This window comes from Saccoglossus kowalevskii, chromosome 11 (genome assembly GCF_978046115.1).
Source record: "Saccoglossus kowalevskii chromosome 11, keSacKowa6.1, whole genome shotgun sequence".
NCBI lineage: Eukaryota > Metazoa > Hemichordata > Enteropneusta > Harrimaniidae > Saccoglossus > Saccoglossus kowalevskii.
The window spans coordinates 12377005-12449093 of NC_140651.1; the positions used below are offsets into that span (position 1 = coordinate 12377005).

Consider the following 72089-nt stretch of genomic DNA (forward strand, 5'->3'; position numbering starts at 1 on the left):
GGCAGAATGAAATCCCGTATCTACTGCTCAGTGATTTACCGGAGGAGTATCTGTTAAATGAAGTCAATATGGCTTACGGCGATATGATAAGGATGATACAAGCCATCGACATGGCCAATGCCTGGAAGGAATTGTTCATTCAGATCGGAATTTCTGAATTTCAGTCGACGCTGTATGGGCTGAAATTTTCATCAGAACAAATCACGCGGAGTGTGTTGCACAATATGAAAGAAAAGCACCTAACGCATTTGGGTGTGAATAGTGTTGGTGATAAGCAGAAAATGCTGAAAGCGGCTAAGGTCAGTTTCACCATGCCAACAAGTTATTGCTTTTGAAATAAGAGAAAAACTGTAAAAAATGATAATAGTTTAGTCCATAGGTAGTTGATACTGCTAGTAACTCAGAGCAGACTTAACATAATATAATTAAATGTTTATGTTTTGAAGTTTTAATGGCAATTCAGTTGATATGACCTAATTAAGCCAGGTTCTTCTTTTCTAGTATTTAACGACGAATTGATATTCAAAATTCTAATACGAGAAATCTTAATAGAGTTTACAAAACTATAACCATGATAAATGATTATAACTCGCATTGGTGTTATGAGAATAGAGTTAAATGTTGACACTAATCTTCGTTGTCATGGTAACTCCTACTTTGCCTTGTATTCCACAGTCAGTTTAGTGGAACCGATCGTTATTTATTACTTATTTATTACTCCCGCTCTGTATACTTCAGCAGATCCCATACATCATTTAACTGAAAAACCACAACTAATTTTCAGATTTAAGGCTAATACTAATAAGTAAAGTCTGAATCACCAATTAAATTCACATTGTTACTGCGTTTTCGCTATACTACAGGGTAATCAAGAAAGGAATGCTATAGTTGGGAGCCACTGGTTGAGGGTCACTGCTGTCAATATTTAAAGTCGTTTACACGTCATTGTGTTTGATATGCTGGAACACACAAGTACTTTGATCAACGTTTGGAGGCGGGTTAGAAAAACCACTAGACATTGTGAATGCAATTCAAACATGTTATTTTGTCACATAGCACACAATTTTTCTTCTGAATAACGTCTGAACCAAATTTATGAAACATCAACACTTTTCTTTACTCGCATTACTCAAATATTCATAGCTTGACAAATGTACTGACTCTAAAGTCAATAGATTTTAGAACCTAAAAGCAAAATAAATCGGTTTTCGACTAAAAACCCCCAATCTCTTTCAAGTGACTAACCTTTTTTTCATGAAGCAACAATCGCTTCTGGGCGCAGGATCATTGGTAGTTGGATTTGACCCCTAAACTGCAATTATAACAAGAAAAAAGAAAAAGAAAAACTTATAGTTGTCACTATTGACACAAACTCGTCCAATGCTATAAATAAGAGTTCAATAATGTAAAAACGTTCAGAATGCCTCGACATGCATTTAGTCTATGCAAGTAAGTTCAGCATTAAATCGCAATTATTTCCAATGAACATTTGAATCACTGCAATTCGTTCTGCTGCAGTCTTCTCTAGTAGTCACAATTCGCATAGCTCAAAGTCAGAGACAACTCTTGGTGCAAGACTCACTTTGTGTTTAGACCAGCCTATAGGAGAACAGTTCTGTCACCTTGGTCCATTCCATACTTCTACGTCACTTGGTGAACCTCGTCGCTTTACTATTGTCCCGGGTCTTGTTAACTGTAAAATATATAACTTTCACTGGTTTTGTTGTGTTGGGTCAAGCCCTCAACATATGTTAGACTTGGCAGGATGGCTTGCAAATTTGCGAAAAACTTGGTCTACATGACGATTTGCTAATCTGGTGTGTACATCCTTCATTTCTCGAGTATTTATATGATATCATTTTAAAAATCTAGTCTAGTATGATAATGGAATCGTGATCAAAATTGAATAGAAATGCGCTGTCATGTCTAAATTGGACGAAAACCAACCAAAGTTTTTTTTCCAAAATTTGCAAGTCATCTTACTATACGAGTAATTAGCAGAACCGCTGTGACCCGATAATGCCAACAATTCAACAATTTGTTATCGTTTTTACATGGTTATGCTATTTACTATATTTTGTTATTTGATTAATGGGAGAGAAGTTTTTCGGTGATGACGATAATCTTCAAGGTAATGGAAACCCATTGCGCTGTAGCTTTCTTTTGGTCTTCTACAGTTGGGGTCGACAGAAAACCGTCAAAACGTATACTACTGTTTTACGGCCAACCCCACTACTTAGCTAAACCAGCCACAAGTGTAATCAAGTAGTCTGTTCACATCTGTGTCTTAGTTGACGTGCATCGAACTTTCTAGATTCCCCAATCGAGAATTCATTACATCATTTCTGAATGTAAGTTCGGGATTTCTGATGCCTCTATGCATAACATCTTTTTCTGAATATAAACTCAGTAGTTTTACTACCACTCTGAATAGTCTCGTAATTGACAACGGTTCGTGCATCTAATAGCCTAATTAACCTTTAACGTGACACGTGAAGAATCCGGTATCCCAACATCTAGATTAGTCACTAATTTACAATTTACTAGCTTAGCAATAATTTCTGATGACAAAATTTGCACAAAGGATACTGATGTATCAACTTATAGGTTTACTTTAGACACTTGTGGCCTATGAATTGAATGCATGATACACGAATCGCATAGTAATCAAAATCAGCCTTTTTTTGTTTGCGCCTGTTGCCCTAGACCGTAAATACCGGCCAATCTGCCTAGCAGTCTGAAACCTCGCTACATCGCAACACTGCGCCAATCTCTGCATTCCTAGATGATGTGTCCACCACAATATATTTTCAGTATCATTGATTGATTATGAATCTCTAGGAAACACAAACACAAACACAACACAAACTAATTTGTCCAATTCTTGATCATTACGTGTAGATGTATCTGCTCATGGTGCCCTGTGAATGTGGCATCAAAGTCAGCGATAATCAACGAGTACTTCGCGAGTACCAAGACATGCTGGATGACAACGACCGCAGACTATTGCAGTATGTTAGTACTACAATAGTTGAGGAAGGAATTACGGTAATTGATTTCATTTGCTCCATCGATTACACTTTATAATGGTGAGTCTTGAACTTTGACTTTTATTCTCGAGTCAAAATATATAATTATAGAATGGCGGACGTCGCGCGATAGGGTTCCATAATAACAAAGATGGCAACATTATGTCCAAAATAGAGGCACTGCTATGATTAATCGATATTCTTTCTGGGGGAGAATTCTAAAGGGTAAAAGTCTAGATTTCGTGCACATGTGGTCAGATCAAAACTCGCATTTGGAAGAGCGCATTGTATTGTGAGAACATCAATGTTCATGAAGCCAGAATCTCGCACATGCGTAGCGCACATCCGTCGACCTTTATGCCCCTGCACTCTCGTTAAACAAATAATTACATTACACAGCCTGCCCAATCTTCGTGAATGGCATTACGTATACTTAAAGAACACCAATCCGAAATATACTCGTAAACTGCTAATTCAGAATGTTTTACGTAACGGGGTACATTGCAAAATAGCAAAAATGTTTTTGCATTATATATTTTAACTAATGTGTTTCCTTGTATACAGACAATCTTATTCAATACAAAATTATAACTTTACATTCTGTTATTAGTATACAAATAATAATAATAATCTAATACAACACGCTTAGTAAGAATGGCATTACTATACGATTGGCTAATGTAACAAATTAAAGAGTGTAGCCAATTTTGTGTTTCGCCTTTTCCCGTACTGCCTGCTGAAGTACTTCGCATTGACAGAATCATAACATTTGAGATGGGAATCATCGGAATTAGAGAAATATTGTTATTTTTATCTGGCTTTTATTTTTGCTGACATGAGGAAAAGCCAGCCTTTATGAGAATTGTATGACTTTGCATGATTCTTAAAACACTTTTATTTCTTAATTTGTTTACAACAGCAACAATAGTAGACTAACAAATGAGCAATGTTTTAACCACTAGCTATGAAAAAATAGCTCAAATATTCTTCCATATGAGCAGCAACTAAGCATGAGACATGCGCATGCGCATTACGAGTTTGTACAAAAATTATTGGGTGGGCAATTAAACAAACGATATTATTTTGAATTTCATTTATTTATTTATTTATTTATTTAAAAAAAATAAAGTACATGTAAAATCTAACATTTTTAAAATGGCCATGCTTGATTCTAGTAAAAAATTTCAAAAGAATGCTAAGAGCGCCATTCCTTTTGAGGGCACCCAGTTCTGAATTCTGTACCAAGCCTCAAAAACAATAGTCACATGCATGATATTGTTCAGAGCCATGTAAGTTTGAATATTATCTTCCTCAGGTGATGTCAAATGCCGAGATACACGTGTATGGTGGCGCTATGCACGTTATATATGTGGCAGGAAATGGTGGGAATCTGTTTGAAGTGCAATTGTACGACGGTGTTCCGAATCATTCGTGTACAAGAAGATACGAAGATACAACGCGTTTCGCTTCATCTGGTATTGGTTGTTGTGTCGGTGCCGCTTGTGGCTTGGTAGCTGGCGCTGTCCTCGGCTTCATAACGTTAGGCCCTGCTGGAGCCATTGCCGGAGCAGGTATTGGGAGTGCAGGCGGAGCATTCGTTGTTCGCACTATTGTCGCTGGCGTTGGTCGTCGTGTCACGCAGGCGATTACAGAGTCGCCATCAGCAAAAATTTCTGGCTTCCTCACGTAAAATGTCAGGGAGACATGATCTGACTGCTTAATACAATCTGTTAGAAAAAAAAAATTACAGTCCAAACTTAAAGCTTGTTTTAATCGGATTGAACAATATAGAGTATATTGTTTGCTTAAAGCGGGGAGTCGTCACCTGCGCATGCGTCAGATGGCCATAGGTATCATTGTTTACAAACAAGCGTCTATCCATGAGCCTTTGAGTTTTTAGCGTGTTTTGTTATCGTCGCTTGAGACTCAATTCCCGCGCGTGCGCAGGTGACGATCCTCCCGCTTTAAATTGAAGAATGAGTGGTAACACTCTTTGTAGATAGAAAGATAACAGGAATCGCATTTGTATTCTCGATTTCCGTGGAAGAGCACAATAGAGTCCGACCAAGGACTGGGAATATTTTTATGGATTTGATTTGAAAAAAAAACACTGCCATACGTTCGTGGCTATGACGGCCACGTGAATTTCTGATATTTTCTGGAATATAACATTTTGGTGTAATTTTAATTGATGAATTGACGGTAAGTAATGGACATCCTATTTTCATCTTGTGACGTCTCATTTTATTGTATAGGGAGCCTTATCGGTCTTTCATATGATAACAGATCAAAGATATACGCAAGCTACGATGTTATTAGTCAGTTCTGTTCTCATGCCCCTGTGAGAAATCTGACATCTACTTCATTACTATTGCCGGGCTCGTGGCGACCGACTCGATATGCAAATGACTAATAATAACCCCTTAGCGCTTCAATAATATGAAAGGTCTTAAATTGAAAATAGAGTGGGTCGGCAAGGGGTAAGCTGTAATCAATTGTTTTGATTTTCGCAATAATGTTATTTAAATAAATAAATGTAAATTCATAGATATGGGCAAGGTTTAAAATGTAATCAGCTATTTTATTCAGCCGTAATTTGTACAAAGATATTTTTTGTAAGCGTATAGACATTTCCCAAAATAAATGTCGTAATTCGTATGCAATTTCCAATTTTCGATTCTTAAACACAAATTATCGAATATATTATAAAAATGTAATTTGGAATTTATTTTATCTGTAAAGTGTAAAAACCTATTTTTTTTAAACTGTGAATGGAACTTTCATTTTATCTCCTGTAAAAAACATAAAAATGCCTTTTTTATTTCCTGTAACCTGCACCAGCTAAAGTAGGATTTTGATTTTCGTCGTTCATTTCGAAATCCTATTTTTGAAAACTAAATGTCGCCACCACAGACATAACTTCGGGAATCAAAGCCACACTTAGGGCGGCAGTCGTCGTGCCGCGTCCTGTTCGATATGGGACTCATAGCGACGTATACAACGCGTGTAAAATACATTGTTTATTTACATGAAATTCGAACACGCGCTGCGCGACGACCACCGTGCTTTAAAGTGTGATTGCTTACCGTCAATTCATCAATTGTAATTACACCAAACACCATAAGACTACAATCCAGAAAATTACCTGGCCGTTATTAGCCACGTACCTAAATTACTTGCAGAGAATCGTCAAATTCTCGTTTATTTCATAGCCCCAGTCAGCAATATATAAATTTACTGTGTCAGAATATTCGTGGTTTGTGACTAACATTCTAACACTGGGCACGGTAACTTAACGCCCCCATGCGGCCTTGAACTGTCTTTCATAAAATGTCATATCCCTCATGTGGCAAAAAATAAACTTCTTTTGTGTTTTTTTCAATAAAATTCAACAGAAGCACGAATGAAAGTGTTATCATTATACGTTATCATGCATAATACTGACGTATGAGTGGAATAATGAAATTGGTAAATTCTCTTTAGTGAACTATCATTCATTGGAGGTGTGATGTTCGTGAACTGAATAAAGGTCACACATAGCACTGGACGACGTGACGTTTTGTTCTTGTATCTAGTATCACGACATATTATCATACCCATACTTTGTCATCACTCGGTACTCCAAAATATTAAGTATTAGGCACTTTTTAAAATAAATGTATTCACTTATCATTGATTAAATTGTTTGAAACGTGTTTTAATACGGTGATAAACAAAAGGAATAAATAAAATTTCATCGTTAGACGGTGCTTGTGGTAAAAGTTTAAATCACGCCCTCTAGTGACAAAGCGATTCCGTGACGTCAAAATGACGTATAGATGAAGGCACACATCGTTCACATCGACAGTTGTATTTGGTTTGTGTGGTCGTTCATCATCCAGAATATATTAAAATCATTCAAACATATTTTTTATTGATGATGACTACAGATCAAAACGAGTTCGACGCCTCGAGTGGCTTTTGTGTCTACCATTTACGTCACAAAAGAACGCTTCGTCACTAGAGGGCGTAATTTATACAAAAGGTATATTGCGCGTTGTAATAATAATATTGTTACTTATAAGGATAATCGCTTGAGCGACGTTGTCTGATAACGTAACGTCGGCATATATTCTTGGGGCGGACATCCGGGCATTTTCACCGCTGGCAACCATTACGGTGAAAACAAAGGCCGAAAACTCTCAGAAAACAGTACTTTGGAATGGTTGTTGAGACTCCCCTGAGCAATGTAACAAGATTACCCCTGCGTGTGTGTAACGCATATAAATTTGATTGTTCAGAATTACTTCAAAGTTGAGTTCCTGTTGTTTTCTCGAATATTCGAAAACCATTTCTTTCGCGGTCACGCTAGTTTTCGCGATCACGCTAAAAAGGCCAAATAGACAATTAATTATATTTATTTTGTAAAACAAAAAAAAAAGTCCCGACTTTGCCAGTCTATTGTCGCCCGAGTGGTCTTGACTATCAAGGCCTATCAGAGCACATGCCGCTCAAGTACTACCCTCATATCTCGCTCAGTTTAGGTCGTGATGATACCGTCATTGAAGGTAATGAGAATATAATTGGATAATTATAGTGCCTGGTATCTTTGACCTTGAAATAGTATGTTTGTTTGTTTGTAGTGATAACGTGAGTGTGGTTTTGTAACATTCGTGTTGAAGTTTGTTTGTATCAATCTATACATTTAGACAATCTTTGTGGTTTTCGAACCCGGGAGGGGGTACTTGCAAAAAATATTGACAAGGGTGTGTAGCTGATTGTTTGAAACCCCATACCCCAGTATCAGACAGAAATAAACTCAAATTGCCTACCCCTTTTCAGACAAACTATGGATAATTGATACCTCTTTCCAGACGGTAAGCATAAATGGTACCATGGGAAAAGCAGGTGGACTTTACAGAAAGAAAAAAATCAGTTTTATTCTCCTGATTGTTGAATCACTCAAGCTCTAGAGACAGTCTTTGGAAAATATGGACCCCTTTTCAGGCAGAAATAATGAAAAAAGGATACCGCTTTTCAGGCAGACAGGGACTGGGTAAAATAACATACCCCTTTTTAGACAGAAGTGGTGAATTTGGGAATTTGGCGGCACACACTAGTATACATATAGCAATGTGAGTACCCCCGGGTTTGTGACCTTATTTTTTTGTCAAAATCAACCCTCGGAGTTTAAAATTCTGAACCCCCGACAGTTTCATCGAATTGCGCCGGTCTGTACAATCCGACAGGTCAGTCGAGGCAGCCACGTGTCCTTTAGATTCCTGAGTGAATCGCACGTTTCTTTATGTATTACTGTCAAGTGAGGTAAAAGACAGATTGAATTGCACCCGGTAATGCGCCCTACAGTTAAAGTTTCAAACTTGCACAATGAAGTGGGTCACGTTGCATTTCAGGGATTGCATCATCCCCTCTATTCTGCCCTAATCAGGTCGCAGCTCTGTCACGTGGTGCCAGAGGACCTCTAGATACAGCGTACTAGTATATTCAAACCTCAGACTAGTCTGAGTTCAAACTGAGCCCTCATCATGGAGCTGCTAATAATCTGTTCTTAGCTTCATGAAATATAAGTTGGAACTATTGTGGCATCGGCAATTGCCGCACCGTCGCCCCCCAATCAAGCTGGAACCCTTTGTGTCACACAATTGTCCCATGGTCTTGATTTCTCTGTGGGAGTATCCCTCGGACCCGCCTACTAAGGGATTGTGAGCAGATCTCGCCCGCCGTGCACAATTTCGTGCCGCCGCCAATGGTATGTATAATCGCGTAGCTGTCGACGTGTTTTGTGGGTCTACATGCTTACAACAAATTTAGTAACTCTAATTTACGTTATCAGTTAACCGAACTTCGAATAACGGGAAATATAAAACGTTAAACGAAACACAAATGATATGTTGCCCGTAACTCGAAGTTCGGTCAACTGGTAATTGGACATTGAGTTACAATTTGAACGTGGTTTCGCAAAAAGTAAACATGGTTTCTGAAATATGAGCGTTGTCATTTTTGTAACTCGATGTTTTCGTAACTCGGTATCCATAACTCCGTTTCACTTTACCACGGGCAATAATAATGCTCTGTATGTCTACGACAATGCTTTGCGCGTCTACGTCATACGCATTGTGGACACGTTCTCTTTGTGGCAAATGAAAGACGCCCTAAGCTCGCTGTTAATTTCTTTAATCCTGGAGTCAACAACACTCATTGTTCTTTCATAATCGTACTGTTAATTTGTACAAATTACTGAGAACAAAAATCACAAAAAAAGATAGCAAATATTATGTTTGTCAACCGTGGGAAGCGAGTGTTATTATAACTAACCGGTCTCATAATAACCGATTGATGTACATATTCGAGAAGCCTAAGCCAGGACGAACACGACTTTGCTAAAACGTTATTTATTGCTGTTGGACATCGTTGATCCATCTTGTAAAATACAAGGCTAGACAATGAATCGAAGTGATCTATGCGAGTACTTTATTAACAGATAACACTGAAGAACACAACGCAAGGAATTGTGGTACAACTCATTAATTATACATGACATCATCTCCTCAGCCAATCAGAAATCACATCTAGTATTATATGACGTGTACAAAGTGAACAAATTAAGTTTATCCTAACACCCCCTCTTAAACTTAAATTGGCTCTAAGTTCAAAACATTCAACTTGGCCTTTGATACTGGTTTAGTAAATACATCAGCTATATTATTACTGGTTTTAACATAAATAAGTTCAACATTATCATTTTGAACTTCAGATCTCAAAAAATGATACTTTATGTCTATGTGCTTTGATCGTTTATGACACACTGGGTTTTTAGCTAAAGCAATGGCACTCTGGTTATCAACAAACAAAACCGGCCTTCCGACTGACTGTCCACCCATGTCAGAAAACAACTGTTTCAAGAACTTTATTTCTTGAACAGCACTGGCCAATGCAATATATTCTGCTTCACAGGTGGATAAGGCAACACACTGCTGTTTACAGCTTTTCCATGAAATGAGTGGCCCGCTTTCACTTAACAAAAACCCATAGCCAGAAATACTTTTTCTGTCATCAGAGCCTGCCCAGTCTGAGTCACAGTATCCAAATAAACTTGGCTCAGAGTCTAAACGACTGTACCTTAGCCCTAAATGCTGTGTTCCCTTTAAGTACCTTAATACATGTTTAGCCATACACAAGTGTTTCTGTAAAGGCTTAGACATAAACTGAGACAACTTGGTAACAATAAATGAAATATCTGGTCTAGTTGCAGTCATCAAATAAATTAAACTGCCAACTATCTCTCGGTAAATTTTATCATTTGATAGTGGAGATGACTGATCATTTATAGCTTTGCAAGCTCCCATATCACATGGAGTGGGTTTTGGCTTACAATCACTCATGTCAAATCTGTCTAGCATGTTTTCCACATATTTTGTTTGTTTCATTGTTATAGTGTCCTCACGGCAATCAAATTCAATACCCAGAAACCATGACAAAACACCTAAATCCTTCATTTTAAACTTATGACTGAGTGATTGTTTGATGTTCATTAAAACAGTCTCACTATTTGCTGCTATTATAATGTCATCAACCCAAACAATCATTACCACTTTACAATCACCAATACATTTTGTATACACACAATAATCGACTAAAGATTGCTCAAAATCCTCACTCATCAAAAATGTATGCAACATCTGATTCCACATTCTCCCGCTTTGTTTCAAGCCATAGATAGACTTGTTGAGCTTAAGCACCAAATTTTCATTATTTTCACCTGTTACAATAAAACCCTCTGGTTGTTGCATATAAATAACACAATCAAGCGGGGCATGTAAATATGCTGTTTTTACATCCATCTGATGTATAATAAAATTCTCATACAATGCTAACTGCATTAACATTCGCACTGACGTCATACGTGCTGTTGGGGCAAAAGTCTCATGGTAATCAATGTCCTGCCTTTGGGAAAAACCTCTAGCAACATATCTGGCTTTATGTTTCTCAACACCATCTGGGCTCACCTTCAAATTAAAAACCCATTTACCACCAACTACATTTTGGCCTTTAGGTAAGGTAACCAAATCAAATGTATCATTTTCCTCAAGAGCTGACATTTCCTCTTTCATAGCCTTTTGCCACTTGCATTTGTCAGGCGATTCAATAGCTTCCTGATAAGTGTTTGGTACATTACAGACTCTATAACAATAGTCAACACAATTATTTTCATTGTCATCAGTGACTGTGACATAGTCCTTAAGATACTCTGGCCTTCTATACAATCGTTTTGGTCTAACTCTCACTTCCCCTTCACTTTTCGTGGCATTTTGCTCACATTCAAGCTCACCAGCTTGAGGTTCATTTTTATCATTTATAATATCATTTTTTCTGAGGAGAAAATCGTTATCATGAAGTACATCACTAGTGTTTACATCATGTTCAAACTCGTTTACAAATTTTACACATCTGACCCTTCTAATCTTATTAATTTCCTTGAAATACACCAAATAGGCGGGACTTTCCTTGTCATACCCTACAAATATACCCCTGGTACACCGAGGGTCAAGCTTTGTCTTTACCTGAACATAGGCGTAACACACAGATCCAAACATATTCAAGTTACTCAAGTTGGGTCTTTTCCCTGTTAAACATTGAAATGGAGTCTGATTTGTCCGTGGATTATAACATCTATTACGTGTGTAAGCCGAAGCCATAACTGCATAAGTCCAAAACTGTTTAGGTAGTTTGGACTCAAATAAAATACACCTGCCCATTTCAAACAATGTTCGCCAACTGCGCTCAACAGTGCCATTTTGATGGGGTGAGTATGGAGCTGAAAACTCTTGACTAATTTTATTTTTGATCATTAAGGACCTAAATTTCTCTGAGGTAAATTCAGTACCATTATCACATCTTAACCTCTTAATTACACCATAGGGTGCACTATCAGCCAAAAACCTTTCTGTTGCTGCAACAGTATCGCTCTTACTAACAAGAAAATATACAAAAACAGCACCTGAATAATCATCAGTAAAACAAATAGCATATTTAAAACAATCTCTAGCAATAGGCTCAATTGGCCCCGCTAGGTCACAGTGGACAAACTCCATTGGCTTTGTAGCCCGTTTATCAGCTTCTCTATTGAAGGTTTGAACCATTTTCCCCAAAATACAGGTGTCACAGTTGAAATCTTGTTTATCAGTTATTTTTAACCCATCAACTACACTCTCTAATTTAATAATATCTTTGACATTACAGTGTCCCAAAATTTTGTGCCACTCTTCTAATGTTTTGGAAACAGATGTACAGGAAACTTTGTTTAAAAAATATAATCTACCATCCTTTTCTACATCAAAAATTGTACCATCTCTGGCTTTCATATTGGCACCATTTGGATAAAAATTTACTGATACTCCTTTACTTGTAGCAGCCTGAACAGAAAAAATATCCTGCTTGTAAGATGGTACATATAGAGTATTTTCTAAAATAACATCATGAGCATGACCATTTACATCATATAATACAACACAGGCATTGCCCCTGCCATAAACTACATTATTTGTACGGCTGCCATCAGCCAGCTCTATCACATGGCTTTTCGTGTCAAAATCTCTATCAAAACTCACAAATTTTGCTTTATCATTTACAATGTGTGTAGTTGCCCCACAATCAACCAACAAGCTGTGCTGTTTAGTTACAGAGTTACAAAAATTATCATGACTGAGCGCAAAACAAAATGAGTGTTCATTTTCGTCATTACTGCTTTTGACCACATCTTTTCGTCTGCACTCTTTTGTCACGTGAGTCGTGGATTTGCAGACGTCGCACCACTTCTTAGGCTTTGCCCAGCAATCTGCTATTTTATGCCCCATCTTGCCACATCGGTAACATTTTGTTCCCGTCTGTGAAGGAAACTGGCGTGCCCGCTCTCTGTTTGAAAAATTTTGGCTTTGCGTGACCTTCATCACACCATCTTGCACGGGTACGTTTTCCCGCTGCTGGCCGCATTTATCGGTCTCCTCGTAGCTCTTTAACGCTACTTTAAAATTTGAAAATGTTTGCTGCTTCTCCCTCTGAGTTATGACGGCAACAAATGTTCTGAATTGCGGGGGGAGTCCCTTCAACATCATGGCGATTAAAAGACTGTCACTGATCACCTCACCTGCAGCCTTGAGTGACGTAGCGGCACTTTCGGCTCTGATTATATAGTCGGTCACATCCTCGCTGTCTTTCATCAACAGTGTCGTCAGCTCATTGTATAAAGCGATAACTCGAGGTTTGCTTTGCCCAACGTAATGTTCGCGTAAAACTTTGAGAGCCTTTCGTCCGTCGTTGTGTGCTTCCCTTATAACTAACGATAAACTCTTATCATCGAGGCACTGCACAAGCTCGGCATACGCATCCTTATTTTTACCCGCTTCTGGTTCTTCGGCGCCATCTTGGGCTGGTGCAATCACTTCATCCAATTTTTGTAGGCGCATATGCCCGAGGAATTTCACCTCCCAAAGTTCATACTTCGATTCATCACCGTCAAACAGCAACCGCGTCCTGGGCCCATAACCTGTTGGACATCGTTGATCCATCTTGTAAAATACAAGGCTAGACAATGAATCGAAGTGATCTATGCGAGTACTTTATTAACAGATAACACTGAAGAACACAACGCAAGGAATTGTGGTACAACTCATTAATTATACATGACATCATCTCCTCAGCCAATCAGAAATCACATCTAGTATTATATGACGTGTACAAAGTGAACAAATTAAGTTTATCCTAACAATTGCGTTTGCGATTCTGTCGGTTTTCGTGTAGCAAATTCGCTTTTATAAATTTGTAGATTTTCCGCAATTTGGATTTGGCGCCAACAGTGACGTGATTGCATCAGCAGTGGGTCTCCCTCGCACAGCTGCGCCGCCGTTGTTATGTTAATGAAGGGTTTGCCTTTTGTCTGACATCACTGACGGCACAGTCCCGCTGTCAGAGCACTGGCGAAATAATACTCTCGATCAGAGGTGCTGGTCACGGATTTCTTGACATGAGTAGAGAGAACTTGTTCATCTGTCGCGTCTGTAAATAGTGACGGTCAGAAAATGGAGAAACTCAAAGGCGATGAAGAGAAAAAGCCGGCCGGTCTCCGACCGTCGTTCGAGCCGCCCGAAGGCGGATGGGGATGGGTAGTATGCGTTGCTTCTTTCTGGACTAATGGTACCCTGTTTGGAATAATGAATTCGTTTGGTGTGTTACTCGTGGAAATGTTACAAGATCCCGATTTGAAGAAGTATGGTGCTGACGCATTTACAGTCTGTAAGTAATAATCGTCAAGCAGACGATCGCATTTAATTCTGTGTATTTTATTTTATTTATAGCGGCATCATGGAAACGCCGGTCGATCAGCTGGGCGCCATCTTCTAGATTTCGCAATATAGTATCATCACATGAACTCCCACTCACATTTGAGTTTCTGGCGTGACTCGTGGTGTGAATAAAATATGACGTTATAAAAATTGATTAACACAGCGGGCCTCCACGTTCAGGATGTGTTAAATTTCCACACACGTTTTTCCCTGAGCTGTCAAAACCGGTCACAGCTGATCGGCAGCCGATCGGCGCTTTTTTCATTACGCCGAACAAAGCACTGCAGTTTTCTTTTGTTCTGTACTAATGAACAAGATTTGTTTCTAGTTGAACACTTTGTATTTTAATTCGTCAAAGCTTGATCAGTTTAATTACTACGGTAAATGCCGGGTACAGTCCATAAACTTTGCTTCCGACAATCAAGACTAGACACGGCATGATCTGTGGTCTATCTATGATCCCCGTTTTTTGTTTCCACTCAAAAACTAAATTACCCGACGTCAAAAATAATTTGTTTTCGTTTCAACCACGGAGCTAAAAAAAGATTTTAGCTCCATGTTTCAACCATCGCGTGAACTGAATGCAAGGATGTAAACAAGTTGTTTTCACACACCCGAACACATTCGTACTGTAATAATTGTAGCTGCGGTTTCGTAGCCTTCTATTGCGTCTGTCAACCGACTGATTTCTGCCTTTTAAATTTCATTTGGACGTCTTTTCTGTTTGTTTTGTGTTGACAGTCGAATATCGGGCCAGCCAGATACCGACGACCAAAAACGGCCCTGGAGGGGGCTATGATTCCACAGCTAATATAACCGGCCGGCATACTGAGGTGGCCGGCACCAGGTGGTTGAAATTTAATACAATGATAACTGTTTATCGTCAGCTGAGCTGATTTCAACAAATTTACAAATATTTACAACATCTATTTTTCTTAGCGATATACATGTATTAAAAATGTTGAAACAAATAATTGTTGCTAAGTTTTTCTTCAAATAATTGAAAATAGCTCTTCAAAATAAAATTAAATATTCTCGTTCCAGAGCCAAACATATCTTTCGCTATTGATATCATAATAATATTACTGCCTACATTAATTTAATTGTAATTAACTGTCCAATAATAACTTCATTCATATGCATATGCATTTGAACAAATATACTGACTACATTAAAAATGATTGGAAAATAAAAAGACAAACTTCATAAGTAATACTGTTCAACACTTTAACAAGAACGCTTTTTCATAAACTTTGAAAGTTAGAAAAATCTGCGAAATATGAACATTTCTCACCCAGCTAAACAACAAAAGAATCAAAAATTTCAAAAGCTAAAATAGAAGTTCTTGATATTTCACTGAGTGATCATGAAAAGTAGCATGAAATAAATGCACCTGGACTTGTTACTATGGAAACAGTAATATTGCAATTCCTTGTATCATTTAAACTGAGGTTCGTAATTCAAAAGGTAAGCTTAATCGGAACTATGGTTACTTTCGTAAAAAAATTTGCCCTTCAATATTATGAAATTATGAACATTTCTAGCTGGGAAATGAAACAATTTTGATTCATACTCGTACATTGGATTTACACACTTTAAGTAAATGCATTGTTCTATTTGGCTGATACAGTCAAACCTCGATTATCCGAACACAGTGGGCAGTGACGTGTTTGTTCGGTTAATTGATCGTTTATCCGAACGTAAAATTAACATGAAATGAAGGACAATGGATGGTACGTTGATTTTATGTTTTATTGATACATGTACATTACATTTAATTAATAAACGTGTATTACAATTCTATATTGTAAATAGTAATAAAAAATCATTGTTAACGAACATTTTTGTTAATTATTACGTTAGTAAAATAAATAAATAAATAATACGTGTCCATGAAGAAAATGTGAGAGTCGGCTTTTGTCAAGATTGTTTCAGTTTCAGTCCGTGCAAAATGTTCGTAAATGTTACCCAAAGAAATGATCCAGGCGCTGTTGTTTCACTTTCTGATGTTTTTACTGAACTATTACAGTTACTGAGAAGAGGGTACGGTGCCTAATGCATTTCAAGTGATACGGTTATACATAAATCTCTACTTGAACAATCAGCATCATTTATCGCTATTATTGAACTTTGAACCAACAACGACTCATTGCTTATCTGAGCTATTCGTATCAGTAGACATCCATTAACGCAAGCGGAATCACAGATAATTTGTTTAGAATGTTTATTCACACAAAAACGTGTTCAAACTAACTTTTCTGGGGAAAGTATTTCTGTTTTATTGTGATGTTACGAGTTGGTGCTTGCTGTTGAGCGCAAATTTCTTGCAACTACAGATTCTGTAATGTGTGGCTCGTTGCATCGACGAAGTAGTCTTTGTACCGAACTTTAAATTTATCTTTATCTCCGCATTTAGAACAAACCCCATTAGCGAAATAAGGTAGCGTGTAATATGCACGTAGACAAAAAATGCGATACGTGCAAGTTTCATGTACACAATCTTGTCAGCTGTTGCAGTTGCCATGCCAACAAATCAGTGAAGTACAAACAAAACTGGGGAGGTGTGTAGATCTTACTCAAACCATGAAACTAAAAGAAGACCTTTTTTTACCTGCATGCTCAAAGTATTATTTTATTTGGGCTTGTTTTAACAATCACCTGTTGTGCAGCAGGGTTATGTAACAGTCTTTTATTGATACTATGCTATTTTGTGTTGTTGGCTGAATAGAAGTATACATGCGCACTGTTGTTATAATTGCCTTTGATTAGGGATCTCAAAAGAAATTGCAATCCAATGAACACAATGTAATTCTAAACACGTCACTGCAGAATAATTAATAGTGCTGATTCAGCAAAACTTGTTCGTTGAAACTTTTAAGTAATGTCGTGGTTCCATGTACGTGGGTCTGAGCTGCTCTCATTACTCAGTATTTAATTGTTTTATCTGCTGATTAAATGAACACAGGGTAATTTGCCGGGTCATGTGACTTATAATAAAGTAATTATTGTGAAAACTAGAAATTATTTTTCACCTGCCTAGGTACTGTTTGCAAGAGCCAACTAGCTGTCTAGGTGCGATTCACACAAGTAAAATGTAGCCTATGTACATTTAATACCAGTTTGGCTGAATATTACCTTAATTAAAAAAAAAAAAAAAATTTGGATAAAATCAACTTATTAAAAACAATTTTATAATTTATTCATATGAGTCACTATTGCTGTCCTCCTAAGGGTTCCAGTAAAAAGACCGCTGTAAAACTGAATTTTTGTAAAAAGTGATTTCACCCGAGGTTTACAGTAAATTGTGTCACATTTAGTCAAAGTGTTTTGATTATCTTAATAGTTCGCTTCAAATTGGTGTTTTTTTTTAATCTGTGATTATAATCACACCCCTTTATTCAAACAAACATCTCATATGGATAAGCATACATCTAATCTTAATCAGTTTAATTGTTATTTTTAGTCGCTAATGATATGACTGATATCTCGTAAAATGATTCCATCTATAAATACCAATGTCTGCTGCTTCTTAGATTGTCTGTCAAATACATTGTAAACAGTATCTATGTCGTTATGGATGTTTCTTTCCTCTGTGTTCGGTTTTTGTGTGGTTCTATGCACGTCACTGTGGTCATAAATGCCAAGTTGGCATTTTTTTATTTTATAATTCAATGTATCAGCTGCTATGACAATTGTAATCCGTGAATTCACACATATCCTCAGTTGTGTTACTATCAATTAATTTAAAAAGTGTCGCAGCTGCGATTTGTCACGGTTTCGTTGATTTTTTTTATTTCGTTAAAGGGTAAGTCACTGGAACAGTACTCGTGTGTATTTTATTACACTCATATGCAGTCTTTATTTGTACTATAAGGCAAGTGGTCCAAAATACATAAATAAATAAATACAAATCTAAAGTTGGTCAATTACTATTTTATTTACATCACATCTTAGTCTTAAAGAATGAAATAAAAAAGCTGACAATATTTTGAGTAGAGAGGCATTTACAGAGGTCAATAATGGGACAATAATGGAGGCAAAAAATAATAATGAGATAAATACTTAAATCTGAAGGTCTGAATAAAAGGGCAGACAAGAACAAAATCATACTCTTCTTCAATTTCCTTTGAAGCACACGAGATGCAAAGCTGTTCATGTCTTTCAGTAATATTTTTTCTGTCAGTTTCAATACGTATTAAATGGTGACAGGAACAGCGTAAACGTGACAACATTACTCTGTGGGAATGAATATTTACAAGTGACAGATATCTTTCGGGTTCTAGGCTTGTTTTGAAACTACGATAAGTAACCAATTTATCAAGTGATTCAGAAAACAATACTTCCTTAAAACGAGAAGTGAATAACTTAACAAAATCATCTTATGTTACAGACTTGTTGAGTTGGTTTTTATATACCTACATTGCATGGACTGTATGTAGCTCATTCAAATGCATTAAAGCAATATGTGCTACTATTAGTAATATCCTCACAGCAAATCATTCAATTATGATCAATCCTGAGTCTTTGTATTTCTTCAAGTTACATGAGTTGACATTTTGTAATTTCCTTTTGAATTCTAATACAAGTATTTTCACTGGATTTTATTTTGAGTGAAAATAAATTCTAAGTGAGTAATTGATGTGAAAGTTAAATTATATGTGTGAACTGAGTCACTGTTCAGTTCACATTTCAATTACACCTTCCTACTTCATCTAACAGTGTTTTTTTATAAAAAACGCAGGCTGGTTTGTGAGATAGGAAAAAATCATGATTAGGGTACCATATTTACTCTATTAGTAGTGCATCTGAAAATGATCATATTTTAAGAAATAATATTAATTTAATAAATGCGGACAATTATAGAATTTTCAGATTGAAATAAAACCCAGTTCTTTGTCAATTTCTATCATTTTTAAATTTCCCAAATTTTGTATCAAAATTGCAACCCATATGGGGTTTAGGTTTTTTTTCCTCATTAAAATCGATTTAGTTTTGCTGTATGGAATTCTTTGTTGTCATAGAAACCATATATCCATGTTTGGCACAACATGACAAAGCTAACAGTGTGTTCATCTTGATATCATTATGGCGTTATGGGTTTAATGAGATCAGCCCACAGTTGTATTTAGATGGGTTTTGTACAACAAATTCAATTTATTGAGTTTTTTGAATATATTTTTTTCAATGGCATGTATTTATGTTACAAAAGATCATCTTTACATGAAAATTCAGCGTCTTCAGTCTTAAATGCATGATTTGTTTTCATGGATTTCCTCAACTTGATTTAAAATTATGTTTGTGGATTTTCACTCCTAGGTTCAGTTCAGTTATTTATGTGTTTTTTTATAATTATTCCTAGTTTTGTTTGTTTGTTTTTTTAATTTTTTTTTTATTATTGCTGCTTTATATCTGGTTATTTTTACATATACAGTGTTCTCCACAATCCAAATTAGCTGGTGGGCGGCCTAATTAGCATGAATTTGCATATTAATTTGCATATCATTTACATACAGCATTCTCGCATTTATGACATGAACTGCAATACACACTAAGTTATTTACTATTCTCTTTTTAATTTAATTTAATTGGAACATGTTACAATTTTTTGAAATACAAACAGATTGGTCACTATCAATATTTACGAAATGCAAAAAGTTTGAAATCGGTGATTTTTGCGTTCGCAAATTATTCTGCGTTCATGAAATGCAATTCGAGTAACCAAGAGCAAGTACAAAACATAATTGAGTTATAATGTAGAAAATATACGAGATGATTTGCCCACGAAGCCAAAACAGACAATTTGTCAAAACAAAATCCATAACATTTTTAATTGTGGCATCAGTACTCACCCGTGCCGACGGACGGTAAGATGCATTTACGCATGTACGGCCACGATACGTTGCGTTTTTACACCTTGTTTTGGAATTCAAGAAAAAAATGCTAGCAATCGGCAAAATAAAAGAATCTGATATGTTCTCGAAAGATTAGACATAAAAAATAGATAAATTGAAAAAAGTACGTGGAAAAGATAACTAAAATATTATTCAATTACAAATACTCGCGGTAAACTAATCCAGCAGCCATGTTTAATGTTTATTACCGCTTTCCGAATTCAGTACACAAACACCCAGAATGCGCTGTTCCCCTATGCAACTTAGATACTAAATCGTTACAGCGCCAACAGCGGTGGGTAGCAGACGGTCGTTGAATGGGGTAGGTCAAAAGGTCATCAGTTTGCCTTCTCCATGCTGTTTTCACAATGAAAATCGAGCGAATGTTGTAAATACGGCTAGAATTTAAATTTTTGTTCGAGTTTACATGCAATCTGCTAATATATTTGTTTATTTTCTGTGCATATACATTTCGTTCGTATTTACTTCTTTCTTTCGTGATCGGAAGACGATTATTAAAAATACAGCTGTAAATTGAAACCACTGTAGTTGCGTATCGTGAGCAATAAGTCCCAACAATGTCGGGCGACAATGAATTCAAGCGATTGACACATTGCCATGAATACACTTGATAACTGCTTGCAGACTTCCAATGGACATTGTTTATGTTTGGACTGTTGAAACAATAGCAAAATAAAGGGTTGGGCAACTACTCTTTTGTTTAGGCTTGGGAAGAACAATGCAAGCTTTTTACAAATAATTTCAGCTGGAAGTACGTTGGTGGGCGGGTGTTGAGAGTTACTGGGCGGCCGTAAAACTTGATGGGCGGGCCGCCCGCCTAAAACCCCTTGTGGAGAACACTGATATATGCTAAGCATTAATTTCATGAAATTTATGTATTTCGAATACTGTATTTTTACCTTGCCCGTACCATCAAAGATGGAATGGAAAGGTATATTAAGGGAAAAATTTTGTCCGGCGTTGTCGTCGTCTTCGTCGTCGTCTTCGTCGTCGTCTTCGTCGTCGTTGTCGTCATCGTTAATAATTGTTATTGTGTGCATGATAACTTTACTAATTCTATTCCAAACTTCATCAAACTTGGTCACCTTGTTCATCAGTATAAAGTCTTCCCTGAGTTTGAACAACAGATGTCCTGTATGAAAATATCATGCAAAAATTGAGAAAATCTGATAAAATATTTTGACTGTTTCTACTTGACTGATCACTGGTGATACACATCAAAGGTCACTGATCTCAGTGGAAATATGCATTGTTGTATGTGTTCAATGAAGCAAATGATTTATCTTGTAATAATATCCTTGGTAATGTATCCCTTACTGGGTTTCAAAACCAACTCATGGAGAGATTGCACAGTCTGATACACATTTGCAAACCTACCAATAAATCTTTACAGAAAACAAGATGTCAGAAAATCAATATAAGCACTCTATGAACTGGGTGCCAAACTTTGATCAAGATCTGAAGCTAATAGAAAATCTGTTTAGTTCAAAGTTATTGAATTAAAAACAAAACATAAAAAATACATAAAAAGCAAAACGTTGCATCCACATTTTTAAAAAAAATTGTACTAAAATATATGTATTCTGTATTTGACAAACAGTTCAGTTGACAAATGAAAATTCACAGGAATTTGTTTCAGCTATTAGAATAGAATGATAGAGCTTTTATAATACTAGTTTAAAAACGCACTTCAAAGATTGCAGTGTTTGAAGATGTAGATTCTCAGGAGGCAACAGTACTGTTGACTTCTCCCTCCACTGGACACCAACTAACTATTTAAGTTGATTTGCATACAAAGCAGAGCTTGCAACATGATAGCTATTCATAAAGGGTGTTTTTTTTACTTTTCATATAATACAGTAGTCACACAATGAGGCAGTTGATATTTGTCTCAGTGAATCATTAATTTTTGACAGACACCTGTACAGAATACTTGGACTAAAGCCAGCTAAAATTTTCTGTTATCTTGCATGTTTTATGAATCTATTCACATCTAAATGTAGCACTTTTTTTTCAATGAGACATTTGTTTTTATACTAAAATATCTGAATTACTTTGAAGAAAGCTGGAAATTATGTCCCTTAAAATAATTAAACAAATAAGGCACCAATGTTTTTGTAAGATATTTACATCTTTTAAGGACATTCGGTAGACTGATTCCCCACTGTTGGTTCAACCCCAAAACTTGTTTGTATTCATAATTAATTATGACAATGCATATTTATATTGAAACAAACTATGATAAAGGGAATTATATTATATAACAAAGGGCAAGGTCACCAGAGTTTAACTATGTTTTCTTTCTATTAGTGGAGCATTTGCTTATATAAGTAACACTGGTACATATATCTAGCGTCATATTTTTTGATTCAGTTTACAGTTGAATGTATTTTTGGTTCATGTGCACTTCTACTGGTGATTTGCTTCTATCAGAGCATGTACCGCCGTACTCGTTTTCCAAACATCTTGCATGTCAATATGTTTGATTAGTACGTCGAAAGACGTTATCGTAAAATTAAAGTGGCTAACATGTGCATGGCAGTTTGAAAAAAAATAACTATCAGTATTTAAAATTTAATTTAAATTTATAATAATAAACTTATAATAATAATTATTGTGTATTTTAAAAGAAAGTTGGAAATCTCATCAACACCCCCCCCCCCCTGGAGCATTCAAAAATAGAGCGATTAGATTTGTTTTTCATCGAGATTGAACTCATCAACATGGTCACGCATTGTTATTGACCGAAAACATTATGTCAGTTATAGATAGATAGATGATTGTAAATAAATTGAATCATGTGTCGGAAGCGTGCAAATCCCATGATGCTCAGTTCTTGCATGATCTTGTAACATTCAAGAATAACAAGAACTAGCTATGGCTTAAAAACAAGGTCATCCAAACTATTAGTCTTACCTTTAATCATTTACAGAAGTAGCACAAGGTCGAGCATCATATAGATAATGTTTTGCAAAAATATTTACTTAACCACAAATTATTGTACAATTCTCTCCATATATTATATACGTGGTGAGTTGTATATTATCAAGTAGATTATACAGTAGATACATTGGCAGAGGTTATTACTATGAGAACTATCGGTGTATATTTATTGGCTTTGCCTGAGGCTGATATCAATAATTGATGTTCGCAAGTGGCTGTTATTGGCCGAAACTGCTGAGGTCACTACGCTACGCTACACATGCACAAGATGTGGGTTCCATGTAAACAAAGATTTGAGTGTTCTGCAGATCAAGGAGTATAGAAAAAAAACGTAACTAAGTTTTAAGCTGGCAATTTGAATGATTGACTTAATAATTCAAGCCGTCAAAGTCGGTATTTAGTGCTCATCACATCTAGATAAAATACGCCACTGGAATTTGAGGAAAATCAAATCTGAGACATATGTGGTGCAATCAACCAATGTTCTTTGAAATAAGACTTGTTATGACTTTTTGATTTCTTTTTTATGAAGATGCTTGTTTAACATTTATCCAATAATGCTTTCATATTCATTAATTAGAGGTTTATATGGTTGACATAGTGGAGCTATTCGAATGACTATTTGTCAGTCATCGTCCATCGGCATCAACTTTACATTTTTGACTTCTTCTTGAAGTCTGGTTGCTTTGATACTTGGTGTATATGTATCTTTGGTTGACCTTTATCAGATTTGTTCATTTCATGATGATACCTTGAAATGTCTAATTTTGATGAATATTTTTGTAATTTTTATTAAAACAAATGATATTTTGGACTTCTGTTTATTTAGTCACCTTGGGTGGACCTCTGACTGATTTGTTCATTTCCAGACGAGCAGTTTATTTACTAATTTGAGTGAATATTTTTCTTTTTTGGGGAAAAAATGATATTTTCAACTGTACAGTATTACTATATAAGACAACAGGCTGCTTGTTTTGTATTTATATTCTCTAATGGCAAGGCTTCAATTATTACACTATGTTTTTTTGGGGTGGGCAGCCTATGGTCTCTGGTGACTGAATCACAAAGGAAATCTTGTTTACTTTGCAATGATCTCATTGTGAGTTGGATTTCTACCACCATGCATTGACAAGTTTATTTCGGGCTTGACCTTTCAAAGTTATTTTATTAACATCTGATATTTTTTTTAGCGCAAACAAATTTGAAAGCAATTTTTTGTAAACATACAAGAGCTGCTCTAATTCCATTAGTTATATAAAATCATGTATAATTCAAACCATGTTTTTATTTTAATTTTATAATTTCTGAGAATATGTTTTTGGTATAAAATCGAGGTTTTAGAGTAAAACGAATCTGTGGCTATTTGAATCGCATATGTTTTTCTGCTGCTATGTGTTTAGACTTTTCAACACATTACTTGTTTAGGACAATGCACATTGCTGCACAATAAAAGACAATGAAAACAACAGCGCTTTATGAAAAGGAGTAGACTGATTTTCAGTATGCGTAACTGATCACGTATGTACAAGTCTGATCTCAGTCATGTGATTTGATAGCCGCTATCACTTACAATTCTTCAACACGTTTCCTGATGAAGGCCTCCATGAATAGCCAAAATGAATGGAAATAAACACCTGAATATTGGAAAGGCGATGTATAGTTTACTGGCAAAAATGTTTTTTTTTTTTTTGTTCATAAATCTTTAAATTAACAAAGTCTTGTATCACGTCCTGCCCAGTATGAGTCCCTTGCATCATACTCATATAAATTGATTACTGAAAATAGACTACGGAAATAACAATTTTTTTTCGAATTTTTTGTTTGAACTTCATTTCTGATTAAGTATTCATGAATTTTTTTAATTGAGGAAGACTAATTGATTTTTAAATGTCCTAGATGATATGAAATTAGAATGAGAAGAGATTGATTTATTCTTTTAAAATTTAAATTTTAAAATACTAAATTTGGAATTTTTCATTTGGCATTTTATTATAATAGTCAAGTTTATAATAATAATTTTCCATTTTGCTCCCAATAATAATTTAATAAATGTATTCTTCAAGATGTATTTAATTATTTATTTATTTATAAATAATTTATTTACGAAATCATTTAATAATAATTACACAGCAGACGTTGAAGTAAAAACAAATCATTTTTTTATGATAATGAACATAATTTAATTACAAATCATAGAAAAAATATATTTGTGTTTAGTTAAGAGACTGGGAGACACCCCTTCAAGGGTTAATTGGAAGGGACTATTGGGTGTGATGGTGGGGTCTGAGATCAGAACAAACAATTTCGTCTGCAGTTCAGCTGATAAAAATGCACTGGGCTTCGTAAACAACTTTCCCCTGACCTAGTTAAAAATCACCTGATTCGAAAATCAGCTGTTTATGATAAGGAGGCTGTATTAGCATTTAATGTATTGTATTCAAATTAGGTCCCATGAGGCATTGCAGGGCACACTTTCTTCTAAGCTTGCAATAAACACACCAACCTAAGGAGTCTTTTATGTGTGGATGTTCTTGAACTTGTACCAGATGACCTCCTTTCAAAAAAAAAAATAAGTTTTAAAAATTCAAAATTCCATTCGGGCGTAACAATTTTTTCCACAAATAATTACATGGCGATTCATATTTTTTTTTATAATTTAAAAGAAAAAAATATTAAGTTCAGATGTGAGCAGATATGCGCCAATAAACACTATTTGTTTCAGTAATTTAAAAAATCCATTAAATCAGAATATTTATTAGACGTACGGTAAATGTTTGGATTCATATTGATCTCCTTTTCATCTGACACTTTTCTTTCGTCTTCTCAACTTATTTGTTGCCACAGTACTTTGACCTAAATAGGTACTTTTAAGGGTTTCAAGGGTGGACACTATGTCTAAAATAATGGGAATAGATAACTGTATTGTTGCCATGCATTGGTAAGTGTGTCTTGTAATATGCTCTGATTTACAAGAAACTAATACTGCTGTGATCATAGATAAATAATTAAATTTAGTGCATCATAATTTGATAGATATTAACTTACTGTAGAATACTTTATTTTCGCTTGGAATTTATTTTCGCTATTTTCGCTGAAGGGATGATTCCGTGAAAATAAAATCCAGCGAATATATTTTTTTTCCTATATTTCACATTAAACTCATCAGAAATCAGTAAAAATAAATTCCATACAAAACGCCCAAAAAGCCTTTTCAGCGAAAATTAATTCCAGCGAAAATAAAGTATTCCACAGTAAATGATGCACTATTCTTGAACTTATTTTGACCCTCACCTCGTAGGAAGAGATGGTAGCTGTGCACGTTGAGTTGTACAAGGTGATAATTATTATCGAGTACATGAAGGATGCAATTTAACATTCACACAGTGGATTGAAAGTACATGACAAAAAACTGTAAAATTCTGCAATCATATTTTTTTCATTGCAGAATGCTTGTATGTTTAATTGCTCACATAATACTTGATTCTTACAATAATTACTAAAAACAAAATTACCGCACATTTTATTTCAAAAAAAGTATGAAGCCAAAATTTTATATGTAGTAGTGCAATTTATTCGTTTTTAGCAATCAGATGATTATGTTATCAGTCGGATTAAAATCTGATGAGAAATAAAATAAAACCTAAACTGGGATCATGTTTCATTCAATCAGATTGGTCATGTGATAAGCAAATCAGATTGGTCATGTGATACCACTTCTACAGATGGTAGGTACTTGTGGTGAATGTTCACTCACTGAATATTAAGACCTATGACTGCATTACTGTATCTACCAGCTCTACAAATAACTAATTAAGTGATATTGGATACAAAATCTTGTAATATTATACCCAGTTGCTCACACTCTGATGACGGTCTTACAGTTTTAACACTTCACATTGCAAATATACTAAGTATAGAGTAATTAATGTTCTATTAACTTTGATAAATGGCCAGTGTTGTTTTTCTAAGACATCAATGGGTCTTGTTTCTATATATCTTAGTTTTACAACAGTTTATTTATGACACCCTGCATCCCCTTTGCCCCCTCACCACGTCCCCTTTGCCCCCTCACCACGCCCCCTTTGCCCCCTCACCACGCCCCCTTTGCCCCCTCACCACGCCCCCTTTGCCCCCTCACCACGTCCCCTTTGCCCCCTCACCACGCCCCCTTTGCCCCCTCACCACGCCCCCTCTGTAAATCAACCTGCAACTGTGTAGCTATGTACATTTAATATATATTGGAAAGTGATAAAATCAGCCAGAAACCATGCAAGCTTGCTGCTAACTTTTTACAACATTAAGCGCGATATTGAATCACTATTTTAACTATTCAACAGACGGATTTTTGTCATAATTTCCAGAAGTTTTGAATACTATATTCAGCTTTTATATTTCATTTTCTTTTTTTCATCAAGTAAAATTTTGAAATTTAACAGTACAGAAATTAAACAGTTGAATCCTTTTATAGCATCCGTGTAGAAAGTGAATTATTCTGTGCAATAAAATAGTATATATTAAACTGGAATAGGAAGTAATTAAAATATAATTAACTCATTATATACTCTGGCTCATTAATTATTCATTTGTTTTTAATTTTGCTATTTTTGCCGATAAATGAAATGGGATAAATTAAATCAGAATACAACTTAATTGTTTCGCTTAGAAATCCATGAATTTTAAACTGGCGAGTATTCACAAAATATAATAATAGTGAAATTAAATCACAGATGAAAATTACTGCTTTCACAGTACTATTCGATGACTTAATTAATTTGATAGTCCAACTGTGACAATAACTCTCCAATATAGTTAACGATATTATCAGTAAGTCACCAGTTATAACCATGCTAATTAAATATAAAGTTCGTTTGAATCTAAAAATAAAAAAACAAATTCATTTTATCATATGAGTTTCAAATATAATTTTCATTCATTTCATAACTTATCCTGTGAAAGTATAAGAAATTTAATGCTTATACAATAAACAGTGAATTTTTAGCTCCGCTGTCGACTTTGTCGAGCGGAGCTTATCATATGAGTGATTGTCCGTCGTCGTCGTCGTCCGTGTCAATGTTTTACTTTTTCGACTTCTTCTTGAAAACTACAAGCCTGAATGCTTTGATACTTGGTGTATATGTACCTTGGGTAGACCTCTCTTAGGTTTGTTCATTTCATGTTGATATCTTCAATTCTCTAATTTTGGTGAATATTTTTGTAATTTTTGGTAAAAAGTGATATTTTCGACTTCTTGTTAAAATCCGCAAGTGCAATTGCTTTGATATTACATATATAGGTACTACATGTGGACCTCTCTCAGATTTGTTCATTTTGTAATGATATCTTTAATTCTCTAATTTTGGTGAATATTTTTGTCATTTTTGGTAAAAAGTGATATTTTCGACTTCTTGTTAAAAACCGCAAGTGCAATTGCTTTGATATTACATATATAGGTGCTACATGTGGACCTCTCTCAGATTTGTTCATTTTGTAATGATATCTTTAATTCTCTAATTTTGGTGAATATTTTTTGTCATTTTTGGTAAAAAGTGATATTTTTGACTTCTTGTTAAAAACCACAAGTGCAATTGCTTTGATATTACATATATAGGTACTACATGTGGACCTCTCTCAGAATTGTTCATTTTGTAATGATATCTTTAATTCTCTAATTTTGGTGAATATTTTTATCATTTTTGGTAAAAAGTGATATTTTCGACTTCTTGTTAAAAACCACAAGTCCGATTGCTTTGATATTACATATATATGTACTACATGTGGACCTCTCTCAGATTTGTTCATTTTGTGATGATGTTCTCAATTCTCTAATTTTCGTGAATATTTTTGTAATTTTTGGTAAAAAGTGATATTTTCGACTTCTTGTTAAAAACCAAAAGTTCAATTGCTTTGATATTACATATATAGATACTACATGTAGACCTTTCTCAGATTTGTTCATTTCGTGATGATATCTTCAATTCTCTAATTTTGGTGAATATTTTGGTCATTTTTGGTAGAAAGTGATATTTTCGACTTCTTGTTAAAAACTGTAAGTCCGATTGCTTTGATACTATACATATTGTTCATTTTCTGATGATGTCTTCAGTTCTTTAATTGAAATGTGCATTTCTAACAGCGGAGTTATCTCAGCCGATAGGCTGCTTGTTTACTTAGTAGTTAGGTACTTTGTGAATAGCGTCACAGAAATACAGACACAGTTTGATCTTCTAATAACGATAGATATGCAACCTGTATACTGTTTATTTCCATTAAATACAGCGGTAAGAAAGTGTTCGACTGCTACAGGAACAAATATAACAATAATAACTCAGAAATTATTATTAATATCCACGACATACTGTAAAACATGTCTTTTTCGCGAGCATGTCTTTTTAGCGAATTTAGCAAACTGATTCGCTAATTCAAGATAATGACTTTATTAAAAATTCAAAATGACCACCAAACACTGTCTTTTTTCTCCACGTACACCTTGTAAACAACACAAAGAACATACTGACATGATAGATACACTTTATTGAAAAGTAAATTAACACAAAAATATAAATGTATTCATTGTAGTTATTATTTCAATGAAAATGAATAAATAACATAAATGAAGTGATACTGATATATATATTGTTTTTCTTTGTTTTTATGAAGGTGATAATTGCGCATTTGTTTTGGCACTTGGTAGACAAGTATTGTGAAAATAGGAAATCAACAATGACGAGATATTCGCTAAATCAACATTTCGCTATTACGTCATTTTACCACAATTCGCTAAAATTGCATGTCGCTTTTTCAACATGTTTTACAGTAGTAGTTCTATTTTGAAGACTTACTGGTATTTCTTGAAGACCATTGAGAGATATCATATTCGCATTTCTGTTTATAATGATGTCATCTCACAGTTTGTTGCACTTAAGAAAATATGTATACAATGCATATACTAGTAGTGTAGTTTCTTTTCAGTTGTTGTTTGACCTTTAGTCAACCTTGTACATACATTTTGACCTATCGTCACTGTCCTTCATTTAACTTTTAATGTCAATTTCAAAGCAGACATTTGATGTTGCTCATTGGTCATGTTCAAAAATTTAAAAATAAAAAAAAATGGTTCAAAATTTAATTTCAATTGAGGCAATGCAAAAACAATATACTGTAAAAGGATTAATTATTCACTAAGTTTTAATTTTGCTTATTTCGCTGACTGGAAAATGCGCTAAATTAAAACCCAGTGAATATGTAAAATTTAGCATAGAACACATTATGTAAATGATAACACTGTGAATTTAAAAACCCACTGAATATGTTTGAAACGGTTAATCAGGGAAATTTAAACCCAGTGAAAATTAGTCATTTTACAGTATTGTGTTTTACATGTAGTGATGTACACACATATTTGCTCTATTAGAATCATATAGCCTAAAGATACATTTACTGTATCCTGTATCATTATGTGGCTGTGATTTTGCTTGGAGTATATACTATGAGTCAGAACAATTAACAAAGTCGGAAAGTTTCAGTACTTCAAACATCAGGATTGACATTTATTGAACTATAGAAACGGGAAACATCGATGTCAGCTTGAAAATACATGCATTGGGAAAACAAAAAAAAATAATAATAATGGCGGAACCACAAGGTTCTCAAGTATCACATGACCCGAAATTCAAGCTGTGATGGGTCAGTTCTAAACCAATCACTGATCATGATAATAACATCATAAATGTCAAATATAATATAATATGATAGAAATATGAATAATCTCAATTAAACATCAAAGCAATTGCTGCACAGAAATAATACAGCAAATGGAATAATAATTATAGAAAAAACATTTTGATGTCTAACTAGACAATTCAACTTAATTAACAAACACACCTATGATTTGTATCTCGTCCGACACATTAAAATATAACTTATTTTGACCATAGACATCACCACGTCATATAAAACACATGCGCTACCAAAAGAGCAGGTACTGTAGTCATAGTTTTTAGTACCCGCAGTCTGAAAAAGGCCCGGGGGACTTATGTTTTGCCCTCCGTGCGTCCAAATATGTATCTTTGAAATGCCTGGACCAATCACAATCAAACTTCACACATACATCATACATGATATTACATGCACATCAATTTATTTCACGATCTGATTCAAAATGGCTGACTGGCGACCATTTTGTTTTAATGAATGGGCTTCTAGACATGCTCTGACATGCTTTGACAGATTATGTTCAAATTTGACATATTCATTATATGTCATGTTATAAATATATGCATGTATTCAAAATAGCTGATTTTGTTTTAATTGTTGCTGTTCCAGAGCAATATCTCTCAATATGGACAAGTACTCGTTTGACGATCAGATACAAATGTCAATCATTTTAATGTTAAACAATCATCATAATCACATTCTTGACATGGTTAATTAGTATATTCCATGTATGTTATTCTATATGATTAAATTAGATAACTAAGGCCATCCTTTTATTATCCCTTGTTTCGCGAACCCGCCGAATGAACAGGAGCTGAAAATGAAATAAAAATATAATTTTATTTCAGCATAATTTCTCGTGCTCGCCAACTTGTAAGCGCAAAAAATGCTAAAAAAATATTAATTTTATCTTTATTTTTTTTACCGCCCGCCGCAAAACAAATCCAAGTTGCATTTTCATAGGAGTATCATGATCAAAGTACCAAAGTCTCGCGCAGATGAGAAACAAGGTTACACATGGAATAAAATTTTATCTCATTTCTTCTCTCCAATCAATGATCTCACTTACAATTCATAAAATGTTACAAAATTTGTTGATCAAACACAAGAAGCAATGTCACATTTTGTCTGTTTGAACCAAAATTAAGATTGAATTCACTGAAAATTACAGAAAATATGAACAATTTACCCCAAATTTAAGTGAAAAAGAAAAATGAAGGTAGTGGTTGCTTGTTTTTCAACCTACAGTTTGTACAGCAGAAATGTAATCAATAATAAACAATAATGTCAGTTATAAAGTAAAGCTCTCTATGAACAACTGGTACGTGGTGTCATATTTATGAAATATGAACGGAAGACTGAAGTGCCTGCTCTTAGTTCTCAAGAGCGAACACCTGTTAATCTTATTTGTCTTCCAATTCAATCGATAGCTATTATTTTCTTTGGCACAAGTTGGTAGAGAAGTGCTTCCTGTCTGTTGACTTGTTTTTGTGTAATCAGATCATATTGGGTATGGATATGTGAAACAGAACCTGAATCAAATAATCATGTGCAACATAAACAACATTTATGACACAACACTTGAAGTTGTACAGTAAAATAGTAACAAACTAAATTTGAGTCAATTTTCAGTTATTTTTGTCCCAAAGTTTTGAAGTAAAGTGCATTCACACGCTCGTTGAAAACAAATAATGGCATGGTGCAATAAGTATCAGGACACTACACAAAAAAATAAAAACAGAATCTGCCTTTCTAGAAATCGATCAATCTCTTAAAATGCATGAATACTATATATATATATATATATATATATATATATATATATATATATTCACCACCATAAATAACTGTCAATTTTAAGATCTAAGGGTAATCATGAAAACAGTGGCTGATCACTGTGACTCGCTGTCCTCAGCCAGCGAAGCATTTTCCTGACGAGTTGGAATTCGCGTAAATATTTCACTTGTGTAACTGTGATAAGAGATGTCTCTGTGATATAAAGCATTAAATCTTATCTACTATCAGAGTTGAAATAACAGTCCATAGTATCATCTTCAATTCAGTCTGACATTTCATTAACCTTTACACGATAGCTGCTTGTACTATAAGGTTCACTACGTTGAACTCCTAGGCAATGGGGGAAATAACCATACAACCAAATAATGTTACCAGTATACTGTAAAATACTTTATTTTCGCTTGGAATTAATTTTGCTATTTTCGCTGCAGGAATGATTCAGTGAAAATAAAATCCAGCGAATATACCTTGTTTTCTATATTTTACATTCAGCTCGTCAAAAACCAGTGAAAATAAATTCCATACAAAACACTCTAAACGGTTTTTCAGCGAAAATTAATTCCAGCTAAAATAAAGTATTTTACACTAATAAATCTGATTGATAAATACATTGCTGGCTGACATTGTTTTTTTTCAAATTCATTTTGGCCATGCATGGAAGCTCTCAACAGATGATATATTAATGGACAAATTTATAGAAAAATTACAGTTACTGTAAAAAAAAAATTTTTTATGTGTTGGAATTTATTTTTGCTGAAGGGATGATTCAGTGAAAATAAAATGAATGAATATTACTGTAAAAGGGTTAATTATTCAATGGGTTTTAATTTAGCTTATTTCGCTGACTGGAAAATGTGCTAAATTAAAACCCAGTGAATATGTAAAATTGATCATAGAACACATTATCTAAATGACGAAACTGTGAATTTAAAACCCACTGAATATGCCTGAAATGGTAAATCAGTGAAATTTAAACCCAGTGAAAATTAGTCATTTTACATTACTCTTTTATTTTCTTATACTTTACATTCAACTCGCCGTAAATCTGTGAAAAGCAATTCCATACAAAACACCCAAAGAGTCGTTTCAGCGATAATTAATTCAAGCTAATATAAAAAGTATTTTAGAGTAATACCATTGATTAATATAAGTGTTTTTTCACTCATATAACTCGTTGGCCATTTCTACTTCAAATTATTTGTTTTTAGTTTATTTTTCAGTCCTGTAATCCTGTATAAAATAGTCTCCAGTGATATTTTCAATTTTGTTAGAACATACCCTTGCCTTATAGTGATGGATGGCGTAACTTTTCAATCCATCTGTTATTAATAACAGCAGATCAAAACAACAGATTGTTTTCAATAAATCAATAGTTTCAAATTACTGGTGGTAGGAGTTGCATCATGCTCCTTTATCTAGATCAGCTGACTATTTTATCAGATTATTGTTAATCTCTATTTCTGTGTTTTTCTTCAAAATCCATTAATCATATTGACACATACTGACTATCTTAAGCTGTCCTATTGTAACTTTCGCTATTATGAAGCCTTTATTGGCCAAACATGAACAAATTTACCAGAATCACACAAAATATATCTAAGAACTATTAAACACTTTTTAATTTCGTGCAATTTTCTTATTGCCATGACAACATGGCTGAAGACAAAATTCCGGAACTCTTTAGTTTTATTCGTTTTGACCAATATTCAATACAAAAAGGTCACCATGTTCTTAAGGGATGAACAATAATAGGGGAAATCGAAAAGTCATTGTTTCTATGTAAAAAATTGTGAGTACCGGTATATATTTGCTTTTTGTCATTTCAACTTGACATGATTTTAACTCTGCAAAATACCAAGAATTTGTAGTGATTTTTTTGCATTTTTTCCTAGCTGGCATACCGTTTTAACCTTTTCAGTGCCAAATTTTCCTGCTCGAATTTGTAATTTTCTTCGAATTCAATCTAAACGGTGAACCAGACAAACAAAATGGACAGTACTTCTAACTTTTGAGCGAAAAATTTGAACATTTTATGTGGAAAGAAGCAGACTATAAATGGAACTTTGGTGACTATAAATGGTGACGGAAGTTGGCTTTAGTGCTCAAAGAGTGAATCTGTATCTTCATAAATTTGGTTCATTACAAAGCAAATTTGTCAGTAAAAATGTTGTCATTTAAAGTATGGTATTTGCTGTATTAGAAGCACATATAAACCCAAAATTACATTGGCTGTATACTGAATTATTAAAATATTACTTATTTTGACCATAGTAAAATTTCTATTTCCCATAAGTGCATGCACATCTAATAGAGCTAATACAGTACGTATAAATGCAAAGTTTTTAGATGTTATTTTTCTAATTTTCAAAATAATTAATGAATTATATTTTGTTTTCTTTAAGCGTGGATTGGTTCCTTATCGATAGGACTTACGTTTCTATTGTCTCCTGTTGCCAGTGTCTTGACGGACAAATTTGGATGCCGAAAAACTGCCATGGTTGGCGCTGTGATAGCCTTTATTGGGTGTATTTCAAGCTCTTTCGCTAAAAGACCTGAATATTTATTTATTACCTATGGGATTCTATTAGGTACCGGTGCTTCATTTGCATACACTCCTTCTTTGGTGATTCTTGGTCATTACTTCAAGAAACGTCTCGGCCTCGTTAATGGATTGGTCACCGCTGGCAGTGGTCTGTTCACGATCGTTTTGCCGATACTTATGGGCGTTTTGGTCGAGGAAATTGGATTGTGGAACACTCTCCGCTTCATAAGTGGAATTGTTTTCATGCTGATACCGGCCAGTGCAACATTTAGACCAATCTTGCCGCCAGGGTTACATCACGGTTCTGCAAGCGATGTTGAACCGTCTTCTAGATGTATGAGATGTCTTTCACGGTATATTAATGTACACATTTGGAGAAACAAGAATTACATTATATGGTGTACTGCTATTCCAATTGGATTGTTTGGATACTTCGTGCCTTTCGTGCATTTGGTGAGTCAAGTTTGCAGCCTCTAGTTTTATTACACTTATTCAGAGCTTGAAATTCCCAGAGGCCATGGAGGCAATTGAATTGATGCCTTACCTGGATACGTTGATGCCCTTCAGTACATTCTTGTTAATTCCAAACAATTGAAGGCATTTTTAGAAATTTTTGTCTGCAGACTAAGAAATTTAATTATGCTATGCTATTTACGTTAAATTGAGAGCAAAGTAGAAAATACAATTTGAAAGATGAAGGTAAGAGGCATAACCTGTGTTTTTTGTCAATTTTGTCATATTCTTCAATACTTTCCCAATACTGAGCCTACTAGTGTGTGGTACCAAATAAACACATATTACAGAACGTTTCCAAAGTATTGGGCAAACTTGCTCACTTATTTGCTGACAACTTTGGTTTTGAAAAAGCAGATTTGACTATTGTAAAGGGTCTTGCATACTTTGCAGTCCTGTGAAACCTCATAAACTGATTTAAAATACTATCAGATATTACTAGCATTTGATGGTGACAGAATAAAGGGTTATATTCAAATTGTGGGTTATCTGCTTTAGGCAAAAGCAAAGTAGTTGGTGAATTAGTGAGCAAGTTAGTTAACTTTCTGCCCCAATACTTCTGAGACTTGCCGCAAGATGTTCATGCTTCTGAATATGTAAGATGTTAAATAAAAAATGAATTTGTGGCCAACCAAAAAAAGTTTTCACAACAATTTTAAAATTTTAAGATTTAATTATGAAATTATATATTCTGCTAACAATTTAATATTTATTTTGTTTTTATTTTTCTGATACAGATCAATCATCTCGAAATGGTTCTACCAAACGCTAATGGTGCCGTGTTGATTGGCTGCTTGGGTGCTACCTCTCTGATTGGTCGCCTAATATTTGGCAAAGTTGCTGATATTCCAAACGTCAGTCGAATTGCTTTGCAACAAGTGTCCTTTCTAGTGATAGGAGTGATGTGTACATTGATACCGTTAGCTTCGTCTCATTACGCAGCGATCATTGTTGCAGTTTTAGTAATGGGAATTTTTGACGGTTGTTTTGTCAGTTTGATGGGTCCAATTGCGTTTGATATCGTTGGTGCTGAAAACGCCTCGCAAGCCATTGGATTTATACTCGGACTTATGTCAGTGCCGCTCACACTGGGACCTCCCATAGCTGGTAAGTGTGTAATCTTAAAGACATATCAGATGTATACCGGGGTACCTTACTTCGCTGCAGTACAGATGACGCTTGATTTATGCATTAACCATATTTGCTTCATTATAAGCGCATGTGTTTATGTAAAGTACAGAGGTGCTTTTGGTGATCAAAATAAGTAATATTTTAATGATTTAGTAAACAAAGACTTTTGGTTCACATGTGCTTCTATTCACGAAATCATAGAATGTAATTTAGAATGTGAAATTACGACAATTTCAACCCTAACTTCAGTGATTTTTAGTCTGCACAATGCCATTGCTAAATTATTTCAACACCACAGCAGTTATAAATACATCTGTTCCTATTCCAGTTTGCTTTTACCTGTTTGGTTGTCGGAATCCAACGTCTTGTTAAATTAAACACACGGCGTAACACTTAGTGATGTAATTTGAAATAATGACAATTATTCTTGTTGGTTGGAAAATTAGTGTTTGACACAATGACATTGAATTCATAATAAAAATTAGCGATGTAATTAAAGAACGATGAACAGTACGTCATACATTTAAAATGTTGATTTAAGGGTTATGTTTCAAAATTTCAATTGCATTAATATTGTTTATATTTCATGTAAACAATTTATTTTGTACATGCTGTTGGGATATTGAACACTATTGACAGCAATCACGTACTGATTCAGTTTTGTTTTCAGAAATGTTCAGAATTTAAGAAGAAAAAATTCTATTAAAAAAATTATGTGAAAGTCACTGATGGTCTGTGTTGTAAGGGAAATTTCCACTGCAATTTCTTGATTTTCAGATTTGCAAAATGCACAAACATTTAAAGTTATTTATAAGTTATGTTCCTCTGTTGACAACATTGTCTGATAACTTTGTTTTTTCTTTTCCTTAGGGTATATTTTTGAAAGCAGTGGGTCGTACAATATAGCGTTTATTGTTGCTGGTGCGCCCCCTATAATTGGTGCTTGTATATTGTTCTTGGTGAAACCCGCTTCGCACATCACCCATATGCCAACGTCAGAACCGCTGGAATATTTACAGTTCTCTCGAGAAGATCTATTGAACATTGACTATGAAACGACAAAACAATGGGAGCTTCGACATCATCTCAGTCCAAGTGAGAGCATGGATCAGCTACATCGTGATCAGCTACCAAATTACGTCAAAACACATTTGCATAACGATAACGAGTTCCGTAAAGACTTTGCGCAAAAGTTAATCGTCAAACTCAATGGCCATCTTCCGTCTGATTCTGATGTAGCAAACGATACCGATCGGCTATTGGTGTTCGATAGAGTCACAGTGGTGTGAGCGAACTTTTACTTTTACGTTAATTATGTATGCATTAATATATGGGTTACCATGGTAACCTATAGTGAAAATAAGCACCTTGGTGATATATACATGTATATAGTCAAGCATTTTTTTATCATCTGCAATTGTGGAATAATTCATCCGGGGGGGGGGGGGGGGTGCTTCTACTGCATGTGACAGCCATCAGTACTGTAACCTTATCAAGTTTTGGTTATGAAGTTTGTTGTAGTTCTCCAGTTGGTGAAATCTGTTGAATATGAATCTCATGTTTATTTGAAATTCACGAAATGCAAGTGAATACAGAAAACCCTTTTTAGTCCCCGTTCGGACGAAGTCCGAAAACAGGGACTTATAATTCGGTCTCCGTCCGTGCGTCCGTCCGGAGTCATATCTCAGAATCCCTTCGACCGATTCCTTTCATTCTTTGCATGTGCCTGTACTTTATCTGGGACATATGCACATGCAGTGGTTTAGCGATTCGATTGAAAATGGCCGACTGGCAGCCATCTTGTTTTTTGAAAATGTCGTATTTTGGACATGCTTTGTCAGTTTTCATTCAATTTTAGTACATCGATCATACACGTTAGGATACATGTCCCCGACCATCCGTGAGTTCCCGAGTCTGTCCGTTCGTCCGTCTGTTCGTGCGTCAGTCTGTCATTATACATGTTAGGTTACATGTCCATGACAATTTATTTCGCAATTGGATCAAAGATGGTCGACTGGCAGGCATCTTGTTGTTATTTTTTATGCAGTATCTTGGAAGTGCTCTGTCAGTTTTCATTCAAATTTGGCACATACATGTATTTTATACATGTTAGGATGCATGTCCATGACAATTTGTTTCAAAATCTGGTCAAGGATGGCCGATTGACTTTTTGGCCTTATTACTATATTTCCACAATTTATGTACCATTTTCATTCGTATTTGGCACATACATCATACATGGATCAAAGATGGCTAAATAACGGTTGTTTTTATTTTTGGCCATATTACTACTACACGGAACACATGTTTTGATGTAAATAAACAATCTGTTGTATACGCTACTTGGAACTCAAGTTTCAAGGACACGCTCGCGACAACCCCCTGCTTTAATATGACAAGCACAAAGAGAACTTTCAAAAATTTAACGGGGACTGTGTCATTTTCAATGACTTGTTTTTTGGTGCTTGCGATTGGGTAGAATTCATTTGGGCAAAATTTCACGAAAGTCATTGTGACTGCTGCAAAATTGTCATCAATTTTATTTGACAGAGTCACGAGACTTGTTTTTGTCTCTCACTATGTTCGTTGTCATTTACTTTACTATGCACCAATGTATAAGTGACCAGTTTGTTTAGTCGTGCAATGTCTTCTCTAGTAACATGCACATGAAATAACTTATACTATGCAAGTATACAACATATCTAATATTGAGTTACACTGTGATTCATTTGCAGTGTAGTTCAGTTTTTTTTAAAGGGACTGTCAAGAGGTTAAAACAGTGGGCATACTAGTGTAGAGTGCCACCTACAGACGTGAACCAAAAATCTTTTGTTTTTATACATGGTGCAACCATTCCAAACTCAGATAACTGAGTGTGTTTCTTAATCTTCTGGTGCTCTACTAGCAGTTGTTGAAATGTCAGCAATTACTTCATAAAAGTGTAGTTTTAGCTACTTTAAAAATTGGGGAAAATAACTGAAAAATAGTTATTTATAGTGAATTTGTGTTGGAAAGTACCAGGATGTGTGAACTTTAAAGGTCATACATAAGACAGGTTGTTAATTAATTAGATTTCTACATTACCAGCTGATGATACAGATACAATTACTGTGGAATACTTTATTTTCGCTGGAATTAATTTTCGCTGAAAGGCTTTTTGGAAGTTTTGTACGGAATTTATTTTCACTGATTTTTGATGAGTTTAATGTGAAATATAGGAAAAAAGGTATATTCGCTGGATTTTATTTTCACGGAATCATTCCTTCAGCGAAAATAGCGAAAATAAATTCCAAGCGAAAATAAAGTACTGTAGAATACTTTATTTTCGCTGGAATTAATTTTCACTGAAAAGGCTTTATGGGCGTTTTGCTTGGAATTTATTTTCACTGATTTTTCATGAGTTTAATGTGAAATATAGGAAAAAAAGTATATTCGCAGGATTTTATTTTCACGGAATCATCCCTTCAGCGAAAATAGCGAAAATAAATTCCAAGCGAAAATAAAGTATTCTACAGTATTCTACAGTAACTTTATTAAGGTTTCAAGTTTGACAGTATTCTTCTATATAAACTAGCTGTTTGATTAAGTACCCAATAAGCAATATTACAGACGTGTTCTATAGTTTTCTGATTCAATGCCAAGTAACCAACCATGAAAAAATACAAATATTCAACCCAGAGATTGTTTCCATGGTTTCAACATTTTCATGGTTTCAATCTCTCAGTATTACCGGTATATTAGCTTTACAACCATTTTGAATCATGAAATGGTACAAGATCTAAACTGATTGGTAGGTTTAGAATACCGAAATTCGTTTTCTTTTTTTTTTATAAAAAAGTTGTGGTAAATATTTAGCCTTGAAATATGGCCGCCTTGTTTCATGACCTTAGAGGTCACACATCCTGGTACTTTAGAAAGAAGTATCGTTGAATTTATATTTCAAAACAAGTAATCCTAAATTCAATTGAAATTATTGCTTCATTGCAACCAAATGACTGTACCTCCAGAAATACCAGGATGTGTGACCTTTGGACCTTTTATCCCAAACACAAAACTTTCATGGAGGTTCCAAGATGGCATACATAATCAGATGACAACTTGTACATTTCAACATCCTGCCACTTGTGGGCGCACTTCAATCTGTACAGGCCACTATACCTAATTTTTGTTAGCCCAGTTAGTCTATTGATATTTGATGCATTAAAGTATTGCAAGTCCTGTTTAATCCAAACATAGTTTACTTTTTGTAGGAATGAAAACAATTTCCTATCTATGCATTTTTGAAGCTCTCGCCTCAAACAACAGAAGTTAATAGGAATCTGGTGGGGATGGAACCGAATATATTTACTCTTTAACACTATCAAATGTCAGTACTATTTATTGCATAATATTACATACACAGGGGTTTTCTATATCATGTATTTTCTACATTGCATTACTAGTGAAGATATACCAGTAGTTTTATGTTGATATTCAACTGTAACAACAATTAGAATATTATTAATAACTTATGCATGTATGAATTGATGTAAATGCACATCTAGACTTATTAATAATGTATGTTAATTTAGTATATTTAGTCAAACGTTTTTTTGCTCTTTATTCTGCCATGGGTCTTGACAACAATTATTGTTTTAAGGTATGTGTACATGCTTTAACATTATCTGTGCATGCACTGGCAGATTGCTATGTCACGATACAAGTATTGTGAGTATTGCCAGAATTGTAGTTGTACAGTTAAGTTTTTATATTATTTACTGGGTTTGAAGAGCTGTTTTGGGGATTTTTTTTATCCAAAGATATGTAATTGTATTTTGGTGAATTAGTGTAGACTTTATTTTTCACCCCTATGTCACACATCAATGGATATCTGATTTTCTGGTGTCATGAATAGGTACCAGGATGTGTGACCTTTAGAGGTCGTGAATAGGTACCAGGATGTGTGACCTTTAGAGGTCATGAATAAGTACCAGGATGTGTGACCTTTATAGGAATAGGTCGAAGTATAACAAATGTGTTTTATGTTTGCATATGACATTTCAACAATGTTTTTTTTTAGTGTCTATTGTGCCGAGCAAGATTTAACCCAAAGATTTAAAAAAAAATATATTACACATTTTTTATTCTGGAATAGCTTCAACAATAACATCAACTGAATGTCATTTATACAAATGCTAGAAAAAGAAAGCTTTCATTGTGTTGGTTCATTTCATATTACAGAAATATATGGCTATTATTATTACTATTGATTTGAAACTTATAAGATGCCAGTTTGAAAATACTGAAATTTACATTTGAATTCTTACAGGTGGTAATTTGTGCTTGTCATTACACTGTGGTAGGTGTGCTGTGACATTTGTCATTATAATAATGATAATGATTATATGATTTTGCAGGGGTGAATAAAGCGTGTACTGCATTTGTTTTATTATTAGAAATTCTATCACTGACGTAGACAGTTTAATGTACTTAAAACCTCCCCAATATGCATACAGAGCACTGATTCTGTATTCAAAACTGATGGGTTTGGAGGCTGCTTTGAAAAAGTGGATAATACCAAAATAGTCGAGGTGAGAAATGGATCTAAGAAAGCAGGCTGTACCAAGGTGTTTGGTCTTATAGGGCAGATTTGGGTGCTGCTATGTTTGTAATGACACTGTGTGTCACATGAGGGCGATGTAAAAAGGAATGTTATGTTGCCGCCGAGGATTACATGGCTATGAAGTGGTGCTAAATACATGTACTGTAAAATACTTTATTTCAGCTGGAATTAATTTTTTGCTGAAAAGACTTTTTGTGTGTTTTGTATGGAATTTATTTTCACTGTTTTTTGGCAAGTTGAATGTAAAATATAAGAAAAAAATATATTCGCTGGATTTTATTTTCACTGAATCTTTCCAAATTAATTCCAAGCGAAATTAAAGTATTTTACAGTATTATACCACAGTTCCTCCACAATGTGTACTGTGATTACACCGACTGTTAAGTTGCTAAAGTTCAAGTTTGACATTAATTTGACTCCACGTTTGATATAGCCTAGAATCTATAGTGTTTCATTCTCTATTCTCCGCTCCACGGTTAGCTATCGTACTATCATCGCAATGTCTCATATTATGTCAGATTTGTGCACAAACACGATTGGATGAAATAAGCATATCAAAAATTGAAATACTCATCGAAAAGTTTATTAATGTTGTGTACGGGAATTTCTTCATAATTACGCGATCTCCAGTGCTTACTTTGATGTGAATTTCATTCGGTCAATCCAATCTACCTATACTCCGGTAATATAATATTACTCAGACTGTGCATGTGTGGAAGTAAAGTAAAGTAACGGAACACTGCAGAAATTCTTGGCTACATCTTGGAGCATACACTAACTTCTTTCCAGGGCTTTTAGTAAAAAATATATCATTAGATAAAACTATATTATATGTTTGCTTTTTTATTAATTTCAATGTGTAAAAATATATTGTAAAAGTTAATTTATAATAAAGATTTTATGTTTCAAAGATCTAGGTAATACGAGACTCTAGTAGATTTAGTCACTTTATTATATTTATTTTATTTAAAAGTTGTTTTCTCCATCTCATGTAAGTGCAATTCCCTGAATCCTGAAGTTATTAAAAATATATCAGTCTTTACAAAGACTAAATTTGCAAATGTCAGATGGGGGTTTGTGTGAATCAATGGAAGCTACAACTACATGTGTGAATCAAAAAGTAGGCCAGTAAACCACAATGTCTCACAGATGCTGTAAATATCACCAGCCACATCACACATGATCATAGGAAGAGGCAATAATATATTTTAAAATTGAATTATGTGGTCTCGAAGAATTAAATTATCACAGTAAATATACCAGTTGGTATACTGTAAGACATTTTATGCACCAAAATGAAATGTATAAGCCTTTTCAGTTTTGCAGGAGAAAAATCTTTGTTGACTGCTGAAAGTGAAAAAAAAAACGTTGAAAGGTCGACAGTTTAACTGGGCTTCTTGTGAAAAAAACGAGTTGATGATTTTCAAAAAAAAAAATTAATCAACATGAACGGTCAATAAATGACGAAAAAATCGATCAGTGAAAAGTCAGTGGTTTACGGTACACAAGTCAGTCAGTGGAATTATCTTGTCTTGGGAAGTGGCCCTTTCAAACACCCCAGGCTTTGTTTTAAACAAAAAACGAAGCCCGGGGTGTTTGAAATATCTTTTGAAGTTGTCGATTCCATGAACCTGTTAACACCGTTTGGAAATACAACCGCAATTAAAACTTTTGTGGTACAATATAACTTAATTTAAGTAAATTAATTGGAAGTACAATTACAACTTTTAGGAGCCTGATGACAATAAAGTCAACTGGAGTTATTGTGCCCTCACCGATGGACTTCAACGCTACGTTTTGTTAGAGTTCATCGCCGAGGGCGTAGTAACTCGCCGAAAACTCGAGCTGACAGTGTCGACTGCAAAACAAAAAAATGAAAAAAAAATGCATTCGCATTTGGGAGAAAGTCCTTTAGGAAGGGACGTACTGTTCCAATTATCAGGACAATATATTACGTAAAATACTTAGTTTTTATTATCGCAAAAAGTAACAGTTTCCGTGGGAACAACTGACGCATTCCTCCCAATGCAAGTGTATGTTGAGTTGCGAGTCTCAAAAATGGATCGGGCAAATAATAGTATGAGTGGTACATGTAAATGTAATATGCAATAATTAAATTAAATAAATTATTACGTCATGTAATGTGAGTGACATAATCAAGGCAAATATGTTCTGAATCTTACTGGGTTAAAAATGAAACGAAAAAAAAGTAGATTGATGGTGTGAAAAAGTGTGTCGGGAATCTCCGGGATTTGCAACTTTCTCTTCACATGTTCTTACCCACTACTGCTACAATAGTGATAACAAATTTCGTTTTAAATTGTGCGTTACTATGCAAGCACTGCTACTAGAAATAATATTAGTAATGGCCCAAGGTTCTCAGTTAACCGGAACATCAACCATATTCATAACTGTATAAACACAATAGCATGACAACGCCAATCAAAAGGCAAGTAAGCTATTGTTTGTTTTGCCCTTATAAGGATTGAGCGTACGGGCCCGATCAGATCAAACACTGAAGCCAACGGAGTTAGTCATCACAATTTACATAACAAAGGAAACGAGGTGAGGTGCGGTGAAACGCGATCATCCGGTTAATTTGCATAACAACTGGTAAAGTTGGGATGTTTTCCAAATACATGGGTATGCGAATGTGAATACCAGTACACAGTGAACAAGGCTGCATTACCACGCATGGTTGTAGATTTGGATCGGTCTGTAGCTGCTATCTTAGTTTTTAGCCTCGTACAGTTCAATCAAGCAGAAAACAATGTTGGCGGGCTGTATACGATATGTACGATACCCCACACGAGGTTTCTACGCGTGTTGTTGCCGAATCCCTGTGCAACGTTTGTCAAATATATGTACTTATTCACATACTAGTAAATGGTGTGATCTTTTACACCTAATAGAATGCATAAAATCAGCACGCATAAGGCGCGCATAAGGGAGAGGGGGTGTTATTAGGTCAGCTCAAAAAAATCCTGAAAAAACACTACCCAATATTTGATACTAGTAATCTTGTTATGATTACCAGTATCAAATATTGGCATCAAACACTTACTCACTAAATGGTTTATTTTATAATGACACTTGTATGCAAAAAAGGGACGCCCATTTAATTTAATTTAATTTCAGGATGTAATGAAACAACACGTATCCCTGGCAATTACATGTTTGTCAAGTTTTCAAAGTAAGTCGTATACAAACGTTACACGCCATATTAATCTGACACCATATGCACTTTTGCTTGGCAAATTAAAGCAGAAACAAAATACACGTATTCTTTTTTTGTAACGCCATACATCTATCGTGTGATGGTTGATAAAACCAGCTAATTCTAAGCAACTGATCTTTTGGTAAACTACGAGTGTTTAATTTTACTCAAAATATTTATCTCAACAGTACCCCATATACACACGTGTTGTTAAAGTTCGGCAAACTTTACCTTCAAGTATTATACACCATCAACATTTTCTTTTATTAACGTCACGTTTAAAACAATTCACAGTAAACATACCATTTATTTCCGCCGTCCTTCTAAATCGTGACCACAAATTAACTACGCACAGTGGCGAAGGTAATACGTTTGGAATTTCATTATGGCCTTCTGGGAATATGACGCTACCTATCTTACCACTCCCACCGTTCCGTCCACAGGTGAACAGTTAACACATCGTACGTAGTTCCCAGTCGTGAGTTTGACGGTGGACTAGAAACTGTTATTCGACATTTGTCACATTCGTTGTTTGTATACATCACCATTATAAGTTCCAGTTTGTACTAGTAAATATACTACGTACTCGAAAACATTCGGGTTCATATCGGTGAGTTATAATCACCCGATCGCGGCGGTGGCTTACGTTAGTACGACTACCGAAATCGACTCGCTGATTTCATCGAGACCAATCACTGAAAATATACTCGTGGATTAACGGTTTTCGCCAGGCAGCTCGACGAACAAGACTCACAACACTGGTACACGGAACGGCGCCTGGAGCATCAACTTCAATAACAATCAACTCCGGTTGCGAATATTAAACATTAAACGCGGATAATAATTAACCTGAACTGGCTTCTAGTATAATCAAGTTGCGACTACCCATCATTCAAAGTTGCTTTGCGTTTCTTGCTGTTAAAATGTTGATTCAATTGTTTACCACATTGGTGATATTCCAGGGATTTTTGAAAGGTATTTATGTTTAATTAACGTATTCGTCATAGTGTATCGGGGAAAATATCGCATTATTATAGATACGCACGTGCTACAGTATATGACGTATAAACACGACACTTTATCTCCAGATTATTGTATCGTGATTCTTATACAATGTTACGAATTTGTGTTTGCTCAATTGCAATATTCATGACAGGAAAAAAATCGCGTTCGACCCGACGATCAAATCATATTCGACAATTGAATGTGGATATATTTCCGGCAAAAATAAATTCATCAACGAGCAGAGCAATGAACGTGATCGAGAGTATGTGGTTATTGAGTTCATTTGTGTTGCTTTTCACGTTTTTGTGTTGAGTTGTGTTGCACCATATAGTTATCACACTAAAATTGAGTTGTGTTGAATCGTTATATGCTGCACTATGTTAAGTTATATATTGCACTAAATTTTGTTTAGTCGAGTCGTTTATGCTATGTTGAGATATGCACATCTACTTTGTGACAAAACGTGTCGTATTTCTCGTCCCTAGGGTATTGCATATCATGTGACTTTGAAACCGATTTATGTGACTGGACACAGGACAATGAAGATCAGTTTGATTGGCAGCGAAACCAGGGACCAACGACTGCACGTATAACTGGTCGAGATAACTGGGGAATAGAAACCGATCATACAACACACAGTAAGAATATCACGCTATTTTAAACACTACTATCTAGAAAAATCAGGACAGTCTTTTGGGCGAAAATCTAGATCAAACATACAATCCAAATAAACAATGGAGGCGCGATCTTCGACTTCAATTTGAAAATATATATCGCCCTCTATGGCGAAAGACAAATTAGTCAACTATTCTGTTACAAAAAGTTGTAGGGGTGGGATTAGGATATACATGATTCCGGGTTGATATCATTTATTTATGTTTTGTGATCATACATTTGAACACTATTTTTAACAAAAACACAATCACAATATTTCCTGTTATGTTCACCAACAGCAACAAGTGGTTGGTTTGTACATGTTGACATGGACGGACCGAGTGAGGGCGATGTTGCCCGAATCACGACCCCATTAACGAGTGGTGGAAGTGTCACCATTTCTCTTTGGTATCACATGTTCGTTACACATTCAACTGCCAATGGGTTTGCCCTCAACGTGTTGCTACGCAACGACGATGACGTTGAGACGTTGCTATGGACACACGATAAGTTAAGTGACACAGATGTATGGGAAAATGCGTTCATTACGGTGCCAACGTGCGCCACACATTGCGAGGTGAGTGCTCCTCTGACAACATTCATAAGCTCACTGCTCACAGTTTTTTTATTTCTATTAGGCATCTTTTGATTACGTAAAGTAAGGTAATTGTCTCGCTACAATTGTAGTTCTGCAATTGTATGTGTTTTTAACGACAGCTTCGAAGCAAATAGACACAATATGATATTACTAACATTTAATCGAGAATTGACAATGACAATGTATATTTCAAATGGACTATATGCAGAGAAGTGACGTAAGTGGTAAGGCAAAGCATCATTCCTCGTCACTACCGTGCAAGCTTACCTGATTATACAATAAAACCTAATCATTGGAAATTTAAAAATATAAAAACAGAATTTATTCATTTTATACTAGATTGTACTCAGGAAATGTAAGACGAGGGTTGTATTTTAGTAAATGATGGTCTTTTTGTCATATTATTAAAACGCTTTTACCATTGGTTACTTTGGGTGAAGATAATATGCCATATCTCAAATTGTAGGCGGGCGGGCATTGGGTGGAACAATTACATGATGGAGTTATTTTTGTTTTTCTTAATTATTTGGATAAAGAACGTACCTTCATGGTTGTATTTTATGGTCATAAACCATTGAACACTGCTATATGATTGATAACCAAACTTTGTCGTTAGAATATAATCAGAATAATTACATTTTATTAAAACTGAATGGCTCAGTCTATTCTATTGATAAGAGTAAAACTGTTTTAAATATAAACGATGACCTTTCAAACTTTGTATTGTTATAACAATTGGATTTATCATCGTACTTGGAACTATTATAGTTTAGTCTACCCGCTATATATACTGTGAATTTTGGCACAGCATATAAGAAACGTAAAAAGAAAACAAATATATAAACTTTTTTCAGATGATAAATCCACCAGTTATATGCATTAATGGGATTAACTTTATTGGAGACTGTATCCCATGTTGCCAACAGGACGTTACGTCACGAACAGGAGTTGCATGTCCCCGTTTTATGTGGTCAATAGTGGAATAGAATTTATTCAATAGCAGAATCTCGAATACCACTAACTGACTGCGTGGAAAATACACTCCTCTTATTAAATATTTATATTCTAATTTATTACCTGTAGATCGTATTAGAAGCAGTGAAAGGGAATTCGCGATATATGGAGATTGGCGTCGACGATGTTGAAATACAAGAGATGGTTCTTACCAGTAAGTATTGTCACACACGTATCAATAACTGATGACGTCATTACGACACAACTGACGTCATTGGTGTAGATATCAGCTACTGAAGGCCATACTCTTCTTATGCATACTATGTTAGTAGTTTCCATATTCACCACCTGGCTATCCAATTTCATCCTCTATCACAATTTTGCGTTATGAAATAAACATTTCAATCATCGCTCGCGCCAGTGAACGGTAGGTTCGAATACATAAGAATAAACAAAAAAAGGGGGTTAAATCGGATGAGTGTGTCACAGACTCAATTTCGGGAGTCCAATTCACTGGCAGAGGTTCTTCTACTGACGGATATTGGAGGAACTTTTATTTGCAAGTTCTCATGACGGGACAATGCATTAAATATCATTTTGGTATAAACATTAGAAAGACGCTCATACAATCCTGTCATGTAGTCCGATGATTTTAGTGATTCATGTTGCAAAAATCTGTCCCAAACGACACAAAATATAGAAAACAACTAGATCATCAATATAAATTTAAATTATTTTTCCTTTCAGCTCTTGCACCACTGCCTGTCGTAGAGTGTGATTTTGAGTACGATCTCTGTGGGTTCACGCAGGATGATACGGACGATTTTGATTGGACGTTGATCACAGGTGAAACACCATCTGGGGCGACGGGGCCGACAGACGACCATACATACGGTAGTACGCGAGCTGGTAAGTACCGTGATTATGTAAACTATAACACGATGTTCCAGAATCCTTCGATGCTGTCAATTCATGTTCTTTTCGTTAGTCGTGAACGATACATTAAGGTAGTTTGCTACCCAAATGCCGAGTTGTTCGAGTTATGAACATCGACTAAAGAAAACATCGAGTTACCGTACAAAACGATCACACCCATATTTTAAAAAAACCACGTCCACTTTTGCAAAATATGGGCGTGGTCACTTATGTAACTCGATGGTTTCAGCCTCGGTTGAAGTTGCGAGTACCTACTCGCAAATGCGCCTAAAATATACGTCTATGCGAGAACAAACTTGTAAGTATCCGCATTTAGCTTGTAGATTTCAGAAACTGTCGTATTTTGCGAGTGAAAATTGAAGCCCTACACCAGCTGAAACGTGCCTTGCACGAGTCAGACTAGACGAGATACCGTGCACGATATTTAGGCTTTGAATAATTTACGATGTACTGGGAAAGTCATAATAAAGGAATAGTAACATTGTAAATATGTTATTGGCAGTTGTTTTGTTCTAGTCGAACGGGCATACAGTTGTTTTTAAATGAATGCCGGTTTTACACTGTCGGCAGCTTTTTGATTGTCAATTAAATAATTTTCGATGGCTAACGTGACGGCGTTTTTCAGTGTCAATTAAGTCGTGTTGTAAACATCAATAATCAAAGTCACACTGTCGCATTTTCGGCTCGAACAAGACATGGCTAATAAGCAGATTACTAATTTCATTCGGCCGGTTGAGCATAACAAAATATCAACAACAAACTCCGGGACATCAGATCCTACATCCTCGCATTCAGCCACAAAACGGAAGATGTGGGTGATCTAATACTTATCAGCCAGGAAGGCCATCGTACATGCAGTGTTCGACCAGGACACAAATCAAGAATGTTTGTAACAGAACAGTATCTCTCATTACAGTATATCATTATTGTAGTTGTATTCGCAAAGATTAGCATAACACATTTTATTTGTTCTACGCATGAAACAATTTTGCTCCTAAAATTTTAGGTTTAGGAGCATTTTGCTCCATGCCAAAAAGTTAACTTCCTAGGCTGCCGGTTTCTTAACTCGACGTACGTAACACGGACAATTCAGCTTCTCTTTGCTAACATTCACTGTAATATTTATAATTCGCGCGATAAATAATATATGGTCACCGAACAAATGTGTCTACAAATCGGTGTTCAGTGACCCCTACAAAATATAATTTGTAGCCAAAAAAGAACTACATATGGTTCTCACGAAAATAAGAGAATTTTAAATATTAATTATTGATAGAATAATTAATTTGCATCGAATCCTATGAAACATAGATTATTTTTTTTGCATATGTTTTCTTGAAAACACTTCCTTCTCCGCAAAAAATCATCACATAACATTTTTTGAATAATTGACTGTGATAATTTTTCTCAATTGTTTTAATGGTAGCGAACTGCCTTAATTCGTAGCGTAGTGACACATTTTGAAGGGCGCCACCACATGGTAAAAAAGTTCGATCTGTTGAAAATGTGAAAACGATTTATGTATTTTGTTCCGTTTTATAACAGGAAGCTATATTTTCACCGAATCGTCAAAACCACGCATTGAAGGTAACGCAGCCAGATTGATTAGTCCTATTTACCAACCCGAAAACATCGACGACGTCTTTATTTTAACATTCTATCATCACATGCATGGGACCACGATGGGTAAGCACTGCACACACACATTTATAGTTCATCCAGCGACTGCAGTTCATGTTTGTTGTGTTTTATGTTTCAATGACGTCACTGACCACGTGATATGTGTATTTCACAGGGACCCTCAACGTGTACTTAAGCAACGTTAACGAAACACGTTTACAGCGTATATGGAGTAAAAGTGGTCGAGAACAGCGTACGTACGGCAATCACTGGTTTCACACAGAATTGGTATTTAATGCCACGTCTCCTTTCCAGGTAAGCTGTGTTTGCTAGCGAGGATTGCAATGAAAAGAGATTGTATCTGCGTCTCTTGAGCGGGTCTCTTGGTTCGATTAGGGGATGGTGGGTGGGGATGTTTACTATAGGAAACCCACAAAGTAAATGGAAAAGCCAAGAGATCCATAGATTATGTTTATAACAGGCAAGTGTCCGTTTTTATATTCTAATGTCTGATATCTTTTCAACAATTTCAGGAATCAAATTGATTGTATTTTTGCTATGTTGATATAATATGTGATATGTGTCAAAGATAGACTCATTTTACCGTGGTTATGTACTAGTGTAAATTTGTTTCAAAGGGTGGATTTTTCTTGAAATTTGTTTAAAAGGGGTGGGTTTTGGGGGATGTGGTCTCCCGGACGGGTAATTGTCAACAAAAGTTCGTTGCCCCCGCATACCCGTATGTAAATAATACAAGTGATCTCCCGGGCTTTTGGTTTGAAAAACAAACACATATGAAAACCATATGGAACAGTTACAGTCGTTTTTACAGGTGTAGATAACAGCGCCATCTTACAGAGTCGTTATCGTCAACGACATACAATGCATAGATAACAGCGCCATCTTACAGAGTCGTTATCGTCAACGACATACAATTCCTTTGGTAAATATCGATATGGTTTGACAGAATTTCAGTTTATTTTATTGCATTTTTTGTTTTGTTTTTATTTCCTAGGTGATTTTTGAAGGCGTAATTGGGGCCAGTTTTCTCAGTGACATGGCGATCGACGATTATAGTCTTCTACGAAATGCGTCTGATCAATCAACTGTTGCCACGTCGACAACCAAATTCGTGACGTTTGATGTTATACCGACCTCGGATGGGACCATCGCCAGCGACGCGCCACATCCCTACATTACGGAATCGTCGATAGTCGACATGAATATAAACGACTCGGAAGTGACGTCATTCACTCAGTTAAGCAATGGTCCGACGACTACCAGGAATACAGAAATTGACAATTCCAAGTCAAAAATTCCGGGATATGAGCATGAAGGTCAGGGAGGGACATCGCTCCTGCCATCAGCGGCACTAAATTCAACAGACAATTTTGTGACCAAACATACGAGTGAGTATGTTTTCTTGGTGTGCGTTATCGCCGCTTTGATCGTCGCCATAGTTGTTACCATAGCAATAGCAATTGCAGTCTGTCATTGCAAGAAAGACAATACAATTCAGTCGAGTGCGGGCAGTGTGCACAACACGGCATTTACAATGAGCGAAGAAACTGGCGTGACAACGAAACAATGTCACCAGTCAGACTTTACGAATGGCAATTGGCGAAGTGTGATGCCCACCGGTATATCGAAGGATACACTGACGCAAGTCGTGATAAATTAGCTTGATATGCCACAATATATGTACAATTATCAAATATTTATAAGACTTTATTTATTACTTGTACAATTATTAAATAAAAGTGAATCTTTAAGTTGGATTTTACATACGAACATACAAACACAAATGTGTGAGACTCAGCAATGTCCAATGATTCCCCAAGTTTATTAATATTCATACGCTGCAATTTGCATATCACGTGGCCAGTAATGGTGCGTAGCAGAATGGTCGAACGCACGTGCCCACCTTCTAGCAAACCGTACCAACTCAATAACAGTGACACTCCATGACTTCACAAAACATTGAAATATAACAACTCGAACGAAAAATATAATAACGAAGCACAATTTTTAAATAAACGGTTGTATTTTAAAGACGGATTACCAATGATCATAATTTAGTTTTGCCTGTCAATAATTAATACTCCAACACAAATCACGGCGCACTTCACTTATAGTTGCAAATTCAAGCGCACATTAGAAAACCTGATATTGTAAACAGGAAAATCTATTGTTGCAGATTTACTGTAATTGCCTCTGTCAATTGAAACTTGGAGTATTTGGTGAAAAAATTGAACAAGCATTATTTTAAACAATGTTGAGATACTGATTTGAACGATTTTTCTAATAAGATGGATGTAATAATCGCCAACATATTCTCAATGAAACAAAAACATCTTTTAAAACAAATTCTTTTTTTATTGAACGCATAGCATAGCTTCTTGAAATGTCACTCTCTGATATATACTCAGTTTATGTTCACTTTCCACTACTAGAGTGTGGTTAAGCTTTTAGCGGCCGGGTCCATGCTATCTGTAACCAAAAATGTGGTCTTTTCAATTGTGCTAGTGATTCTAGTACCTCGATACTCAGAAATGATCTGTTAGTATGTACATCTCTGTTGTCAAAAATGGTTGGCTTCGTACCCCAATGTGGGATGTGGTACTAATGGGTCACCCATTATCATCATTGTTTGGCCACATTTAGGTCATATTGCATAGCGTGCAACATGACGTGAAGTTCGCTGTCAAATCGATGTATTCTTATTTCTACAGTTTGTAATAATATTCATAAAGCCATGCACCCTCTCGTTCAAGTCAGATTACACGAATCAGTAATCTATTTCCCTCTAAATCATGACATTTCGGCCATATCTGCGTAGTTCAGCAAAACATAGCTTTTTTGAACTTTGATTTGCATGTTACTTCCTAAGAATTTTTGCTTCCCAGATTGTTTTATTTACTCGTGTTTTATAAATGCACGCCGTCACATCCAGATGAATTCTGCGCGGAGCAAAATCTGTTGCCATGCGACACGCAAATTCCTCTACATTTGGCCAGTACTGGACCGGAGCTGAACCAAAATCATGAACACTTTCTATTATTATAGTAAAAAGTTATTTCACGGGTGGCAACTTATCATAAAGACAGATATTTAAGGTAGCGAGAAGGGTTTTGTGACGTTTTTAAATAAAACATTCTCTGTCTGTTGTCTCGTTCAGAACAGTAATTTAGGTTATATATATCAAAAGACTAAGTATAGAGGTACAAGTTCGCACAAACTGGACAGTCATTGTTTACATAATTATCACATGACATCAAAAATGGCGAACCTTGTAAAAATGACTAAGTACGCGATTGCGAGAGCACACTGCGGAATTTCCTGGTGAAATTTACGTCATGCATTGTCCGTAATCAAGCCCATTGAAATGCGTCTCCGATAATCAAAAGAGCTATTATTCCGATTTCTATGCAGGTTTGTTTTTTTGTCCTTAAATTATTTCATACTTGGCACCTTTAACAGACTATTATTCTGTGACAAAGCATTTTCTTTAAAAACCCAGACATATTTCGCACCATCATTATCTTTTGAACGATAACTGCGAGTTTGAATGTCCTAGTCCGAACGCACTTGATTTGGCGGCGGTCCCAATGAGTCGTACTCGATCAAAACTTCAACTCGAGAAAAACGCGAAAAACAGTTTTGGTTAATAAAACACTGTAAATTTGCTGCATTATTATAAATATACACTTAAAATGGCCAAACATATTAACCACTGATATCATAGAACTCATAAAGAGTGTCAGATAATGAATAATTTCAAGCTCGAGCGTGAAAAATGAAGAAAACTGCTGGCATTTGAGTCCGTACTCAGGAACGTTCGGGTTTTCCATTGTTATGCAAACGAACAACGAAGGATAATCCTCTGACAAACATTACTGTCCCACTGTACACGCTGACAGTTTACAAACAAGCTAATCCTTCAAGTGTCTCTGATAAGACATCTAATAAAACGGTTTTCATGGTGAAACAAAATGGCCGATGTTTGAAAAAAATTGCTGTGTCAGAGCGCGACACTGAGTGGCAGATTTTTCTTTGCCTCGTCTGTCAACGCTTTCTTTCTTTTCTTCGCCATTGCGTTAGAAAAAAAATGTATTAGTGAAATAGAATATTGACTTGGAAAATAAAACGATTTAAAAGAAAGTTGTGCAAAGTTACAGTACTCCTTTCGCACAACCTCCCGCCCGCTTCCGCTTTCCAATCACCTTTTTCTCTCGCTTTTGCGACCGCTTGTTGAATTCGACCAGACAATTTCCGCTTTATTTTCGACCGCGCAAACCCTGAAATATCACCGCCCACCTGCTCGCTCGCGCGCATTTAAAATTCGGACTAACAGAATAATTTCCGAGGTTCACATTGTCTTATAATTGTCTTTCTGTTTTTTATAGATGTTGAACACCTGACAAAAGTTCAAATACTTTTTTGTTTTAACTATATATAATTATATGCACGCAACATGACCTTTTGACTTCGATTTGGCTTGGACTGAATATTTTATTTTAAACAATATTCTGATATAAAATACAAAAAGTATTTCAACACAAGTACGACATGGTTGTCTGGGGTTTCTTTCCTGATTGTTGAGTTGTCGCAATGTGTTTTGTATAATTATTGTTGTTTTCCCCCGATGCTGAAGGACCGTAAAGCTAAATGGCAGTTACATGCATGGGCTGAGTGAAAGAAAATATTTCTAAGCCTAAAATAAAACCTAATATTACATATCTTTGTGTATTTGTTAATTTTACATATGTTTGTCATGACAGTATGTTTGTAAATATCTAGAAAAATCTCGTCTTTCGTTGATAATTTCGATTGTTTGTTTGGAATGTCGATCCCCGTTGGTTTCTCCATACTGAGTTTAGGAAGGGCGTCGATCAACACCGTGACAATCAGCCGACAGAAGACAAACATTGACCGTAATTCATGGAGATCATGTCCGTAATTTGTGGGCTGAAACCCCAAATAATTAATCAAGTATTATTATTTTAATATATATATTATTTTACATCGCAAACTAAACCATGCCCAAAACAGAGCTAGAGTTGTTCGCGGTGAAACAACCGCATTGAAGACGATGCAACTTCAACTAGCCATTTCCTACCTTGAAATAAAAAAAATAAAAATTCGAAGAGCATCGGAGAAAATATTAATAATCATCCTTATCAATCGCTTGCTTTTTTTATTCGAATCCATGAAATTCACGATTTTTTTTTTACATTTGTTGGCAACTTCCGCGCTAAAAAAGATTGAAAATGTGGGTGTGGTTATTTTGCAAAGTCCTGTTGATAATACGGACAAATATGGTTCTGTGACCCAGTTCGTGCTCCGCTCAGGTGACTCTCAGCCAGTCAATGATGTTGTAACAAAGCATATTTGACGCTAATTGAAGGGTCGTCGTACAATCCAATCACCGGCGTCGATTCACATAGTTTTTTGTGCTGTGACAGGCTTCAAAATTATTCGCTGAAAAACATATATTTTGACAAACTGATGGAGTTTGACCTTAGTTCAAAAAGAAAATACTAGGCTAAGATACATTAGAGCTCACGCGAATCAGTTTTCTCTGCAAGTTGTGAAATAAAGTAAACCAGAGTAGCGTCGATGATTTTCAGCCCTGAAGGACTTCCGTGTGAATCCTGAGTTTTGAATTGTTCATCGACTGGCCACCAAATAGTTATGGCTATAACTAAATTTGACACGTTTTTCTTTTAAGCCCAATAAATTATTCATACATGTCAAGCTCTGTTCGATTTTTTCAGGGCATGTGGCCGTTTTTAGTCGAAAATATTTTTTGTGGGAACACTTTTGCGGTACGTATACGGTATAGACCGAGCTCATTTTACCAGACGTGGACCGATGTGGATTCGATATCGTTATTTTTGGAATTAATCACTAACATTTCCTCGTTTCTCTGCTCTGTCAAAAGGAGTTACCTAGGATTTTTTCACGTAACTGTCTCATTAAAATAAAAAATAAATAAATATTACATCTAGAACAAGCACCCAAAACACGTAACAAGAGGTCCCAGTTCAGTTGCTTTCACGATACAAGTGTAATACAACTATTAGATTTGAAGTGTCGTTCAGAATGTAATAATAGTTAATACTAGTTGTATGTTCACACTTTACTATCAAAACCACCATTTCGACCACCCATGTGCCAGTTTTCAGTGTTTGGGCGAGCGGTCAATGTTTTCAATGAGCGAGCGAGCGAAAAAAAAACGCGATTAAAATGCGGTCGGTTTCCGGTCGGACAAGACCGCGTGGTCGGAAATTAAGCGATAAGCGGTCGATGTAAAAGCGGAAGGTTGGGCGAAATGAGTACTGTATGACCATGTTTCAGTCTCCGACGAAGTCTCGACTGACAACAATGCTGACAATGGACGTTAATTAAAACACGCATTGTTTGCAACTGGAAGCTTACCACCCGTTATATCAGAATCGTCAACAACAGAGTATACAGATAAGATGTTATCATTTAATTCCTTCCAAAGATAAACACTATGCAAATATCCACCAAACGGCAGTTGTAGTCTTTTCTGCTAGTGTTTTAAAACACTAATTTGAGCAACGTTATTTCGCAATTTCGATCTTTTGTAAACCTGGGGTGATGTATCAAGGTCTAAAGTAACCGTTTTATCAATTTTTGAAAAATCAAGAAAAAAGTAAAAATTTCCCTTCTCGCTACCTTAATGTACTTTGCTGAGATTCGTATTACTGTTGTAAATATGTTTCATAAGATGGTGAATCATGGCGATTCATTCCGTCCTTAAATTAAATGGTGTCTCACCACTAATCATGACAACGTATACAAGAAAAAATACAAACAGTTTTGAAATTTAATAAAACAATTACTTTATTACTCGACCTGATTGACCTGACAGTTGGAATATATATTCATAAGTCTAAACGAATGTTATTTGGTCTTTTTATCAGAAACGATTTTTTTTCAACAAATTCTCATTTTTATAATTCGACGTTGCATATTAGTATTTTCTTTTCGGTTTTCAAGCAGGAATCCTTAACCTTAGGATTACCGCTCCGGTCGCTTAAATTGATTAGTTTTTAGAACATTCATTTTCGTGAATGTGCAGATGAATTAATTTGCAAGTTGTCTTGAGTGTGTATTAAATTTATTACACCAAGGGTTGATGTCCACGTGCGAGAACAATTCAACGCGATATAGGACAATGGCGAACAAAGCCGGTTTCTCACTAAATGTGTTAAAAATACTAAAAAGTGTAAATTGTAAATAAACAATGGACTAACACATTCATCATGGAAACAAAATTTCCCGGGAAGCAAAGTATTTCCTAGTTTTAAATTAGCCAGACTTCAAATATATTGGGCTGAATCACAAATACCTCGTTGAATTATATTTACAAATAGGTTCATATTTTAAGATAAGAGGATGATAGCTTCAAATGTAAGTCTGTCCGTGGAAGATTAACTGTGTTAACTGGACTGGGAAATAGAAAGATTTAATTTCAAGATGTTGACACCTTCCAAGCAATGATGTTTTTAATCATCTAATTGGTTGAAGAACCATTAAACAGTTGCGCGTGTCATAGTATGGTCTAAGAGTGGGTCATGTAACTTTATTAAAACACGTGTAGCTTGTGGGTTGGCGTGCATATTCGGGGAAGTAATGTTTCCGTTGAATCGCTATTTCAAAATTCCCACCTGATGTCCACAATATTGTCAATTGAACACTCTAAAATGCGCCCTCCGAGGCAACTTTCGAAGTAATTCAGTGACGTAACAATGTGAAGGAATGGTCGTCCGTCACAAAAAAATGTGAGATTTAATATTTTCTACACAACAAACACAGTTGTCACAATGGACGACATTGCGTTTACTTATCGACGTACAACATACATTGCATGGAGCGAAATTCTTTCCCAAAGAACATATAGACATTAGACGCAGTTAGTCGCTAAAATATTGTTGCGACTAAAAGAACCATGGGATTGTTCATTTCCACTAAAATAGTGTTCTATTTTTCACCTTCAGCGTGTCCACAGTTCCAATATTTGCTGGGCAAAGACAAGTATCGCAGCTCTTCTCGTTCACAACAAGAGTTTAGCGGCCACTTAATTCTAAAATATATTGACGGTTTTAGCTCATCGTGACACGTTTTCAATGACACGTTTCGCAGAACCCACTGGTAATTGGGAATAACGGAATATTTGGCACCAATTTTATACATATAATGTCATGATGGGCCGTCTTGGAATGGTGATGGTAATTCCCATTCACATTCCCATATCACGCAGAGAGAATCATACGTCATATTCTCACCTTACGCCAGAATGATAATACGTCAGATTCCCATCTTCTGTAGAGAGGATAATACGTCACATTCTCACCTCACACTGGGAGGATAATACGTCATATTCTCACCTCACACAGGGAGGATAATACGTCACATTCTCACCTCACGCAGGGAGGATAATACGTCACATTCTCACCTCACGCTGGGAGGATAATACGTCATATTCTCACCTCACACAGGGAGGATAATACGTCACATTCTCACCTCACACTGGGAGGATAATACGTCATATTCTCACCTCACACAGGGAGGATAATACGTCACATTCTCACCTCACGCTGGGAGGATAATACGTCACATTCTCACCTCACACAGGGAGGATAATACGTCACATTCTCACCTCATACAGGGAGAATAATACGTCACATTCTCACCTCACACTGGGAGGATAATACGTCACATTCTCACCTCACGCAGGGAGGATAATACGTCATATTCTCACCTCACACAGGGAGGATAATACGTCACATTCTCACCTCACACAGGGAGGATAATACGTCATATTCTCACCTCCTGCAGGGAGAATCATAGGTCATATTCTCACCTTACGCCAGAATGATAATACGTCAGATTCCCATCTTCTGTAGAGAGGATAATACGTCACATTCTCACCTCACACTGGGAGGATAATACGCCATATTCTCACCTCACACAGGGAGGATAATACGTCACATTCTCACCTCACACTGGGAGGATAATACGTCATATTCTCACCTCACACAGGGAGGATAATACGTCACATTCTCACCTCACGCAGGGAGGATAATACGTCACATTCTCACCTCACGCTGGGAGGATAATACGTCATATTCTCACCTCACACAGGGAGGATAATACGTCACATTCTCACCTCACACTGGGAGGATAATACGTCATATTCTCACCTCACACAGGGAGGATAATACGTCACATTCTCACCTCACGCTGGGAGGATAATACGTCACATTCTCACCTCACACAGGGAGGATAATACGTCACATTCTCACCTCACACAGGGAGAATAATACGTCACATTCTCACCTCACGCAGGGAGGTTAATACATCACATTCTCACCGCACACAAGGAGGATAATACGTCACATTCTCACCTCACGCAGGGAGGATAATACGTCATATTCTCACATCATGCAGGAAGGATAATACGTCATATTCTCACCTCCTGCAGGGAGAATCATAGGTCATATTCTCACCTTACGCCAGAATGATAATACGTCAGATTCCCATCTTCTGTAGAGAGGATAATACGTCACATTCTCACCTCACACTGGGAGGATAATACGCCATATTCTCACCTCACACAGGGAGGATAATACGTCACATTCTCACCTCACACAGGGAGGATAATACGTCACATTCTCACCTCACACAGGGAGGATAATACGTCATATTCTCACCTCACACAGGGAGGATAATACGTCATATTCTCACATCACACAGGGAGGATAATACGTCACATTCTCACATCACACAGGGAGGATAATACGTCACATTCTCACCTCATGCAGGGAGGATAATACGTCACATTCTCACCTCACATAGGGAGGATAGTAAGTCATATTCTCACCTCACTCAGGGAGGATAATACGTCATATTCTCACCTCACACAGGGAGGATAATACGTCATATTCTCACCTCACACAGGGAGGATAATACGTCACATTCTCACCTCACACAGGGAGGATAAGACGTCATATTCTCACCTCACTCAGGGAGGATAATACGTCATATTCTCACCTCACACAGGGAGGATAATACGTCATATTCTTACATCACACAGGGAGGATAATACGTCACATTCTCACCTCACGCAGGGAGGATAATACGTCACATTCTCACCTCACACAGGGAGGAATACGTCATATTCTCACCTCACGCAGAGAGGATAATACGTCATATTCTCACCTCACGCAGGGAGGATAATACATCATATTCTCACCTCACACAGGGAGGATAATACGTCATATTCTCACATCACACAGGAAGGATAATACGTCACATTCTCATCTCACGTAGGGAGGATAATACGTCATATTCTCACATCACACAGGGAGGATAATACGTCATATTCTCACCTCACACAGGGAGGATAATACGTCATATTCTCACATAGGGGTGCCAATATCATATTCTCAGCCAGTGGAGAATCTTGGGGCCAGGAAAAATAAATTAATTGTCATAATTACAATTACAAGTCCTAGTACATGTTAAATGCAATGTTTTGTTTAATGAAGTAAATACTTGAGAAGAATGTTGTAATCAGTTGGTTGAATACACTAACTAAATATGTAAATTATTAAATATGTAAATTACGCCAAATAAAAAAAATACCTGACTTTAACATTTGTGAAGGAATTCACTTCAATCACGAAATTGAAACTGCGACGAAATACATCTTACATCGGATAATGATTATTTTTTTTTGCATATTTAATTTTTTTCCTGATATTGCATCATGATCAAAACATACCGTAAACATAATACTTTGGCTGAATTTATCCACACATATTTTAAAACGTACTAATGTTTTAAATATTTCTTCGAAATAAAACTGCGATATTCGAAGCTGCAGCCAAAACATGTTTGATACGATACACTATTATATGGGTTCATTATCATGATGCAATCTCAAACAAAATTATTTAAATACTCCCAAAAAAGCTTTTAGTTAATCCTCTTTCCATCTTCAATAAATAAATGAAGCTAAAGTTGAGCTGTCTCTCATTTCTGATCTGTAAGTGGATCCCGAGCCAGGAAAGAATAGTGAAAGCAGATAATATGCGTTTTCAATCAGATAAATACTAGTTTTGCTTAATAAATAAAATTAATGATACGATAGGATCTAGTTGTATTTCACTTGATACAATTTCCACGCCACTCGGAGATGACAATATATCCGATGTCCTTCACACCTCTCTTAGGGGTGACAATACGTATTGTTCGCTTGACTGGTGGATCTCCCCTTTGTTTTATTTGGCGTTAATGTCCTGACTTACGATAGAGCCATCACCTGACAAGCCGCGTCTTATAAAAAGCCGAAGGTACCTAAGTTCATCAGTATAGACAAAAACAATCCGATCTCGTTATACGTTTAACCGCAATCGAGTAAATTATGACGAGATTAGTCTTGTTGTTATGCGCAATCATTATTATTGCCTCCAGCAATAGTGGTGGAAAACGAAGAAGAAGAATTGATAATCGACGTATCGAGGTAGAAGCCATGAAGTTTGGACAAGATACGTAAGTAAATAATATATTAATAACAGCTTAGTTATATCAGTCGTAATACTGTGTGAAGTAGCACAGGTAGAAGTGAGACACATTGATGGTTAAAATCACATTATTAAATTAAATTACTAATTAAGTATTAGTCATCAGCGGACCACCCCGAAGACAAATGACATATCTAAATACTGTTGAGAGGTGTCCTTGTTTTTTTCTAACCAGGGATACAATTCACCAATAAAGCATGCAACTATATATGGCCGATGACCTCAGTTATTTCGCTTTGTCACTCGTCATATACACGATAGGCAGGTATTGTGAACTCAATAATAATTAAAACTGAATGTTTTGTTTTCACTCTGCCATTAAATTATGCCAAAAGCACAGCATAGTAAACACTATGTCAACTCATGTAGCTCTAATTTAGCTATAGCCTATATAATTGAACCCATTGTCACGTACGACGTCTTCCACTCGAGTCATGGAGTATAGTTCGTGCGATGTTTATCGTAAGTGGGAGTCAGTTAGAGAGTGCGTAGTACAGTTTTACGTTTGCTAACATGATATTTACTCTGCCGTGTATTCGGTGTTGTTTCCCTCTAATGTTACCAGGTAATACGAAATCATACTTGACCGTAGTTATGCATTATTTATTTCTGTGAACAGCAACAGTTAAAATGCGCCTATAGCTTTTCGACCAATCAGGACGTTCCATTGCGGACTTTATAAACACTATTCGTTTATGTTCTATTCTATGTGCTTTTATTGTCAGATCACGTGACTTAAACAATGAAAACCCACAAAGGTTGAATTCGAACTCAGAACTGACAGTATCACAGAGACGCTGTTTACTGAGTTATCAGGCCCACCCGCCTTAATCCAGTATACAAATTGTAATTAAAACAATGACCAAAATTTCCCAAAAGTCAGTGCTCACGCAAACAAATCAAGGATTTTTTTTATACATGTAGCATAATCCATTAGAAAATAAGGGCGTCGCCCAATTTCCCATCATGAATTATATGCAAAATAGATTGTAGGGCTCACTGAATATCTATAAAAGGTTTGGAGCGGTGGGTTTTAAGTCAGATGGAGACCTCTTACTCGGAATCATCTAGGATATAAAGACCTCCCGGCAGTACAAGCTTATGTCGAGAGGATTTTTATATCCTAGAAAAGTCTTTGCAGTCGGACTTTATCCTATCATATTTGAATGTGTTTCTGTCATAATTAATGTTGACGTCATTTTTTATCTTAACAAACAGGGAGAAATCATCCAATTTCAACGAAGTCAGAGGTCGGATATGGAAAACAAAAACATATCTAACGTATTGAAGCTTTAAAGGAAACATCAAGTCAAACAACATAATGATCCCTCAAGAAAAAGCTCTACAAATGAAGAAGATTGCCATTTACAGTTTTTTTATATCACTTTTCATTATCTAGATATTCAACTTTTTATCAGTTGGTGGAAATTACATTGCCAGCAACCAGTTCAAACAGTTGCTAACAATATAATTTGGAATAACGCCAACATTCTCATTGATAACAAGAGTGTGTGTTATCTAGATTTCATTTTAAAGGGCATTGTCTATATCACGGACCTTTATATCTCAAATGGAAAAATAAAAAATTGGACACAACTACAAGAAATTGGGTTTACTCCTAGACAATATCTCCTTTGGCACGGCATAATTTCCGCTATACCACCAGAATGGAGAGGCAGTACTCCCTTTTTTGTTAGACCAGAATTGCCTATTGGTTTGTACATTAACAACATATTTTGTCCATTGAATATGGTAACATGTAAAGTAATACGGAATGCTTTTTCATCTCTTTATTTTATTCCACCAAAATGTAAAACTTATTTTCAGCAGTTGTTTCAACTAAATGAAATTAAGTGGGAAATTATTTTCAAGTTACCATTTAGAGTTACCATTGAAACAAAACTCCAAGAATTCCAGTGGAAACTAAATCATAATGTTTTATTTACGAATACTATGCTTCACCGTATGAGACCTCCTCTCGTCACCTCTAGCCTTTGTTCTTTTTGTCATAATAGCGATGAAACTCTAACACATTTATTCGTTACATGCAATTATGTTACTGTCCTTTGGACATCAATATGTAATAGATGGGGTGAATTTTTAAATACCCCAGACACTTTCACAGATATTCAAATTTTGCTGGGCGATGATCAGTTCTCAAGTTTGTTGAACCATATCATTATTATAACTAAACAAATTATTTATTCCTGTAAATTAAATGGAACTTCACCTTCATTTCGTCTGGTAGAAAAAAAGTTATGGAAACAAAAGAAATGGAATATTGTATATGTAGAAAAAATAGCACTATCGAATTGTTTCAGGTGAAGTGGGGAAACTTTACCTAATGATGGTTTGTGCATCTTCCAATTTACAATCCACAGTTTTTTAATACAATTGGAGTTACATGGTAATCTGTCTTCATTATTTGTTGGTTTTGTTTTGTTTTGTTTTTTGTTTTGTTTATTACTGTATTTACTGTATTTATTAAAGTCCTGTAATATTTTTGTTTATGGGTAATAACAAATATGTATAAAAAAAAAAAAAGTATGACATTACCTGTTACCTTTTAGTGGTCAACAGGTAATATATCACCTATATAACCTTTTTAAATTTAAAATTTAAGCATTTAGCACCAGTACATATATGCTACCATGTTCTGAACAGGTAACAGAAAAAGTGTCATTCTATATTTCACAACCAACATTTTCATTTTCAACGTTTACAACTCAGTTAGCCTCGCTCAAGAACAATAGTTTAAAATTACGTTTGCCGCCAAAATATTGCATTTTTGTCAAGCGCTGTATTTTTTACATTATTATAATTATAAAAGTATAAGACAAACACATTTCTGCAAAAAACTTATAATAATTTATATATTATGTAATTTGTTATTCACCTCCGTGAGGACGAGGGTACAGTCACATGATGAACTCACATCTTCGTAAACAAGGCACAGTAAAGACTCGTCCTGTCGTCTTCGAGTGCATGTAAGTTTGTCACTGCTTATACCAAGACACTTGCGATAAAGAAAAAAAAACTAAACGAATTATATTCTGTTGGGAAGCCGATGGTCTCGTCCAATTAAAACACATATTATTCTATTGCTCCATTCTTCATGCAATGTCTAGTTCAAAGACAATAACTCGTTTTTGGTGACGTCACATAATGCAAACGAGGCATTGTTACATTTAGCATCTTGGTACTTTAAGAGATATTTTTTAACATCAGAAAAAAACTACAAAAACGTTTGCCGTTTTGACACTGTAACATTCATTCGTTTTTTTCAAATACGGAAAGCAACTGATTTTGAAAAGAAAATTCGGAAATATATCATGAATTATTCATAACGAAAAGTATTTTATATACACACCAATTATAATCACACACGAATATTATAAACAAAATATACTTTGCTATATTTTTGCATATTATTTCTTTTGAATTATGATTGAAAAAAAAATGAATAACATTAAAACAATGTAGTGTGATCAACAACTAATGTATAAGCAATAACTTCAATATATATAATTATAATTGGTAAAAATACTGTATTTTTTTCCATGAAAACGAAAGAATTTCTCAATGTCAAAAACAAAAAGTATTTATTGTAGTGTCTGGTACCCAATGCTTGTCCAGCAGTTCATCAAACTGACTGAGCAGTACTCTAGGATTTTAGTGGTCAGTGTTTAAATTGTATAACGTTGAATGTTGTAGTTTGAGACAACTCGAAAATACACTGTGAAACCGTCAAACAAAGGGCACCAAAGAGACCATTTTGATTGAGAGGAACTATTCTGCTCTGACCCAGCATACAATGTAAACGTACCAAACAGCTCACTAGTACTAACTAATTTTTATGACAATTCCTTGAGTGCCATTGTTCCCAGAAAGTTTCCTTACAAAAAACCTTAAAGATCTCGTGTATACAACCAAATGACACGACACATTTTATGCATGTAATTTTTAGATAGCTTTTTATGACATTTCATATAAACATCAACTACCTCAGGCTGTAATACCGTTTGACAGATGTTGAGACAGCTAGACTGAACATTTTAAAGGGCGGTAGTCGTCGCGCTGCGCATGTGCGACAGTTGTGTTGATAAACATTGATTTCCTCACAATCCAATGCGCTATTCTAATGGAAATCACAAGTATGAGATTTGACCTGGGCGCGACTTGCACTAATTACCGCTAGTAACTCCTTCGATACCAACAAAATACCTAATTAAAGCTTGGTAACGTCTCAGTTTGCACTCCTTGATCTGCAACCAATATATCTCGCGCATGCACATGGGCTGAATTACTTATGCTTGGTTAAAACGGGAAAGTCGTCTCCTGCGTATGCGTCAGATGGTCATAGCGTGTCAGTGTTTACAGACAAGCATATACTCTTAAGCCTAAGCGTTTTTAGCGTGTGTTGTTACCGTCGCCTGGGACCTAATTCCCGCGCGTGCGCAGGTGACGACCCTCCCGCTTTACGTCCACGAAATACGATATGTCACAGGGTTCGTTAGAAAATCTATCACAATTGGTCTGTTCTGTTTATCTATACATGTCCAGCCTCTAGACAGTGTGTTTAATACAGCCAGGTAAGCAGATTTGTGTGCATACGTACACTTTGCGGTCAGGACGTCACGATGCCACCTAGGCATGCTCCTGGCAGAACATTGTGGTTTATAGACGCGTGTTTATGGAAAACAGCGTATTTGCAAAAACGTGAGAATTACTACTGTATCTCTGACTTGGCTGAAGGACATTGTGAATCATTGCCAAATTGTATAGGAAACTAACTTGACTGAATTACTGCCAGATTGGAGACATGAGGTCACTGACCTGACTACTGGAACAAAAGGATAGAAATAACCTTTGTCCCCACTCCTGCACTCCTCCTGGAGAAACCCCAGTGGAATTGGGAGCACATGTAGAAGCAGTCTTCCCTTGGTGACCGAGGTGTGAGCAGGTTGTGAAAAGATTCGGGCCATGCTGCTTGAAGATTGACCAAAGAGCTCTACTAGGCCGATAATGGAAGCCACTAATAGTGATGAGAACATACCAAGCCACCGAATATCGTGCTGACTGAAGACAAGGGAATCATCGATTTGATACCACCACAAACTGACTACAAAGACCATGGCATTTGTTACCGGTAACCCATACACACACTCACATTAGTATAGGGAATTCCAGAGGCTGTAGTATTGATTGTTATTATTATTATTGATTGTATTGTTTGAAGACAATTATTTATTGTGCGTGCTATTGCACAAGTGTATTAAATCTATTAATTTTACCAATATTGTGTATTCATTACATAAGAGTGACGTTATACCCTGCAATTACTATCTTACGATTCCAATCTGGTTATTTATCGAGAGGTCCCATGTGGCCCCGTTTGTTATGGGTAAAATAAAAGAACCCACAATCACGGCTATTGGGTGGTATCCTTCACGGACAGGATTGTTTGTGCCGAATATCATTCAACCTTGTGACACGATACTAATATTTGTTGATAGTTGATAACTTCGCTGATTCTAGTCTGATATTGCAATGCCCATACGCACTAGAAACATTGTACCTCTACTCGGTGATAAGCTAGTCAATCAAATATTCATATTCTTTTGAAGAATGCTGGACATTAGTAGAACACAGACAAGAGTCAGCATAGCTAGAGACAGTCACATGATAACGACAGATATGGGGTAGGTAAGTAAGTAAATTTAAAAACTTGTCGCGTGACATCGTTCGAATCGCACGGTTTCGCTAAACCCGGCCATTCATAACCGGCCCACGAACCCGTGCGCAATCGTGTTTGGAAAAGCTGTATTTCGCTGCAGCTGAATTGAGGTATTTGACTGGGCGCGCCAAGGAGCTGGCGCGACCTATCAGCGTAGTTTCTTAAATGTGAAGGTCTGGGAGCTCATTCGAGATTAAAACAATGACGGAGTGTAGGCTTCACCCGGAGTCAAGAGCAGAAGGTATATATTCGTTGACACGTTTCCAAAATTTCCTATTCCAACGTTGAACATTGTTAGCAAGTGAATGAATATGGAATATCTAAATATTTGTGCAAACCCTGTGTCAGTAAACTGACAACTGTCGAAACTGATAATTTATCTACTTGCCCGACCCGGTCTTCGTTGCGTTCGTTCCGGTCAAGAGGTAGACTGTGGTAGCAACAAACGCATCATTTCCCTCAGCACTAAGTGTTTTGTTTTTGATGGTCAGTAAGCTCGTTCACAGATAAAAAGCTAGCGTTCATTTCTATATTCCACCATTTTAATTTTACCAAATAATGTATCGTTCCTATCGTGAGTTCTAATTTGGTGATGCAAATGAGCCGAAGTGAATCATATAATCGTTCGAAGGCGTGCGACATGCAGTAAATCTTGATCACGAAAACTAATACAGGTTAATGTTGAGTCTTTGGCCGAAATGGACCTTGGCCGGCGAAGATGGTCGCATGTACACTCTTGTCTTCACTCTCGTTACGGAGTCTCTCTAAAAAGATGCACACGCCAATCAGTAATGATGTGAAACTAGTGTATACTTTATTACATATCTAATACGTAAAATTGCTTTCCCACGTCTAAGAATGCATACATAATTACATTGTATTGTATCATTACCGACAACTTAGCAGTACCAGCAGGGAAACTGGAATTGGTATTGATGTGTTTCATTCGTAATCAGTGAATTACTCCTATGCTGAGGGGTTAAAGGGCGGTAGTCATCGTGCCGCGTTCTGTTCGATATGGGACTCAAAGCGACGTACACAACGCCTATAAAATATATTGTTTATTTACATGAAATTAGAACACCGCTGCGCGACGACCACCGCGCTTTAACCTTTTCACCACCAGTTCCCTCTTTTCATCACAAATTCACTAAATAGTCCCTTTTATAGTCTGCACTTTCTACCAGAAGATTAGAATAAAAAATAGAAAATTGACTCAAATTTCCTCTGTAGGCTTCAAAATTAAGGTTCATTTTCAGAAATATCGAATATAAGAAGAAAGTGCCGACAAACTTTGGATAGGAAGTCTGGTGGTGAAAAGGTTAGGAGTTGTAAAAATTACATTGCGACCTTGTATGACCTGCAGAAAACATTTCTTTGACTCCCGAAAGCAATAAAAAGATTTCGTATAATTCATTGAATCTCATTCAACAGAAATCTTAAAAAGAATAGAATTGTTCTAAAATACACGAAAATGGCCTTGAGTGACTGGAAATTGACCATCTCATTGAGTCTGTGGCACACTTAACCAGGGTAGAGACTGACCAACATGCAGTGATCGTTTTTCACTATATCATACAAAGTGGAAATGAAATCAAATTGTTCAAATTAAATATGCGGTTGATAAAATTAAGGTTAAACCTTTTGGAATACAATTCTCAAAAAATCAGCACTCTTGATGAAAACTATTTACTTTCTCGATCGCAAGGTAAAGTTGCTTAAAATTATGATTTAAAAGTACGCAAAACGTGGTGAAAGCTGTCAACATTTCTTTGTATTTGGTGAATATCTCACTACATATCTATGAAATAATTAACTCCGACATGATTTGACTTTTGAAAACGTGCTATGAAGAATACTTTACCAGAATATAAATGGTCAGACACAAGACAAAATTGTCAATTATGAGTTGCTCGCTACAATACGGTTATAAAATTTATATAACGAGGTTAATTAATATATTTGAAGAAAAACACTAGAATGAAAAATCAAATTATATACACATTCTAAAACTAATCAAAACTGTAATGTGCTGTACCGATTAATTCGCATTCATGTTCTAGAATGTAATTGACTTTTGAAATTTAAACACATGGGTGTGCAATCATAATACAAGATATATTTTGATCGCATTGTGAAAATAACTGTTTTCAGTTAGCTAGATCGTGAATTATATAAACTAACTAAAATATTATGATTACCTGTCAGCGTTGTGCACTGGAAGAGAAACCGATTGCGGAGTGTTTCAATTTTACTTTTCCTCTAGCAATATCAACACTCGCACTCGGAAATTTGGCTTTACAGGTAGCTAGCGCCCTTGTGCAAGTTGCTCGACTCTAACAAAAATGTAGGTTTATAGTTGTGAATCCAAACTTTCTCGTGGTGTTTCTAATACAAATCTTAAATTCATCTTTACAGATGCAAACAAACAACACCGATATACATGTCGTTTAAATGTAACTATATCTCGACATATTCGAAAAGTAATAACACTATATAACTGTAAAGATATTTAAATGTATTATTCTTTTACCAAAAAGCTCATTATTCTAGTCAGAAATTCCATCATTAAAAGTGGTATAAATATACGAAACTTTTCCGTTGACACCTGTCTTTAATGTACACAAATTTAATATTATATATTCAGAATGTGATCTCCTACACATATGAGTTATTATAATATATTCACGGTGTGATCTTCTATATACAGGAATTATTAAATATTCAGGATGGGATCTCCTGAACACACGAGTTGTTATATATTCAAGATGTGATCTCCTACAGGACTGAATATTATATATTCAGGGTACCATCTACTATATACACGAGTTATTATATATTCATGGTTTGATCTCCTAAACACACGAATTATTATATATTCAGGGTGTGAGCTCCTAAACACATAAGATATTATATATTCAGGGTGTGATCTCGTAAACCCATGAATTATGATATATTCAGGATGCGATCTACTTTATACACGAGTAATGATGTATTCATGGTGTGATCTACTTTATACATAAGTTATTATATATTCACGATGTGATCTCCTAAACACACGAGTTGTTATATATTCAAGGTGTGTTCTCCTACAGGACTGAATATTATATATTCAGGGTACCATCTACTATATACACGAGTTATTATATATTCATGGTTTGATCTCCTAAACACACGAATTATTATATATTCAGGGTGTGAGCTCCTAAACACATAAGATATTATA

The 72089-nt window shown here is 35.7% G+C and overlaps 3 protein-coding genes across 3 annotated transcripts in view; all 3 read left to right on the plus strand.

Moving 5' to 3' along the window:
- The window catches only part of LOC102805244 (uncharacterized), a 12715-nt gene extending 6277 nt beyond the window's left edge, over positions 1 to 6438 (plus strand). The window contains exons 3-5 of the mRNA XM_085505772.1: positions 1 to 299; positions 2902 to 3048; positions 4345 to 6438. The exon at positions 1 to 299 is cut by the window's left edge and continues 83 nt beyond it. Of these exons, the coding sequence (XP_085361898.1) occupies positions 1 to 299; positions 2902 to 3048; positions 4345 to 4719 (821 nt within the window). The 3' untranslated portion in view covers positions 4720 to 6438. The remainder of the gene's footprint in view (positions 300 to 2901; positions 3049 to 4344) is intronic.
- Positions 6439 to 13816: 7378 nt separating this feature from the next.
- Positions 13817 to 38311, plus strand: LOC100373278 (monocarboxylate transporter 10-like). Its single transcript, XM_002738488.3, has 4 exons — positions 13817 to 14318; positions 35136 to 35728; positions 36526 to 36895; positions 37790 to 38311. Exons 1-4 carry the CDS (start codon positions 14105 to 14107, stop codon positions 38206 to 38208), a joined length of 1596 nt encoding a protein of 531 aa, XP_002738534.1. The 5' UTR covers positions 13817 to 14104; the 3' UTR covers positions 38209 to 38311.
- Positions 38312 to 46194: 7883 nt separating this feature from the next.
- LOC146736202 (MAM and LDL-receptor class A domain-containing protein 1-like) lies at positions 46195 to 53288 on the plus strand. Its single transcript, XM_085505408.1, has 8 exons — positions 46195 to 46713; positions 47229 to 47381; positions 47697 to 47974; positions 49079 to 49163; positions 49697 to 49858; positions 51431 to 51571; positions 51681 to 51820; positions 52521 to 53288. The coding sequence occupies exons 1-8, from the start codon at positions 46662 to 46664 to the stop codon at positions 53184 to 53186; spliced, it is 1677 nt and encodes a 558-aa protein (XP_085361534.1). The 5' UTR covers positions 46195 to 46661; the 3' UTR covers positions 53187 to 53288.
- Positions 53289 to 72089: the final 18801 nt, after the last annotated feature.

Coding starts and splice junctions, on each gene's coding strand:
- LOC146736202 (XM_085505408.1), top strand. CDS start 46,662: ATGTTGATTCAATTGTTTACCACATTGGTGATATTCCAGGGATTTTTG. Junction 49,164..49,696: donor ACAAGAGATGGTTCTTACCA/GTAAGTATTGTC, acceptor TTTTCCTTTCAG/CTCTTGCACCACTGCCTGTC. Junction 51,821..52,520: donor ATGCCACGTCTCCTTTCCAG/GTAAGCTGTGTT, acceptor TTTATTTCCTAG/GTGATTTTTGAAGGCGTAAT.
- LOC100373278 (XM_002738488.3), top strand. CDS start 14,105: ATGGAGAAACTCAAAGGCGATGAAGAGAAAAAGCCGGCCGGTCTCCGA. Junction 14,319..35,135: donor TGCTGACGCATTTACAGTCT/GTAAGTAATAAT, acceptor GTTTTCTTTAAG/CGTGGATTGGTTCCTTATCG. Junction 36,896..37,789: donor ACTGGGACCTCCCATAGCTG/GTAAGTGTGTAA, acceptor TCTTTTCCTTAG/GGTATATTTTTGAAAGCAGT.